At 36.3% G+C, this 60948-nt stretch overlaps 4 protein-coding genes across 6 annotated transcripts; 2 read left to right on the plus strand and 2 right to left on the minus strand.

The window, feature by feature from the left end:
* Positions 1 to 1706: 1706 nt before the first annotated feature.
* Positions 1707 to 2981, plus strand: LOC145814104 (uncharacterized). The gene is made up of 2 exons (XM_082910628.1): positions 1707 to 1913; positions 2637 to 2981. The coding sequence occupies exons 1-2, from the start codon at positions 1707 to 1709 to the stop codon at positions 2979 to 2981; spliced, it is 552 nt and encodes a 183-aa protein (XP_082766754.1).
* Positions 2982 to 16035: 13054 nt separating this feature from the next.
* On the plus strand, positions 16036 to 19702 carry LOC114303351 (uncharacterized). 2 transcript variants are annotated; one of them, XM_028248495.2, is made up of 2 exons: positions 16036 to 16186; positions 16733 to 19702. In XM_028248495.2, the coding sequence occupies exon 2, from the start codon at positions 16908 to 16910 to the stop codon at positions 19548 to 19550; it is 2643 nt and encodes an 880-aa protein (XP_028104296.2). In that variant the 5' UTR covers positions 16036 to 16186; positions 16733 to 16907; the 3' UTR covers positions 19551 to 19702. The 2 variants fall into 2 exon arrangements, with proteins under 2 accessions (XP_028104296.2, XP_028104295.2); XM_028248494.2 differs by having other exon boundaries at positions 16050 to 19702.
* Positions 19703 to 20763: 1061 nt separating this feature from the next.
* Positions 20764 to 40687, minus strand: LOC114303350 (kinesin-like protein KIN-12E). 2 transcript variants are annotated; one of them, XM_028248493.2, is made up of 21 exons: positions 40351 to 40687; positions 39098 to 39253; positions 38905 to 38988; positions 38482 to 38604; positions 37490 to 37603; positions 37237 to 37329; positions 36476 to 36565; positions 36327 to 36397; positions 36144 to 36218; positions 35929 to 36016; positions 35305 to 35363; positions 31728 to 31791; positions 31384 to 31449; positions 25870 to 26031; positions 25682 to 25786; positions 25142 to 25377; positions 24635 to 24704; positions 24461 to 24517; positions 23508 to 23567; positions 23332 to 23411; positions 20820 to 23046 (listed from the first exon to the last, which is right to left on the minus strand). In XM_028248493.2, the coding sequence occupies exons 1-21, from the start codon at positions 40573 to 40575 to the stop codon at positions 20973 to 20975; spliced, it is 4152 nt and encodes a 1383-aa protein (XP_028104294.2). In that variant the 5' UTR covers positions 40576 to 40687; the 3' UTR covers positions 20820 to 20972. The 2 variants fall into 2 exon arrangements, with proteins under 2 accessions (XP_082767047.1, XP_028104294.2); XM_082910921.1 differs by lacking the exons at positions 38905 to 38988; positions 39098 to 39253; positions 40351 to 40687 and adding an exon at positions 24278 to 24340 and having other exon boundaries at positions 20764 to 23046; positions 38482 to 38598.
* Positions 40688 to 42053: 1366 nt separating this feature from the next.
* Positions 42054 to 50604, minus strand: LOC145814282 (uncharacterized). The gene is made up of 4 exons (XM_082910928.1): positions 50214 to 50604; positions 49724 to 49760; positions 43518 to 43601; positions 42054 to 42403 (listed from the first exon to the last, which is right to left on the minus strand). The coding sequence occupies exons 1-4, from the start codon at positions 50550 to 50552 to the stop codon at positions 42351 to 42353; spliced, it is 513 nt and encodes a 170-aa protein (XP_082767054.1). The 5' UTR covers positions 50553 to 50604; the 3' UTR covers positions 42054 to 42350.
* Between the last annotated feature and the right edge of the window lie 10344 nt (positions 50605 to 60948).

A 60948-nucleotide genomic window follows, 5' to 3' on the forward strand; every position in this document is an offset into this window, starting at 1 on the left:
TTGCAAGATGGCTTGTGAATCAAAGTGTGCAAGTTCAATAAATGCAACAAAATATGACTCTAACCTCTTCCCTTTCATGAATTGATCAAGGGAAGTGGTGACCTTGAAAACTTGAATAATTTCATCACTAATAAGTATAAACTGCCTCAAGTTTCCATGTCTTCAATTAACGTCCGATTGAACACAACCAAATTATTATCTTGCACCATTTTAGCCTCAATTTTAGTTACTCAATTTTAAATTACCATCCGTTCTTTAATTCGTCAAGTCCAATGGTGAGTTTAAGTCCTCTAAATGGAAAGAAGCGTCAAACAAGGAGTTGTTCTTGGCATGAGAGAAATGTAATGCCCTTGTAATGAACCTCCGAAGAGATTAAACCATTTAGCATGGAAGGTCTCTTTCTCATGCTAAAAAACAACATATATGGGACATCAATTCATCACTTTCAATTAGATTACAACAACATACGATATAACAATAAATCAAAGCAAAAGAGCAAAATAAGTAAGAAATGCAAAAAAAATGAAAGGTTTGTGAAATTCACCTTCCAAGGAAAGAATGAACTCCTTAGTTCACAAACTCCCTCTTGATCTCCCTCAAGTGTAGGAAGTGTGTTCTCAAATCCTCAATTCGAAATTATGGAGTTTATGGTATGGAAAATGGCTAACTCTCTAGGTTCTCTCACTTTCAATCAGTAAACACTCTTCCTTATGATCAAGGTAATTGATCTTTGGCTATATCAGAATTTTTGGAGTGTTTTTTGTGTATGGAAATGAGGAATTTCAGTAGCTATGGAAGCTTGGAAGTGTTGGCTCAAAATTGAAAATGTAAACAATCTTTTATTCTCTTTTCGCTCTAACTCTCTTGAAGCATTCTTATGTTCTTTTATTTTGGCAACCCTGAGCCTCTCTCTCTTTGGCTTTATATAGGCAACAAAGTATAATATAATAATATAAAAAGCTATAGGCATATAATATAATAATATAAATATTATATAAAGATTATATTTAATATACTATATATATATGTAATGCTGAGAAGAGCTGATCGACATCAAAATAATTTTTTATTATTTTTCTTTTATAATATATATATATATATATATAATATATAAAATATCTAAAATATATAATTTATACCAAAATACTAAACATATAATATAATAATATAATTTTTATTATTTTATTTTATATATATAAAATATATAATTTATACCAATTTATATAAAAACACCAAAAATATGAACAAACACATAAAATTATGCAAAATTACAAAAATACTAAACTAATAAAATATTTAATATTTTAAAACAATTTGGCCATAATGGTGAAGGTTGGGATTAAAGTTCAAATTTCATCTCTCTTATTGAGGATTCTGTAAGAAACACATTCTACTTATCATCATCGGGTAATCAAAAGAAAACGCCCAAGTCTTAGGGCCGGTCAACATAGGGTGTCTATACATGGGATTATAGTTTCTTTGACGATTCAGGAATGGTAGTCCTTAGAGTCCGTTTCGATGCATGATATTCAACTAATAAAGAGTGTCGAGAGGGCACACATTGGTAGTTTGACTGACTGTGCAGCCAACATTACTAGGTAAAGTTCGTCAGATGCAATATTTAGATGGGTTCCTTGTTAGCAAGCTTGATGACCTTGTAGTGGATTTGATCGATGATTGTCCTACTGATTGGTCTGTGGACTCAGATGGGGGAATTGCGATTTAGGGGCAGGTTGTGTGTATCTAACATTATTGAATTGAGGAAAGAGATTATGGATAATGCTCATAGGTCCCGATATACCATTCACCCTGGTGGGACTAAGATGTATCATGACCTGAAGAGGACTTTTTTGTGGAAAGATATGAAGAAGGGTGTAGCAGAGTATGTTTCTCGATGCTATGTGTGTCAACAGGTTAAGATAGAACACCAACGATTTTTTGAACTTTTGTAGCCTCTCGAGATCCTTACTTGGAAATGGGAGTACATCTTTATGGACTTCGTGAATGAATTGCTGCGGACTAAGGAAGACAATGAATCTATTTGGGTGATAGTAGATGGACTCACCAAGTCTGCTTATTTTATTCCTATCAGTGTTCACCGAACTACGAATAAACTGGCTAGACTATATATTCGGGATGTGGTGTGACTTCATGGCGTGCCAGTTTCTATAGTTTTGGATCGTGATTCATCGTTTGTGGCAGAGTTTTTGGAGAGTTTTCAGCATGCTTTGGGTGCTAGGTTAGACCTGAGCACAGCTTATCATCCTCAAATAGATGGGCAAACTGTGCGGGTAAATAAGATCTTAGAGGATATGTTGAGAGCTTGTGTCCTCGATCTTGGTGGTAGTTGGGAAGAGCACTTGCCATTGGTGGAGTTTTCTTATAATAATAGCTATCACTCAAGTATCGGGATGACACCTTTTGAGGCTTTATATAGGAGGCCATGTTGATCACCTGATTATTGGATAGAGGTAGGAGATGTGCTGTTGTTAGGGCCAAAGTTGGTGAGGGAGACCACAGAGAAGGTGAACATTATTCAGGAACGTATTAAGACTGCACAGAGTCGTCAGAAGAGTTACACTGATAGAAAACGTAAGGGGGTTGAGTTGAATGTTAGAGATTTTGTGTTTTTGAAGGTCTCGCCGATAAAGGGTATCATGCGGTTTGGAAAGAAGGGAAAGTTGGCACCTAGATTTGTGGGACCATACGAGATCATTGAGAGGATTGGTAATGCGGCTTACAAATTAGCCCTACCATCTGCTTTAGCTATTATTCACAATGTGTTCTATGTATCTTTATTACGAAAGTGTGTACAAGACCCTTCCCAAGTAGTATCACCAGAAATGTTGGAGATTAGTGACAATCTAACGTATGTGGTGCGACCGGTTACTATTCCAGACCGAGAGGTAAAGCAGTTGCGGCGCAAAAAAGTGAACTTGGTGAAAGTGCAATGGAGCGAGGATGAGAATGATATCACTTAGGAATTAGAATAAAAAGTTCGGTGTATGCAGCCAGAGCTTTTTGCTGAGTACTCTCTCCTATCGAATCTCGGGATGAGATTCTTTTGAGGTGTTTATATTGTAGCAACCATAATTTTTCTTAAGTCATTACTTATTATTACTTTATTTTTATTTTTTTTGGCTTTATTAATTGTGTAGATACATGAGAATTTAATGTGATATTTAATTATATATAATTAATTTGAATTTATATCTATATATATGTAAAGTATTATATATATTGATCTTATATAGTATATTTATATAAGTTGTATTTATGTTGTATTTGTAAAATATAAATATAATAGTAAATTAGGTATAATATACTAGACTTAGGTTTAATTACAAAAGTGTGTGTGGAAGAATATTGAAGTTAGCAACAGCAAGTTAGCAGCAGCCGAGAGAGAGAGAGAGAGAGAGAGAGAGAGATATTAAACAAACAAAAAAAAGAGGGTTGTGACTATGTGCGGGAGAAGAGAGTTTTGAGAGAGAGAGAGAAAGAGAAACGGCGAAAAAAAAAGGAGAGGTAAAGAGAAAAAAAAAATGATTAGGGTTTTATTTTAGTGGCTTCATTAATTCTTCAAGCGGTTCTTTGATCTTCAAAAACATATTGTGAGTGCAAAACCCACTTCCCTTGATTTATGTTTATTTTGTTGTTATTATTTATTTATTCGATATTGGTTTGATATTGTATTTGCATGAAGATGATAGATTGATTTCAATTATTTTGGTTAATTGTGTGTGCAATGTTTAGGGTTTTTATATATTTTTATTTTATGGATGTAATCACACTCATGGATATATGAAATTAAAATAAACTTGGAACCCATAGATAAATTATGAATGCTCTACCATGACTCTATAGATTATTGTTTTATTTGAGTGTTGGTGAGAAAAAGTGTATAAAAAAAAGTGAGGATTATGAGATTTGTTTGAATGACTTAGGCTCGGCATTGTTATGTTTGTTCTCATGAATATATGAGGGATTGTGTATATATATTGTTGCCTCGTTCTCAGGAGTAGACGAGTGCTTTGATTTACGTGCATACATATATGCTAACCATCTGGGGAGTGTGGGTCAAGCTCGGGACGATATCCTCATACAAGTTTGGCTTTGGAGCGGTGTTAGGTATACGGGAGGACATGAGATATATGTGCAGGCTAGAAGTGAAGGGCTGAAGTGGTGGAATTAAGGTACAAAGAATTATATATGAACTTATTGGTATAGTTTGAATTGTTTTGATTTGTACATCTCAAAAAATAATAAACGACCTTAATAAATTATGAAATTTGGGCAGAGGCATGTATACGTAATTCTATATAACTTTTGTATTTTAACTTTTTACTAAAAAGATCAATTAGAACTTGGATGATCTTGGTTACAATAATTTTTATTCATTTTAGTAATGCAAATTTTAGATGATGTTTTAACCTACGAAACGAGCTCATTTTTATTGATTTCGTACAAACTGAAGTAAAACATTATTCTGAACACTTTTTGTGTTTTGAACATTTATGAAAAAAATCATCTTATGGCAGTTTCCTTTTGTTTTTAGCTTCAGATTTTTTTGGTCGAATTCCGTCTAGGTTCTTCTATCAAGTTTTTCTCTCAACCTATTTAGTTTCTACTAAATTCGTTCATGTAGCCTTTTAGGAGATTTGATTCTATATAACTTTTGTTCTTTGAGTATTGGTCAATTTGAATGATTTAAGCATGAAACAGTGCATTTTTTTTTATATATTTCTTCAGTAATTTATTCATGATTAAATTATACTAACTTTATTTTTTTTGGCAGAATAGTGGGTCTTACTCACTTTTTATATAGGACTAATCCACCATATTATTTTTATTTATTTTTTTGTATACCCAATTTATATTTAATGTGTACGGGCAAGAAATTAAATGCTACTGTATCTCGAGAAACTACCCCTTCGTCTCGTTGTGGGTGGAACTATTTGTCTTGTCTCGTAACAAGAATTAATTGTACTTTTGTTTGTGTCTAGTGGATACGTGGGTGTCAAATCTTGTACTCATACCAGTATACTTGTATACTAACCCGTTTTGTCTCTTAGCAACTCGGGTGGGTTTTGTTTGAGTGCAGCTGAGCTTCCTTTGCAGGATTAGTTGGGATTACGGTGGTGATGAGAAATAACTACAGTTGTAGGATATGTCTTTCGGACTTCTTTTGTTTTCTGCAGTTTAGAGTTGATATGAGTTTATTTATTTATTTTTATGACCTTAGTATTTTGATAATTTGACATTGTGGGTTATTTTCTAACTTTAGATTATTTAAGTTGTTTTGGCTATTTGTTACTACTTTAATGTTGGAGGTATTAGATAGTCATGAATTTATGATGGATGGTTTGGTTGGCGTTTTGTTAATTTTTTTTACCCCTTGTAATTTTTTTAGCATTGAAATTTACTTGAACCGTATGGAGACGAGAACATTTAGATTTTTGTTTTACTCCTAGGATTTGGATGATGGAATATTAATTGGGGTTTAGTCCACTTTAATATTTAATTGTCCAAATTTTAGGGCATGACAACAACCATCTCAAGAATTCTATTACTACCATCTCAAGAGTTCTGATTTTTTAGCTCCAACGAACAACAATGGCAAATGGACAGTGGTCGTTAGTGGAGAACACAATGTTGGTTGTGGGCGACTGCATCTCTCTCTCTCTCTCTCTCTTTGCGTCTCCTTCCCTTTGCCTAGATTCTTTCATGTTTCTGTTTGTTTGTTTTTTAATAATCAAAATGATGTCATTTTTGTGGATTGTAGAGAGGACTATAGAGAGTAAACTCTAGAGGATTCAGACGTGTGTAAATGTGGTGACATAGAATTTGGCATCATTTTCACAATTTGACTTGACCTGACCTAATGTCGATTCCTATGCAATACGAGGTGTTTAGTGGAGATTATATAAGTGTACGGGGAGGAAATAATTCTCCTCGTATAATCCTGTTGACCAAGTCCACGCTCCTCCGTACGACGTCGCTTTATCACCTGAAAACACAAACGTGAGCTAACCGGCGGGTGTGTGCCGGAAACCTCTCCGATGCCTAAGTCAGTAAGCTTGACAAATAGACAAAGTTTTATGTTCTCAAAAAGAATTGTGTTCAATTACCTCCTCCAAGGTGGTGCTTGTGAGCTTTTATAGGTTTCGAGTGGCATAATCCTAGTAGGACTTTTATTTCTCCATGCAGAGTCCTCCTAGGATTCATATTCCTAAGGATAATGCTTATCCTTTTACACCCTCCCCCACTGCTTAAACCAAGTGGGATGGTTTTTATCACGGCCGAACTTCTATGTGACCGAAATAACACTGGCTATGCTGAGCCACAGAATAGGCCGAACTATCATTAGTTCGGTTTTCTCCCGTTCAACCATGGTGTGCTGCGACCAAGCTTCTGAGTAGCAAGCTCCGACCGATCTAACAATAATACACCGCAATCGGACTAACTGTGTGACCGGACTAACACCAAGTTACCTTCAGACCGGAGTAGCTTTATACCATCTTGGGCCGAAGTAATTACAACTCTCCTAACCGAAGTAACTATACCTCTTCCGGGCCGGAGTAACTATGTTTCTTCTGGGCCAGAATGTTATTACGGCCTTTTACTGAGTTCTTCATACTTTGGGCCATAAAGTCCATCTTACAGCTCGGTCCAATTTTCTCCAAAAATTACCCTCTCAATAAGCAACTTATAACTTATTTTAATTTGAGAGTTTGTGTTAGTCTATTTGGTACAATTTCTACTTATAATTTGTTAATTAGAAATAGTTTAAATAAGTTGAAAAGGCAAATTTTTCAAAAACTAAAAGAGGGGTATTTTTAACTTATGTTTTCGAATTATCAACTTTTAACTTAAAATAATCTGCACTAAACACTCCCACAACCTTGAAATGGGATTGACAAGAATTAACACTCTGTTTGAATGGAGGGACTTAGTGAGAAAATAGAAGAAATGGTGAGAATAAAAAATCTTTCACTTGTCTAGATGGTTAAGTAGGTGAGAAATGATAAGAGATGGTGAGAAAAGAATTCTTACCAAACCTATGTTTTGTTTCTCACCTAAAATAGTGAGATTTGGTAAGAAATGAAATGGGTATAATAAAAGTTTTCTAAAATATCAACATTACCTTTATGAAAAAACATAGCTTATTAATATAGAAAATTATTTTAGTAAAACAAAATATTACAATTTTCTCTATTTTTTCTTATTTATTTTATCTAAACAAGTTAAGTAAACAATTACATCTTCTTTTCTTTTAGAAAAATTTTCTCATAAATCCCATATGGAGAAATGTTAATTTATTTAGTTCTAAGAGTTTTTTTATAAACCAATTAGTCCTTTTTGTTTTGAAAAGTTATATTTATTTGATTTGGTATTATTTGAGTTTAAGTGAATGTCCTTTTGTGATTCATTTCTCTAATTTTCTGATTTGTTTTTGGGATAGGAATAGAAATGTAAGGTTGTGAAAGATTCTTTTCGAGTGTAGAAATCTACAGTTCAGTTAGTGTCGTTTTTTGGTGTTACATTAAAATGTTACGTTTAAAAAAAGTATACTAAGGAGTTTTTGTGTGTTACATTGATTGGAATGTTACGTTTGGTAAAAATACACTAAGGAGTTTTTTTATAATGTTACGTTTGGAAAAAAGTATTGTAAGGAGTTTTTTTTTGGAATGTTACACTATTAAGTTTAAGAAAAGTACACTAAGGAATTTTTGTGTGTCACATTGATTGGAGTGTTACGTTTGGAGAAAATACACTAATAAATTTTTTTGGAATGTTACGTTTGAAAAACGTACACTAGGGAGTTTTTTTTTAATATTACATTTATTAGAGTGTTATGTTTGGGAAAAAATACATTAAGGAATTTTTTAATATTATATTGATTAGAGTGTTATATTTGGGAAAAACACATTAAGGAGTTTTTGTAGAATGTTACGTTGTTACGTTTGAGAGATGTTACATTAGAGTGTTGCGTTTGAAAAAAGTATACTAATTTTTTTTTTTTAAAGTGTTACGTTTAACAATTTCAACATTATGAAAAAATTCACATTTGTCCCTCAACACATAATACATGCGTTTATGCTTGACCCTTTATGCAATTCACACTAGAATAAGACTTTTAGGTCTATAGGAAAAAAGAAAGGATCAAACAATTCATGAAATCACTATTTGGCCATGTTTGTTTGACTTTTTGGGAAGGGGGATTAGACTAATAAACCGTGTGACCCACGTAAAGAGTATTTGGTTGGGGACATGAGTAAGGGGGTTAACTATCCCCTTGGACTAATAATCCCCCTCATATGTTAGGACTAACAAAGCCATAGGAGGATTGGGATTAAAAAGTGAGTGAAAGGATTAGTGAAATTTTAAATGATTTTTAAGCAAAAATTATATTGTTTAATAAAAAAATAATTATAATATTAAAAAAACTAAAATTTAAAAAAAATTAATTTTATATATTAATACTATCTATAATATTACTAATCCAGTAGTGTATAAACAAACCCTTTTTGTTTTACATCTCCAACCTAATATTACCACACTAATAATCCCCTCACTCAATCTCATTGTACTCTTAATCCCCTGATCCCATAAAACCAAACAAACGTGACCTTTAAAATTTATCACTACTTTTCATTCAAATATAATAATAAAAAAATTAAAATCATAATCATTTTTTTTTTGTCAACTCACTTACCCTCATGATCCAAACAGGAGTCTAAGGCCTCATTTGTCAACTACATATTTTAGTCAAAAAGTCATTATAAATTGTCACGTCATTCTCTCCATTTTTCTACACATATTTTCATAAAAAATTAAAAAATCATTAAAATAACCGATTCCTAACGACACCTAAGCCTGAATAACTATTATAACCACAGTGGTGTGTGTTTGTAAATTTAAATGTATAATTAGAATAAACAAAAAAATAAAATAATTCAGAAAATAATTATATAATTTAAATTCCAAATTAAATGCTTACAGAAATTAAAGTTGAGGCTTGTATTGGATACAATCTCTTTAAAATAGATTTCGCCCTCACTCCGGTACTTCCAGTTTTAACTGGCGTCTACTTCCCAGGATGCAACGAGTAACACTTGAAATTGCAATACTAGAAAATCAAGTCTGGCGAACCAAAACTCTATTGTGACTCTTTCGTTTTCTCTTAAAATACAATGCAGAACAGATGTAGAAACAGAAGGACGAAAAGAGGAAGAAAAAAGAAGAAAAGCTCTCCAAAAATTCGATGGGAATGAATGTTGGATGGCCAACTATTTATAGGAGGAACGGTGGCTATTTGAATAGGTTCCAATAGGAAAAACCTGTTCGGAACAGGAACAGATTTGTTCAGAATAGAAATAGATCTATTCGGGTGGAAATTGCACTTGTTTGGATGTGTTTGGGTGAAGGAAAAAAATCTAAACAAATTTATTTTGAATTTTGAAACCAAAATTAAAAATAAATTAATTAATTAAAAAAGTCTTTGGCCCAAAAAATAGGCCGGACAAGCCCAACCCAACCTCATATTCGCGTCCAGCCCGCTCGACCAACCGGACGGACGGACGAACGGCATCGCGTGCGTGTGATTTTTGTTTTGAGTCCAATGAGTGTAGCCCACTTTACCCATAACCTCACCCTTCCACAAACTTGAGTACCCATTGGGGCCCATCCCAAGTATCCCAAGCTAAGGTATATAAACCCATTCAAAACCTTAAGTCTTTCCAATGTAGGATAAACACATTTCACAAATGTGTAGGAAACCCACCTAAATACATTTCTACGAACCCAAAAATACGCATTGAATTCTTATTCATCCAGAAATGGTTTTAAGTAACCAAATACATGGTTTTATTCACTACGCGGTATTAAACATGAACCCAATGAAAAACGTTAAAAATAACGCTTGGGTCCCACCTTAATTAATGCTCAAAGTTAGCAAAAAATAAAGATTTTGCAAAGCCATTTTCCAACAATCCCCCACATTAATGGAATTCACGAGAACGGACATGCAACAAGACGCAAACAAAGAAAGAAAACATTAAAAAGATACACCACATCGAGATAGTTAGCTTTTGGCTTTGAACCTTCTCTAGTGAAAACCTATCGAACTTACTAGCTAACCAGTGGACGCGATGCCTTGAACTGTTTAGCTATTTGTGTAAGCCAAGACAATAGACTACACATGATGTATCTGCAGGCATGATTTGGTTCTTACGGTTGTGTTCATTTTGGCTCTGAACAACGCCTAGTAATTCATGAGTGCTCTAGAGAATTTAGCCTTCCCAATTCTCACAGAACCGGCCCAGTTCACACTTGGATGTCCAAGCTATAAGAATCATTAAAAGCAAAGCTTATCCTACTAACGCTGCAGGTATCACTCTTCTTATCATAGAAATGGGTAGGAGAAAACTTCCGTAGTGATACGTGAAGTCATCCATAATTCGGTTGTACATTTGAACCTAGATCTTGGGATCTCCAGTCAACTAGGTTGGGTTGCCATTATAGTAACTTTTAAATAATAGGCTTTAATCCCATTCCCCTCGATAAATGGTACACTTGCTCTCTGGCTAGCCCTTTAGTCAATGGATTCGCAATATTCTCCTTTGACTTTACATATTCTATGAAAATTATTCTATGTGAGAGCAAATGCCTAACGGTATTATGTCTTCGACGAATGTGTCGAGACTTACCATTATACATATGGTTCTGTGCCCGTCCTATTGCTGCTTCACTATTACAGTGAATGCATATAGCTGGCACAGGTTTAGGCCATATTAGAATGTCTTCTAAGAAATTACGAAGCCATTTTGCTTCTTCTCCTGTTTTATCTAATGCGATAAACTCAGATTCCATTTTCGACCTTGTAATGCATGTTTGCTTGGAGAATTTCCAAGAGACTGCAGCACCTCCTAAGGTAAAGGCATATCCATTAGTGGATTTTGAATCTTTAGTATCTGATATCCAATTTGCTTCGATGTACCCCTCGAGTACTGCTGGATATATGGTATAATGTGAGCCCTAATTTTGGGTATGTCTTAGATACCTAAGTACCCTAATTATTGCTTTCTAATGATTGGACCCTAGATTACTTGTGTATCAACTCAATTTGCTCACAGCATAGGCTATATTTGGCCTAGTGCAATTCATTAAGTACATCAAGCTTTCGATTATTCGAGAGTACTCTAATTGTGATATGCCTGCACCTGTATTTTTTGACAAATGAAGACTAATGTCAACAGGTGTTTTAGCAAGACGGTCGTCATGCTTTCCAAATTTCTCCAAAATTTTCTCAACATAGTGAGACTGAGATAAAGCATATCCTTCAGATGTTCTAGTAATTTTTATTCCTAAAATTACATCTACTACCCCTAGATCTTTCATGTCAAACTTTTTGTTCAACATTTTTTTTGTGGATTTAATTATGTCATTATTACTTCCAATAATGAGCATGTCATCTATATAAAGACAAACTATGACATAACCTTTGTCTGCGCTTTTAATATAGACGCATTTGTCACATTCGTTTATTTTAAAACCATCCAAAAACATAGCTTGATCAAATTTTTCATGTCATTGTTTTGGAACTTGTTTTAATCCATAAAGGGGTTGGACAAGTTTACAAACCTTTTTCTCTTGGCCAGGAACTTAAAACCCTTCCAGTTGTTCTATGTAGATTTCTTCATCTAACTTGCCATTCAAAAAAGTTGTTTTAACATCCATTTGATATATTTACAGATTATACAAAGCTGCAATCGCAATCAACATGCGAATAAGTGTCAAAATAATTAAGGCCTTCCTTCTGCCTGTATCCCTTAACAACAAGCCTAGCCTTGTATTTTTCTATTGAAGCATCTTCTTTCATTTTTCTCTTGAACATCTACTTATATCCAAAAGGTTTACACCCTGGTGGAAGATCCACCAGTTCCCAAGTATGATTTTGCAATATTGATTCAATTTCACTATTCATAGCCTCTTTCTACAATGGAGTTTCAGGACTTGACATTGCTTCTTTGAAGTTTTAAGGCTCATTTTCTAACAGATATGTCAGAAAATCTAGACCAAATGATTTAGAGATCCTAGCCCTCTTGCTACGTCTAAGTTCATCTGCTTCATTATCATTTTGGTTTTCATTACTATCCATAGCACTATCAAAAGTTCTTTTATTTGAATTTCTCTCTTCAGTTTCCTTGCAAGGAAAAATGTGTTCAAAAAACAACACATTCTTTGACTCAATAATAGTGTTTACATGCATATCAAGATTTTCAGATCTATGAACTAAAAATCTATATGCACTACTATTATTTGCATAACCAATGAACACACAATCAACGATTTTTGTTCCTATCTTAGTCGTTTTGGGACTAGGGACTTCCACCTTGGCCAAACACCCCCACACTTTAAGGTAATTGTAGGTAGGTCGTCGACTTTTCCATAATTCAAAAGGCGTTTGATTGAATTTCTTGTGGGGTATCCTGTTAAGGATAAAATTAGCAGACAAAATCATATCCCCTACAAGTTTTGAGGTAACCCTAGACTAATCAACACGGCATTCATCATCTCTTTAAGAGATCGATTCTTTCTCTCAGCAACTCCATTTGACTGAGGAGAATAGGGTGCAGTGGTTTACTGAATAATACCATGTTTAGAACAAAATTCCTCAAATGGTGCATCATACTCACCATCTTTGTCACTCCTTACTATCTTAGTAGTTTTGCCAAGTTGATTTTCAACCTCAAGTTTATATTGCTTAAAAGCTTCTAAGGCTTCATCTTTACTTCTCAATAAGTAAACATAATAATATCGAGTGCAATCATCAATAAAAGTAATAAAGTACTTTTTACCTCCTCTAGTTTGAACAAATTTTAAATCATGGATATCTGTGCGAATTAAACTTAGAGATTCAGTACTTCTTTCTACTTCATTAAATGATGCCTTAGTGAGTTTTGCCTCAACACAAATCTCACATTTATGATTAGGATCAAACTCTAAGTTTGGTAAACATTCTAATGAAACAAGTCTACGTAAAGAATTAAAATTTACATGTCCTAACCTACCATGCCATAAAAAAGAACTCAACAATATAAACAGAAGATGTGTTCTTATTATTAATAGCCAAATTTGGTACAACAGTATTTACATTGAGTTGTAAAAGCCCATTACTCATATAACCTCGCCCCACATACATGCCACTCTTGGAGAGTAACCCTATCAGATTCAAAGACTAATCTAAGCCCATTCTTGATTAACAATGACCTAGGAATCAAATTCTTGAGAATCTCTAGCACGTAGAGTACATTGTTAAGAGTGAGTTCTTTCCCCGAGGTCATTTTCAGCATGATCTTTCCTTGTCCTTCTACAGTTGAAGTGGAGGAGTTTTCCCATAAAAAGTTGTTCCCCACTTTCTATCACTTTGTAGGTTGTGAACATCTTCTTATCTGCACAGATATAGCGGGTTGCTCCAGTATCCACCCACCACTCCTTGGGATTGCCCACCAAATTTACTTTAGAGACTACAGCAGCAAGATTGATGTCTGCCACTTCATCGGAAAGATAAAAATCCTCGACTATGTTGGCTTGTGCTGGCTTTTTGCTTGAACTCCCTCCGTTCTTGCAAACGTGACAATCCTTAGCACGATGTCCATCTTTGCCACACACAAAACACTTGCCTTTGAACCTCTTGTTGAACCCATTGTTGATCTATTTATTGATCTTACTTGTGGATCCTTGTTTGGGACCATTGCCATCATGCTTCCGCTTTTTGTTGTTGAACTTTGACCCATGTTCATGTTCCACAACATTTGCTTTAGTTTGCATGACATGGTTTTCTGACTTCTTGTCGGAACCATGGTTGTCCTCCTCAATCTTGAGTCGCACTATCAGTTCCTCCAATTTCATCTCCTTGTGCTTATGCTTTAGATAATTCTTGAATTCTTTCTAAGATGGTGGCAATTTTTCAATGATTGCTGCTACTTGGAAAGATTCACCGAGAACCATCCCTTCTGCATGTATGTCATAGAGAATTAATTGGAGATTTTGAGCATGGCTAATAACCGTCTTGGAATCCATCATTTTAAAGTCTAGAAAATGAAAGACAACAAATTTCTTTGTACCGGCATCCTCTGTCTTATATTTATGATCTAAAGATTCCCACAGTTCTTTAGCAGTACTTTTGACACTATATACATTGTACAGTGTATTGTCCGACCCAGTGAGGATTTAATTTTGACATAGAAAATCACCATGTTTCTATAAATCGATTGCGGCAACCACTTCCCGGTCAGTTTCTCTCTTGTTCAATGCCGGAGCTTTTTTATGGGTGAAGTGAGCCAAATTCAATGTGGTAAAATAAAATATCATTTTTTGTTACCATCTTTTAAAATCATTTCCATTGAATTTTTCTAGCTTCTCCCCATGATTTATCGATACTACCGTAATCATCACTGGCACAACAGGTGTGGGGGTCAGAGTAATAATAGTCTCCGTATTGTTTATTTCAATTGTCATAATTCTGGCGAAATATTAAGACACCAATCACAAAATTATACAAAAAAGAATTTACACACAAAATATACAGAATAATATTTTGTAATAAAATTTCAATAATAAACAATATATTACTACTATATTATCAAAGAAAGTATATTACTACTATTTAAAAAATTAAACAGTATATGACTACTATTTAATTTCCCGAAACAAAATATTCGTCTGTCTAAACTAGAAATAAATAAAAACGAAAATCTATTTTAAGATTGTTATAACCACAATGGTGTGTGTGTGTGTGCGCGCGCGCGCGCGTGTGTAAATTTAAATATATAATTAAAATAAACAACAAAATAAAATAATTCAGAAAATAATTATATAACTTAAATTCTGAATTAAATGCATACAGAAATTAAAGTCGAGGCTTGTATTGGACACAATCTCCTTAAAGTAGATTTTGCCCTCGCTTCAGTGCTTCAAGTTTTAACCGGCATCTACTTCTCAGGATGCAACGACTAACACTTGAAATTGCAACACTACAAAATCAAGTCTGGTGAACTAAAACACTGTTGTGACTCTTTCTTTTTCTCTTAAAATAAAATGCAGAATAGGTACAAAAATAAGAGGACGAAAAGAGGAAAAAGAAAGAAGAAAAACTCTCCAAAAATTCGATGGGAATGAATGTTGGATGGCCAACTATTTATAGAAGGAATGGTGGCTATTCGAACAAGTACCAACAGGAAAAACCTGTTTGGAACAGGAACAGATCTGTTCAGAATAGAAACAGATCTGTTCAGGTGGAAATTGCACCTGTTCGGATGTGTTTGGGTGAAGAAAAAAAAAATGGACCAATTTATTTTGAATTTTGAAACCAAAATTAAAAATAAATAAATAAATTACAAAAGTCTTTGGCCCAAAAAGATAAGTATTGGGCCGGACAAGTCCATTCCAACTTCACACCTCGCACCCGCGCCCAGTCTAACTCGGCCTGTCCGGGCGGACGGCGGTGGTATGCGCGTGTGGTTTTTATTTTGGGTCAAATGGGTCTAATCCACTTTACCCATAACTCCACCCTTCCACAAACTTGGATATCCCTTGGGGCCTATCTGAAGTATTCCAAGCTAAGGTATATAAACTCATTCAAAACCATAAGCCTTTCTAATGTGGAATAAGCACATTTCACAAATGTGTAGGAAACCCACCAAAATCCATTTCTATGAACCCGAAAAATGCGTGTTGAATTCTCATTCATACAAAAATGGTTTTGAGTAACAAAATACACTATTTTATTCACTACGCGAAATTAAATATGAACTCAATGAAAAACGTTAAAAATAATGTTTGGATCTCACCTTAATTAATACTCAAAGTTACCAACAAAAAATAAATAAATAAATAAAGGTTTTGTAAAGCCATTTCCCAAGAATAACATATGATATACGGTTCACATTTTTTTATAAAAAATTAAAAATTATTAAAATAACCGGTTCCAACCGACCCCTAAACCTGAATAACATAGGATATACGCAACCTATTAACACAAAGGCGAAAGCGAAGCAACTCGTGTTTAAAACCTCCCTCATGAGTCGGCGCAGACCATCCTTCAATCGCGTTCCGAGACAAAACTCTATAAATCCACTGCTACTACTCCACAACCACATGTATAACTAGCCCACATAGAATTGTAAGCACTTTCTCTTTCACAATCCCTCTTCTTTCTCTTCTCTATCTAGGGTTTTTCTGCTTCTTTTTCTATCTCCACCGCAATTCGGTTTCTGGGTTCTTGGCTTTCTGTGATTTATTTTTATTTTTTTTTATAATTTGAATTGGTAGAGTTTGTCCATAAAGTTTGTCCATAATCCTCTGTTATTTTTATACTCTCTTTGATTGTTGTCACTTGCAAATTTTGATTGGTATTGATTACTGTACAATAAAATTTAAAAAAAGAAAAAGAAAAAAGAAAAATGGGTGACTTTGATTGTCCCCAAATCAGAAATATATGCATTCTTGCCCATGTTGATCATGGCAAGACTACTCTTGCTGACCATTTGATTGCCTCCTATGGGGGTGGAGTACTTCACCCCAAGCAAGCTGGTAGGCTTAGATTCATGGATTATCTTGATGAAGAACAGAGGAGGGCTATAACAATGAAGAGCTCTTCCATATCTCTTCAATACAAAGACCATTCTATAAATCTTATAGACTCTCCTGGTCACATGGATTTTTGTAGTGAGGTATCTACCGCTGCGCGGTTGAGTGATGGGGCTTTAGTCTTGGTGGATGCTGTTGAGGGCGTCCACATTCAGACCCACGCAGTCTTGCGCCAAGCTTGGATTGAAAAGCTTACTCCTTGTTTGGTACTCAATAAGGTTGATAGGTTGATTTGTGAATTGAAGTTGAGTCCAATGGAGGCGTATACTCGTTTGCAAAGGATTGTTCACGAGGTTAATGGAATTATGAGTGGATACAAGTCAGAGAAGTATCTTTCGGACGTTGATTTGATGCTTGCAGGTCCATCTGGGGAAGTGGATTTTGAGAATCATGAGTTTGTAGAGGATGATGAGGAAGATACGTTTCAACCACAAAAGGGGAATGTTGTTTTTGTGTGTGCATTGGAAGGGTGGGGTTTTGGTATTAGTGAGTTTGCGGAGTTCTATGCTTCGAAGCTTGGGGCTAGCACAGCTGCGTTACTGAAAACTTTATGGGGTCCTCGGTATTTCAATCCCAAGAATAAGATGATTGTGGGTAAGAAGGGATTAGGTGGAGGAAATAGTAAGGCTCGACCCATGTTTGTGCAATTTGTGCTTGAGCCACTTTGGCAGGTTTACCAGGCTGCTTTGGAAGCTGATGGGGACAGAGCGGTACTTCAGAAAGTCATTAAGTCATTCAATTTGTCTATACCTCCTCGTGAACTTCAGAACAAGGATCCAAAAGCCGTGCTTCAAGCTGTCATGAGTCGCTGGCTTCCTTTGTCGGATGCAATCTTATCTATGGTAGTTAAGCATATGCCAGATCCGATTGCTGCCCAATCTCTACGGATAACACGTTTGATTCCTAAGAGAGAAGTTTTAAATGATGGGATTCCTTCGGATGTGCTTGCTGAAGCAGAGCTTGTTAGAAAATCTGTTGAGGTATGTGATTCAAGCCCTGAAGCGCCATGTGTTGCCTTTGTATCTAAGATGTTTGCCATTCCTGCAAAATTGCTACCTCAAAGGGGCTTATACGGTGAGATTTTAAACAATTCTACCGATGATGGTGAATCTGACGAGTGTTTCCTTGCATTTGCAAGGATTTTTAGTGGGGTTCTTTGTTCAGGGCAGAGGGTTTTCGTGCTTTCTGCATTATATGATCCATTAAAAGGGGAATCAATGCAAAAGCATGTACAGGAAACTGAGTTGCATTCATTGTATCTAATGATGGGTCAAGGCTTGAGACCAGTGGCATCTGCAAAGGCTGGGAATGTTGTGGCTATTAGGGGCCTTGGCCAGCATATATTGAAAAGTGCTACTCTTTCATCTACAAAGAATTGTTGGCCTTTCTCAAGTATGGTGTTCCAGGTTTCTCCCACCCTTAAAGTTGCAATTGAGCCTTCTGATCCAGCTGACATGGGTGCACTCATGAAAGGCTTGAGGCTCTTGAACCGTGCAGACCCATTTGTAGAGGTCAGTGTTTCTTCTAGAGGAGAGCATGTTCTTGCTGCTGCAGGAGAGGTTCATCTCGAGAGATGCATAAAAGATTTGAAGGAGAGATTCGCAAAAGTAAGCTTGGAAGTCTCACCACCTCTGGTTTCCTATAGAGAGACTATTGAAGGTGAGGCATCCAATCCATTAGAAACTTTGAAGTTGTTTAGTGGGACCTCCGATTATATTGAGAAGACAACACCAAATGGTAGATGTGTTGTTCGAGTGCTGGTCATGAAGCTTCCACCTGCTCTAACTAAGGTGCTTGATGAGAGTTCTGATCTGCTTGGAGGCATTATTGGAGGCAAATGGGGCCATACTGACAAAATCTTGGAAACTCAGAGAACAAGCATTGTGGAAGATGACAATCCAATTGAAACGCTTAAGACACGAATAACAGATGCTATTGAGAGTCACATTCCATCTGAGAGTACAGAGATTGACAAGGATCGGGCTGAGAAGTGTAAAATATTGCGGGAAAGGTTTCTTAAGAGAATCTGGGCACTGGGTCCTCGACAGGTCAGTCCTAATATACTCCTCACCCCGGATTCCAAAGGAAAGACAACTGATTGTTCTGTTCTCGTTCGGGGTTCCCCTTATGTGTCTGAGAGATTGGGTTTTGTGGGTTCATCTACCAATGGTGATGTAGCTTCTGAGGCATCGTCTGTAGAGACTCATGCTCTGTACCAAGAAGCGGAGAGTCTTGAGAGCAGTGTTGTGTCTGGATTTCAGCTAGCTACAGCATCCGGCCCTTTGTGTGACGAGCCCATGTGGGGTTTGGCATTTGTTGTTGAGGCTTGCATTTCACCATTGATTGGGCAATCAAATGAATCTGAAACTTCTTATCAACAACCAGAGCAATATGGCATCTTCACTGGGCAGGTGATGACAGCTGTCAAGGATGCCTGTAGGGCCGCTGTGCTTCAGAAGAAACCCCGGCTTGTGGAAGCCATGTATTTTTGTGAGTTGAACACGCCGACTGAATATTTGGGTCCTATGTATGCAGTGCTTGCTCGGAGGAGGGCTCGAGTTTTGAAGGAAGAAATGCAGGAAGGGTCTCCATTATTCACTGTGCATGCCTATGTGCCTGTTGCTGAGAGCTTTGGATTTGCAGATGAGCTGAGGAGATGGACTTCTGGGGCTTCAAGTGCTCTACTTGTTCTTAGTCATTGGGAAGCACTTGCTGAAGATCCTTTCTTTGTACCAAAGACAGAAGAAGAGATTGAAGAATTTGGAGATGGTTCTAGTGTTCTACCTAATACAGCAAGGAAACTCATTGATGCTGTGAGGCGGCGGAAGGGTCTCCCAGTGGAGGAAAAGGTAGTCCAGCATGCTACAAAGCAGAGGACTCGGGCACGTAAAGTGTAGGAAGTTTATTTTTTTGCAAGAAAGGGACATACTTTATGCGCAAACTTGAATTTTGATGCCAGTTTGGTTAAAGAATGATGATGAGTTCCCAATGTTTTTTTAAAGTGTTGTATGAAATTCTTGGTGATATATGAAAGGTATTTTTGGAATCATGGCCTCTTGTATTTTAGAATACCATGTTAAGTGATTTTACATCTTAGTTGGTTAAGTGTTTTTGGTTGGTCAGCTAACTTGGATTATAGTGTCAACATTGAATTTGGATGCATTTGGAGTATTCCTTAATTGTTTCAATCTCATGGAGATCAATTTTCTGTGAGATTTTCTTGTTATGGCACTCGTGTTTGTGCGTGACATTCTAGTAACTACATGAACATGCAGGTGTGACTTTGAGAGTTTTGACTCTAAAATATAACTAAAACGAAACTATTTTTTGTGATAGTAAGGTCACTGAGAAAATTTTGTTTTAGCATTCAACCCTAGAAGAAAATCACCAAATTCAGAAAATTTAAATTGATTGTGGTTTTGGCCTCCTACAATTATCTAGATTTTCACCCAAGTTTTATTTCCACCTTCACATGATGGTGAGTGTAGTTAATGGTTAGAAATGTCCTCTTCTTTGCATGCTAGTGTAGTTATAAGTAAATTTCATTAGGTCAAAGTCTCACATATGTGCAGAAAGATTCCAACACCACTATTGTTCCCCACAACACATTTTACAAAGTTCAATGTTATCCAGATTAGTCAACATTTATATGTTTTGATGCAACAAGATGTTATTTGTAACTAGTTTTGTCAAATACACGTGTGTGTGTGTGTGTGTGAGATTGGCGAATCTTGTGAAGAAAGAGCAAAAAGAGGCAGTCTCAGAACAATTAAGAGGCCAAAGATGTTGCGGATGCTACTGAAGGTTGTTCATTCATGTTAAACTGCAACCTTGTTTTGCTTCAAACTGTAATGTGTGTTGTCAAAATTTTTGATCGACTGTTCCAGTGATTTCATTGTTGCTTTTCCCAAGCTTATGGTTTAGAAGACATGTCGTGCAGAACTGGTTTAGAAGAAACAGCTGATTCTTACAGTTCCTCACCTTTCCGAGTTTCATTAAGACAGTAGATAATTTTTATACCTCTCCACCTTGGTAATCCTAAAACAACAATTCAATCTTTTTCAGTAAAACTTTCAGAGTTTGAGGTATGCCTGTTAAATATCAATTGCCTTGTCACTAAGATTTCCTTCTCTTTTTATATCAACAGGATATGAGTCCAATCCATGGAAGAGGAAGAACAACAAACCATTTACTTATCAAATCAAAATGACATTACATTAATCAGACATCAATTGTTGACAATATTAAAAAAAATGTAGCAGTCACCAGTTTGCCTCCTGGGAGTATAAGGTGAACATTGTGACAGTTAAATGGAAGACTCAACTGTCATCTCCAAGCAATGACTTCAACTCCAGAACTGACATCCTAATTTCTTGGATCTCTTCCAAGCACGAATCGCATCTTACGATCTCCAATAGTTGGTTCTTCTTCTCAGTTGCTGCAACTTTTGCTGTTTGTAACTCTGTTACATGGCTAAATTCCATCTTCAATTCTTCTTCCAAGATTTTCATCTCTTCCTCTTTCAACTCTGCTTCAAACACATGTTGGTGGTATTCAAGAATCATATTCTCAACTTCGGTGCTTCCGTTCTCTTTCATCTCCAATAGCATCTCTTTTTCTTTGATGATAGCCTGAAGCTTGTGCTCCATCTCCTCCGCAGATGTCGAACCTTTTTGTACGTCTGTTTGAACAACTTGCACTTCACTCTCCACTTCCCTCAATTTCCTGTTCAAATCTTCAACTTCCTTTCTCATGATTCCAATCTTTTCTTGTGCTTGTTTCATCTCAGTTTGTATCTTGGTCTTCTCCTCCTCAGACTTGAGTAACTCAGTAGCTTTACCACTCAAATGCCAGTTTCTCTGGGAGTGGGGAACATCTGCTCTCTCAATGTTTTCTATGGCAAATAGAACCTTTTCACTCTCTAGTCTTTGATTTTCTTCCTCTATTTTTGATTTCAACTGTGCAAGGTCACTCGTTAGTTCAACTTCGAGTTGTTGAAACTTTCTCAGAGCATCCTCAATTTCATTCTTACGGACTTGAAGGCAGGCTAATTCCTCTTTCTTTCGGTCCAGGTAAGACAATGACGCATTTACCCTTGCCCTTGCTTGAACTTCTCGCTGTTCAAAGTAACCAACTGATGAAGAAAAGCTTGAAATCGAGTATTTGAGAGCCGTTAATTTTCTATCTATTAGACCTCTTCTTTCATGCATCTCACAAGAAAGGGATTCCAGAGATGCATACTCTTGCTTCTTCATCTGAATAGCTTCTTCCATTGCTTCAATTTCTTTCGAGAGCTTATCAACCTCAGTGATTGCTTTCTCCAGTGACCAAAATACGCTAACGGTTTGGGCAGAATTTAGCAGCTTCTCTTGTGCTCTGTCCAACTTCGTTCTAACCAAATCCAAATCTTCGGAGACCTTTACCATAGTGAGATTCAATGACTTCGTTTCCAAGTCGGAATCATTTTCAAAATCAGTCTGGTTCTCTGCAACTACCTGAGGATCCTCATGACATAAGTTGGATCCATCTTGCATGTCCAAGCTAGGAAAATCAGTTTCCTCCACTAAAACCTTGCTTTCATCTGATGAGGTAGGTTTCTCTAATTCGGGAATTTCCATTCCAATTTGCTCATGTTGCCCTGAGTTCGCTCCTGCACAGGTCGGTGGTTCATCTACCTCAAGACTATCATTTTCTTGGGAATTTCCGGAACATTGGAGACTTTCTCCTCCATCATGCATGTATGATCCAAAGCAATTAGTTTCCTCCCTCATAAGTTCCTCTCCAGAAACATGATGTTCGTCTGGGTTGTGACATTTACCTCCATCCACTTCAACAAGCTTTTCTGGGTAATTAATTTTTCTAATTTCAACAATGTTCTGTCCTCCAAAAGAAAGCATTCTTTTAAATTCATCCCTCTCTTGCATGGCTTTTTCATATAGAGCCATTAATTTCTCATTCTCTTCATGCATTTCAGTAAGTTGATGCTCTAGATTTTCAACTTCCCTTTTCACCTCTAGCTCCTTCTCTTCACCAAATTCACCAAAATGATTGCTATGGTCTTCAGTTTTGTATTCTTGAGGATCATGAACTTTAACCATGCTTTTATCTGCATTTTCTGAATTTGCTCGATCATACAGTTCAATCAGTTTGTTGTTATCCTCAATTAAGACCTTAAGCTTCTTTTGCAATTCGTCATTTTCTTTGGACAAAATAATTGCTGTTTCATGAGCTTCTGCTTCTCTTTGGTTTGCAGCTGCAATGGCATCAACCATTGCCTTAAGCTCCATCTGATCATTCAAAGCAATATTAGGTATTTGCAATTTCTGTGCTTCTTCCTTCTGCACTTTCGAAGATCTCTCTGCTTCTAGCTCAGTTACGAAATCAGTAACATGCCTGCATGATATTAAGTTAGAGAACATGATAGCTGGAAAGAAAGATCGTTTCATTTATTTATATAGATAGATAGAAAACTAAACAAGAACCCTACATTTTTTGGGATAAATTTTCTTTTTCATTTTTGTATTTATTTATTTGTTATATATATTAGAGAAGCATCATCAAGTAGGAATAAAAGCAAACAAGGTAGAAATAATCTTATGAATTTAGAAACATCAGCAATTTTTCTAATTGCGATAACTGGGATTGGATAGGAGAAGCCAATTAAAAAGGAAATAATACCTTTCAAATTTATCTTTCTCTTCAAGGCAGAAGTTTAGTTTCTTGCGTAATGTGTCCATTTCTGATTGGTTTTGAATGGCCTGTAACAGAACTCTTATGTTTGTAAATGTAGTTCATGTGGTTGGGAAGGCAATGCTTCAGAATTAGAAACACGTTACTCTTTCAAAGCAGATTACCTGCATGCGGAGAAACTCATTTTCCTCGTTAATTGAAGTATGCCAAGGCGATCCTGGCTCCTGTATAATATATACATATAAGCAACCAATAGTTAGCACTTGAAATTTACAATATTGACAACAACAAAACAAAACAAAACAAAAAACAACGAATTTAATATAATAAAAAAAAAATCTAAATTGAAGCCACATGATAATTAGGAATAAGTGATATGCAGGCAGTTGGTGTGGCTGGCAGTTTTGATATGCTGTCCACTTGCTTTATGTTTTTGCCACTTGGAAGAAGCAAGAGAGTATTTTTGAAAAATGTATACTGACATGAACAGGAATAAGTGAATTAAGGATTATTGTCAAAGGGATGGACTAAATTAAGGAAAGGGATGGACTAAATTAAGGAACACACACATCAAGTATGTCCTTCCTTTAGTCAGTGATTTATTGTCATTTCATTTCTAAAAGCATATGTAAGCAACAAATTAGTTTTTGTTCTTGTGCTCTCTAATACAGTTTCTGCTTTCTAATTAGAAAAAAGAAAAAAAGAACTTGGTCTGGTTTCCTTCAATTATTAAGTTTGGAAGATGTACTAGATAAAAAATAAATAAATAAAAGAGTAGTTTAGTCATATAAATCCATTGGTCAAGCAGCTTGCAGATGTTGCAATTTGATATTCTATAATTGACATTTGACAATATATAAATTCAACCTAAAATTTAAGTTACATTTACTGATCTGCAAATTTGAATATGCTAGAAACATGATTAGGAAATAACCTTAGTGGAAACCAGTAGATCACCATCACTTTGAATATCAATTGCCGAATCTGAATTTCCTTTCTATAGCATAAAAATATTTGTAAGCTTTGATAATTAAAAAAGACACAATATCTGTCAAAATCATTCATATTTCATATTTACATTTTATAAAAAGTAAATAAATAAAAACTAGGGAAGAACCTGAACAATTGAAGCATCTGAATCATGCATAAGTTTCCAATCAAGTGCTTCCAGTAACTGCAATTTACTCGCATGGTAAAAGTTTCTATTTCAGGAAGCATGGCGATACGAAAAAAGAGTGAATACAAGAGCAGGGAAAAGAAGTCTCAATAATTTGGGATCTGTTTTTCGCACCTTATTCTGTAATATCGTGATCTGTTCATTCATCCTTTCTCGTTCACCTTCCTCACAAAAAGACTTCAATCTGCATGTTGGGTCATGAATACCAATAAAATTTCAAAATAAATTGTTAGAACATTTAATGAATTGTATTCAAGGAACATAATTCATTAATGCATGACGTATCTCCAGATAGAGCTAGGGAGTATCTATGTTATCTTTCTTTATTGAATATTTACATTATACTTTTATTGTGAATTTTATAGACTTTTCCTCCTGATGTTGTACACAATTTCAATTCTAACTCAAGTTGTATTTCTATTCTTAGACAGGTAATTGGCACTTGTCGATCATTATATGTTCAAATTCACTCGTTGGCTAAAATCAAGAAAACTATTGATATTACACATTTTCCTCCATACCATAAATATTTGTATTTGAAGTTGATATTTGTGCCTGTATTGCATTTTAGAGAAATACAGAGAATGCATGGAAAAAATACAAATAAAAACAGTTACATGCCTTCTAATTTCTTCTTTTAACTTCAAATTTTCCATGGCAAATCTTGTCACTTCCTGGTTCCTGTCCACCTGGGTGCGTATGACCTCTATTTCCTTAAGATATTCCTCCCTTTCTTGTAAAAGGTGTGCCTCAGCTGATATCTTTCCAGAAGCAACTGCCTCCAGCCTCTTAATTCCAGCTTCTCGAAACCGCAATCTCATTTTTAAGCCTTGTATCTCATCTTCTCTTTGTTTGGCCTGATTTACCCCAAGAATGCCAGAATTCAGTTTTCAGAATTAATTTCAAGATCATACACCTTTATTCAAAATATATAATATAGAACAACAAAGCATTGGGTGGCTGTATAATCCACATCTGCACACAGCTTTGTGGTAAGAACCAATTATTTCTCCTAAAGACAAAAGTACCCAGACATTTCATAATTTTAAGCCACTTCATTCTGTTCTCATATTAAATTCTTTTGCATTGACTCACATGTCTAAAACAAGAAGTTATCAAACAAGTAACAAAATGACCACAAGTTTTTCAAATTGCACATACCAACTGCATAGCGGCCTGATTTTCAGCAGCCAATGCCTGCAATGCAATGTCTTTATCCTTTTCTCTCCGAAAAGCCCCAACAAGGGCAACTTCATATTCTTTCTTCTGAGAAAAGAAAAGAAAAGAAAATAAATTAGAACCTATATGTCAGAAATGCTTTTCAATCTCAAGAAAGAGTGGTTACATACCTGTGAGATTCTTTTATCAGATGTAAGTGGACTGATGAGTGATCCATGAAGCCCTTCCCACTTAAAGGATCCTGGAGACCCTGGAAAGGATACTGTCCAAGCATCACTCTCATGGTTTCCAGCTCCCCCATTGACCAGACCTTTGAGACGAGAGACTTCTTTCTGGAGATAACGCAAAGCAAAGATAAATGAACATCTTCAAATCAGCAGAAAAGCTATAAGATTAAAAACTATTTAACTTGGGTAAGACTTTCTTATCAGCACTAAAAGAACAAATGTTTAATCATCAATGTAGTTGCTAATGAGTGATTAAAAGTGATTCTATCTACTTTACTCGCTCATGAATAGTACAACAAAAGGAAGGATTTAGCATAGCCAATTTGCTAAATACATTATAACTCGACTACTGGATGGAAATCAACCAAATTTTATGTTCACGACAAATTCTTATACGAAATAAATCTTTAATAAACATCAAAGGGCATTTTTTATTTAATAAGGTGTTGTTTGGTAACTGTGAAGCGAAGTTTCACATCGCCTAAGTACTAAAGTAATGTTAAGCATATAAGCGTGAGGGTACCATCACCTCAATAGCTAGCTTTTGGGGCTGAGTTCTACATAAGACCGTGTAACATGGTATCAGTATTCAAGGACAGGTAGGGTGCATGTCCTTGACCGGCACGCTGAAGGTGCTGCCAAGTGAGCACGCTGGGCATAAGGGAGGGTGTAAGACAAAGTCCCACATTGCCTGAGTACTAAAGTAATGTTAAGCATATAAGCGCACGAGGGCACCCTCACCTCAATAGCTAGTTTTTGGGGTTGAGTTCTACCCAAGACCGTGTAACAGTAGCGAAGTCCCACATTGCCTAAGTACTAATTCTAAAGTAATGTTAAGCATATAAGTGTGAAGGCACCCTCACCTCAAGCTAGCTTTTGGGGTTAAGTTCTATCCAAGACCGTGTAACAATAGCAAAGTCTCACATCGCCTAAGTACTAAAGTAATGTTAAGCATACAAGCGTCACGGCACCCTCACCTCAGTAGCTACCGTGTAACAGTAACATATACAACTTACAGTTTACAAAAAAATATTAAACATATTTATGTTTGTTAAAACCTACCATCACCTACTCCACCTACTACACCTACCATCACCTACTCCACCTACTACACCTACTCCACTACATCTCCTATATAAGGAGCCCCTCACCATTTGTAATATATAACATATATCAATCAATAATACAATTCTCTATTTCTTTTTATACATCAATTTTAACATGGTATCAGAGCCAGGTTAAACACTTAGTATTTTTCGCTTTACCGGCGGGCGGCAACCTCGCCTTGGCCGCCCGCCGGACCTCAACCTAATTCGCTAGAATTTTCTAGACATACCTTGAAATTTCTTCGAGTCCACCACCACTGCCCTTCCTCTCACTATTGTCCTCCTCCTCACCCTCCCTGGCGTCGATCGTCTACGGAAGGGTCTAATCGCCGTAACACGCAACCTCCTCAAACCGTTCAGCAAAAGATGTATTCTGGCCAAGCAATTCCTTCATCAAAGCCAGTCCAGCAGATGCTCTCTCATTCAGATAATAGCAATCAAGGAGGACATGCTGCACAAGCCACTTCTTCTGGGCATATGTTACCAGTTTCTCCCCAAGCTGTTCAACCTTCGGTTATGGCTTCTTCAAACCACCAGCAGGTACAGCCACACCAAAAATCAATGAATCAAACTAACCAACAGTCATTTCAGCAATCTAGTAGGCAACACCCTCATGTACAACCACAGTCACAACTCCCTATTTCGTCATCTCTGCAAAATAGTTCCCAAATTCAACCTCAAAATTCTTCGCCACCAGTGTCATTGCCTGTGACTCAATCATCCTCGATGACTCCCATATCACAGCATCAGCAGAAGCTTCGCATGCCTCTTCCTCCTGATGGACATCTACTGGAAGTACGAGACCAGACCCTCCTGCGAATCACCGGATTCCTGCACCCCAACCGAACACCTGCGCCACCAGAAATCCATCATGAAGTCGCAGCGCAACGCCCTCCTCATCGCCTGTGCACTCATCTTCTACTGGCTCCTCTACTCCGTCACCCATTTGGTTATTCGGATCGAGCAGTTGAATCAGAGGATCGAGAGGTTGAAAAATCATGACTGATTTTTATTTCATGCTTCGAGGCAGTAACTTCTGTTCAACCTATGACTAATTGTGGGTTTTAAGTTCTGAATTTTGATCTCTTTCAGTGGCTCATGATTGACAGAAAATAGCTAGAAGACTAATTTTGGGAAAGGGACATGGAACGCAGGATGGTGAAACATATTTGAGGAGGAAGAAACTCCATAAGTTCAAAGAGTCAGCTTGGAAATGTCTTTATTCTCTATCTGCTGAGCTCACCAACACAAGATGCTATCTCAATGGAAAGTTTTCACTTTTTTGACTAAAGCCACCGCCCAACTTTTGTCCCCCTCTTTTCTTATTTATTTATCATCACACCCAGACACCAACTTTTGTCCCCCTCTTTTCGTTTCTTTTTATTTTTATATTATTCACCACTCTTCTTTTATTTAAACATACCACCCTCTCTCCACATCCGAGCCCACAGATTCACCCACCTCTGCTTTTTCAACTCTTTATTTTATTTTATTTTATTTACCACACTGATGTTTTTCATATAATTCATCTACCAATATTTTTTATCTATTTTCTTTATCCCTTGTTTTCTTTCCTTTTATTTTTATTTTTACACAAAACACTCCCAAAAAACAAAGGAAGAAGACGAACTGCACACCAAACTCATTTTATTCATGTCGGGGCTCACCCCGATCACCATTTTACACCAAAAAAAAAAAAAAAAACCAACACAAATCGGCACAGTGGGATTTTTCTTTTCCCTTCTCTACTCTACTGCAGGTCTCTTTTTTTTGCCTCCGTCCTGGGCGGCCCTTGCCGGTGCTGCCTCCGTGTTTCCCACGCCACCGAGCACGTTCACTCCCTCCTACTCTTCCACTACAGCATATGGTGGACCTCCAAATCGGAACATCAAGGTGGCCTTCCGCTTCAGCTCCTTGTTTTCCGTTTTCAGCACACTTATCTCTACTCGCGCATCCTTATAAATGCGTTGGAGCAGAGCCAGTTGGGCGTTTAACTGCTGCACCTCATTTGTCCTACTCTGCAGCCGGTGCGACAGGTTTGTGACCGCCATCATGGTCTCCACACATGACTTCAAAGTATACTGATTGGCCTCAATATCAGTTTGCACCGCCATTTTTTGCTCCACCGACCGCATCGGAAAGTTCAACGGAGCAAAACCAGAGGCGCTTGGTTGAGGTTCACTGGCCACCGCACCAGTTATCTCTCTTGTTGACTCGTTGAGGTCGGGAAAGAGAGTGAGCAGACCACGGGACGAAGAGGCCATATTCTAGGTCGCTGAACGGGAAGACGAGGCCATGTTATGGGTTGCTGAGTGTTTCAGAGAAGGGTTGGTTACAGAGTGTTTACAGAGTGTTTCAAGATTTGCAGCTCTTAGCGACAAGCTCTCAGAGAACGAAGAGGTTTCAACTGGTTTGTTAAGCCTCAGCCTCCGCTTCGGTTTATAAAGACCATGATGAAGAGGCAGACATGCGCATCGCGCGCCACTTGACGCCAGACGACAAAACGGGCACGCAAGCCAATGTGGTGACGCGCCTCGCCATCATGTCCGGTACATCTTTTTATAACTTGGGCGCGCCTTTTGATGGCACGCCTTTTGAAAGATTGGGCACACCTTTTGAGGGTGCGACTTTTTAAGGGTCCGACAAGACTCTGTAAACTGTCCCGACATTGATTCCGGTTAGCTCCTTCATGGGTCCGACAAGACTCTGTAAACTGTCCCGACATTGATTCCGGTTAGCTCCTTAATGGGTCCGACAAGACTCTGTAAACTGTCCCGACATTGATTCCGGTTAGCTCCTTAATGGGTCCGACAAGACTCTGTAAACTGTCCCGACATTGATTCCGGTTAGCTCCTTCATGGGTCCGACAAAACTCTGTAAACTGTCCCGACATTGATTCCGGTTAGTTTCTACAAGGGTCCAGCAAGACTCCGTAAACTGTCACAACAACTGTCACAACATTATCTGCTACAACGGTTCGACATGACCCCATAAACTGTCTTCTACATCGGTCCAACACGAGCCAGTGTCTTCTACATCGGTCTGCCATAACCATACAGTCTTCTACAACGGTCTGACACGACCATACAGTGTCTCCTATCCATTTTTTATTTTTCAGGTTATTTTCTTGTTTTGTTACTCTCTCCAAACTCAAGTTGGTTAGTTCCTATCCCCCTTGAGTTTGCGGGGGGCTGTTAAAACCTACCATCACCTACTCCACCTACTACACCTACCACCACCTACTACCACCTACTACACACCTACCACTACCACCTACTACCACCTACTACACACCTACCACTACCACCTACTCCACTACATCTCCTATATAAGGACTCCCTCACCATTTGTAATATATAACATATATCAATCAATAATACAATTCTCTATTTCTTTTTATACATCAATTTTAACAATGTTTATTTTTGGAAAAATGACAACAAAAACCTGTTTGGTACACATTTGTTTTAAAAATAAGTGGAAGGGGTGGCCGAAAGTGCTTGTCAATGGTTGGAGAAAGTAGCCTAAGGTGATTTCTTCCGGTGGAAGGTGGCTGGTGGTGGCCAGAGGTGGTTGTCAATGGTCGCAGAAAGTAGCCTAAGGTGATTTCTTCTGGTGGAAGGTGGTTAGCGGTGGCCAGAGGTGGTTGTTGGAGGTCACCAGCAATAGTGGCTGGATGTGGTGCCCAGTGGTGGTGATGAGGGGTGGGTGATGGCTGGAGGGGGTGGAAGAAGGAAGAAAAACCAAACTTTTTTTCCTAAACAAGTAAAACCAACTTTTTTTGTGGTTACAAGAATTTAGTAAATTTTTGAAGTATTTGGAAACAAAAATAGATACCAAATGAATTTTATTTCCAGTTTTCAATTTTTTTGTAAATATAAATAGAAAATTTCAAACACAAACCATATACCTAAAGTGGACAACCATGTGAAAATTAGTCAAGTGATCATACAAAATCATATTTGTTCTAGTTCCAGCGTGTAGAGTGTTTCAAATGTACAAAACCCAATGTTGCATGAACATTAGTCAAGTGATCATACAAAATCATATTTGTTCTAGTTCCAGTGTGTAGAATGTTTCAAATGTACAAAACCCAATGTTGCATGAACGTCATCTCTAGATGTGTGATGCATCTTGGATACAACATGACATGGCATTCTGGTAGTGTCATGTGGCTGACATGCCAAATGCAGGAAACTAGCATCTTGTCTTGTATAGGAAAATTGTAACAAAACTAAAATTCTTTCCAAGTTCCAAATAAAACTTTACAAGACTAATTTATTGGTAATTTAACAGAGTGAAGTGTCTCATTATAAAAATAAAATGAAAAATGTCAGAACTTGCATGATACCTTGAGTTGTTGAATCTGAACCCGCATAGCAAGAACATCGCCAGAAGCATCCTCATTCACAATAGCCTAGCAAATCCAACAGCTAGAAATTTTCAGTAGTTCCAAAAAAAAAAAAAAAAAAAGCGCCAAAAGTGTGCAATCAATCACAATTGAGACTCAAAACTTAGGAAGACAGAGCAATGGGAAAAAAAAAGAAGCCCAAATGATACATGATGAGCAGGTGAAGTACAGGTTTCAACCCTCAAAAAAGGTACTCAACTTTTAGCATCATAGAACTGTCTATCCATTCTTAAGATGATAAGTAAAACACACACACACTAAATGACCAGGTAAAGATTGCATACATGGTTCTTGATGAATTTAGCACGCTGTGCAAACTTCAATGTACTTAGAGTCTCCAGTGAACAGCTGCAAAGTAATAATCATGCAAAAGTATGTATTTATCGCACAAATAAACAAAAAGAACCAAAGTTGTTGAAAGAAAAGATATGGTTGTGAATGTGTTAGAATTTATCATCACCTACCACCACTACCACCTCACCTACTCCACTAAACCTAACCCACTACACCACTATCACCATCCACTACACACCATCCACTACACCTACATCTATATAAGGAACCATTTGTAATAGACAGAATATGAATGAATATATCAATCAATAATACATATATTTTTACTTGGTATCAGAGCAAGGTTAAGAACCTGATCATTCTGCTTCACCGGCGGGCGGCAGCCTCGCCTTGGCCGTCCGTCGGACCTCTACACATATCTTCACCCCTCTGCCAGAAAGCCATAGCTGAACTCTTCTCTGCCTCACACATATTTGTTCATCAATGGCGACATCAACCCACCGGCCAATGAAAAATGCACCAACCCAACATGAATGATGTCCACATGGGTTATTATTCTGCAGCACTAAAATTCCACAACTTTACGGCCCAATATCCATGATTTTTTTCCAAGTGCTGGATTGTTAAGCTCTCTGTTTTGTTTGAAGCTTTGGCACAGAGAGAGAGTGTGTGCGTGTTCATCTCAGAGAGCCAGTGAGAGTTGTGTATGTTAGGTCTTGCCGAGAGACTTATCGAATAACACACGAAACGCATTGCCGACGAGCTTAAACGCCTCTTCCGAGGCAGCGAAGGGGTTCTTGTCTGGATGCAGGGCTAGGGCGAGCCTCTTGTACTGTTTCTTGATGGTGTTGATGTGAGAGAAAGGCTCGATCTGGAGGACCTTGTACCAGTCCAGTGTTGCGCTTGCGGTGGCGGCGAAGCGGAGGATTTTGAAGGCGGTGAGGGTTTCGGAGAGGCCATCGAGTTTGGGGAAGAGACGGTGAGCTCTCTTGGCGTATTTTAGGGCTGATTTGAGGTTGGAAGACTTGTATTTCTGCTCTGCTAAGGTTTTGAGGCGGTGGGCTTCTTCTCGCTCTTGCTGTGTCTTGTCATCCATTTTCGGACCTCGAGGAGAGAGAGAGAGAGAGAGATATCACGCCAAAGCTGCGAGAGCCACATTACGAACCTACCACACCCAGTTTTTTCTTTGTTTATACCTCTTTTTTATTATTATCCTATATTCCTCACACACACTCTCTTTCACTATCACCCTATTTTATGTCTCCACTCAAGGACATCCACTAGCCTCACCCACTACTTTGTCACTTTTCCACTCTATCTGCTGTTATCTTTTGCACTCTCCTGACCGATTCCCTCATCCCTCCGCCATATGCCATAACATAATCATAATTCTCAATTGCCCCACACGGGCTTGTCTCTCCCCACCTTTCTTTATTATATATATATATATATATATTTTATAATATATTACTCCACCAGCGTTGTTCTAATTTTTTTTTTTTTATTCTCTCAGTGCTTAGTCCACCAACTCACTTCCCTCTTTTCTTTATTTCTTTTAAACACTTTTCCACGAACAGTGAGCCAGCCTTTTTCAAATAATTTTTCATTACATTTTTTTCTTAAAAAAAAAAAAAAAAAAAAAAAAAAAAAATTACAGATTTGCACAACACTTTGTTTTATTTATATTAGGGATCAACCCCGATCACAATTTTAAAAAAAAAAAAAAAAAAAAAATACAAACAAACACACCCACACCCACAGTGGGATTTTTCTTCTCTACGCTGCTGCAGGTCTCTTCTTCTTGCCTCCGTCCTGGCCGGCCCTTGACGGTGTTGCCTCCGTGTTTCCCACTCCACTGGGCACGATCACTCCACCCTGCTCCTCCACTGCAGCATACGGCGGACCTCCAAATCGGAACATCACGGTGGCCTTCCGCTTCAGCTCCTTGTTTTCTGTCCTTAGCACGCTTATCTCTGCTCGCGCATCCTTATACATGCGTTGGAGCAGAGCCAGCTGGGAGTTTAAATGCTGCACCTCATTTGTCCTACTCTGCAGCCGGTTCGACAAATTTGTGACTGCCGTCATGCTTTCCACACATGCCTTCAAAGTATACTGATTGGCCTCCACATCCGACTGCACTGCCATTCTTTGCTCCACAGACCGCATCGGAAAGTTCAACGGGGCAAACTCCGGGGCGCTTGGTTGAGGTTCCAGTGCCACCGCACCAGTTCTCTCTCTTGTTGACTCGTTGAGGTCGGGAAAGAGGGTGAGCAGTCCACGGGAAGACGAGGACGAGGCCATTTTCTGGGCAACAGAGTGTTACAGAATATCTCTCGCAACAGAGTGTTACAGACTCTCTCTCTCAGCACAACGAAGAGTTTTTCAGACTTTCTCTCTCAGCACAACGAAGTTTTTTTTTCAGAGGTTTTTCGCAGCTTCTCTCTGCCTCAGCCTCAGCATCAACCTTGGTTAAATAGCCAAGGCAGCCACGCGCATCGCGCGCCTCTTGCCACCAGCCGACAAACGGGCACGCAAGCCAAGGCGCCCACGTGCCTCGCCATCATGTCCGGCACACCTTTTGATGAGTTGGGCACGCCTTTTGATGGCACGCCTTTTTATGGATTGGGCACGCCTTTTGATGGCACGCCTTTTGAAAAATTGGGCGCACCTTTTGAGGATGTGATTTTTTCAGGGGTCCGACAAGACTCTGTAAACTGTCCCGACATTGATTCCGGTTAGCTCCTTTATGGGTCCGACAAGACTCTGTAAACTGTCCCGACATTGATTCCGGTTAGCTCCTTTATGGGTCCGACAAGACTCTGTAAACTGTCCCGACATAGATTCCGGTTAGTTTCTACAAGGGTCCGACAAGACTCTGTAAACTGTCCCGACATTGATTCCGGTTAGTTTCTATAAGGGTCCAGCAAGACTCTGTAAACTGTCACAACATTGTCTGCTACAACGGTCCGACATGACCCCATAAACTGTCTTCTACATCGGTCTGACACCCCCATACAGTGTCATCTACAACGTTATGACACCACCATACAGTGTCCTCTACAACGTTATGACACCACCATACCGTGTCTTCACCAACGGTCTGACACGACCATACAGTGTCTCCTATCCTTTTTTTATGTATTTTCTTGTTTTGTTCCTCTCTTCAAACTCAAGTTGGTTAGTTTCTATCCTCCTTGAGTTTGCGGGGGGCTGTTAGAATTTATCATCACCTACCACCTCACCTACTCCACTAAACCTAACCCACTACACCACTATCACCATCCACTACACCTACATCTATATAAGGAACCATTTGTAATAGACAGAATATGAATGAATATATCAATCAATAATACATATATTTTTACTGAATGCAACTTACTGAAGTTAAAATTTTAGCAAGACTAGTCAGTTAAAAATACTCAGTTTTTAGGTAAAACCTTGTATGGACAGAAATACGATTATTTAAACTTGGGGCAAAAAGAAAATAATTTGAAACCATTTTATATGGACAGAAAATCTAGAGGCAGAAAGCAATAAACAATATCATAAAAAAGAAACACCAACCAACTAGACGGGCTAATATTCGCAATTATAATTGTTTTTGCATTCCCTCCTAGCGAGTCCTGTGAAAAACAAAAGAGAAGCCATATAATATAAATTTATGTCTCACTGCAAGTCAATGAACAATACAGGAACTTGAGCGCTCCTTACATGAACATTCTCTAAACTGAGCAAATTTACTCTAACATATAGGCAAGTTTGACAATGGAAAATACTGGAACTTCCAACCATGCAGGTAATTAATGGGCAATAACTTTTGTAATTGAGTATCCCTTATTAGAGTAGGTAAAAGAAGTGAAAATTGTAAGCTCTATCCATCTAACACCCTGAACCATGAATTCCGCATATAAAATGCTTTACATAAATGACATCCATTGTAGTTAACCTGTAAATAGTGCCAAAAACACATTTGAGTTCTAACTTATAAATACTTCATGTATCTCACAACAATAATGAAGAGAAAGTTAACCGTATTGTATTGCCTGATTAACAACTCTTCTAAGCTACTGAACACTCAATAGCCTTACCACAGCAGGTAATTATATAGATTCAAAGAAAGATTATGTAGTAATTTCTAAATATGATATTGGTAACTTGGTATAATGGACGAAAATGCATTTTATTGACCTGAAGCAAAAATGTAAGCTTTGAATCCCGATAAGGAACATGGAGTGACTTCCCAGTAGATATATTCACAAGGTTCATAATCACAAGCCTGCAGATACAAGAATCAAAAAACTTTTTAAAGAAAGCAATAAATAGGATTCAAACATTCAAGGACAGATGGTGGACTTCTAAATTTAACTTTACTACAGTATGGAAGAAAAGGAGGGAGAACAAACCCTAATGTTGAAAGAGACTTGTTGATATTAGTAGCTTCCTTCAATCGCTCACCTTCAGCACCAGAACTCTTCTGCCTGTGATAAAAAAAATGATAATAAATTAGTTAATAAATCTGCAGGTACATGATTCAATCCTGTCACGAGGGCTCCACTTTCTAATTATTCAGCATACTTTGATGTTACCTTTCAGAACCTGCTAAATCCACAAGATTAAGTCGAGCGAACAGGTGATGAGTTACCCCTTGGGATTCCCACTAAACATGAACCACCGATTAGAATCCCAACACCCAAATAAAAGCCACTGAAATAACAAGAACAACAAGACTGCTCACCTTACTTTCAATGATGCATGTAAACACACTATGAGAACGGCTACTTGCTAGATTCATATTAGTGGCAGCCACCTTTCTGTTTGCTGCACCCTGAAGCATGATTACATTAATGGAAAATAGGATCGGTACGTTTGTTCTTTGAAAGACAGACATGCATCAACAACATGTGGATCACCCAGAAGTAAGCATATATTCTGAATACCCAAAGCAAAACAAACTAGAAATTATTAAAGTTTTATAAACTTGAGTAGGAGATTGAGGAAATCAAAATTGATTGTGAACATATCACATCAAGATCAGTAACATGCTTATTGATGCCCAAATTACCAACTTCAGCTCACTGTTTTGTGAATTCCATTTTCTTTATTTTACCAAAAACAAATGACATGCTGCCAACAAAAGCCAGATTTTGCATCTTTATACTTGTAAAGGTTTATCTTTATACTTGTATAGGTTGGAAACCAATTTTCTTGCTTCCTTCCATTCCTTCTCATTTCCAAAACAAGCAGCTAAAGGAAATTATCAAACTTAATTATTCCAATTAACCATTCACTGCCATTTCAATAGAGAAACAGATCTAGATAGATGATCAATGACCTCTGACCAAGTCAAATGGCTGCGAGTCATTTAAAATATCAGATTCAATTCTATCGTAGAAAACTGAGTAATTAGTTCTAGACATTTGTATACATAAAAGTTATGACTTGCTGAGGTTGAGGATCAGGAACAAAGAAGAAAATTGAGTGAAGCTAAATGCATACTTGCACAAGCTGTTGAATAACATCCCGAGCACATGTAACTTCAACCTCGGTGAGATTATCTACATAAACCCCTTTCTTGGTGTCTTCTCTTAGCTGCAATGCAGAGATCAAAGCTTTTTAAGTAGTCCTTTCAATGTAGAGAAAATAAGATGGGTAGAGTATCCTTCAAAATGTGGCAAGTTCCACAAATAAAACTAAATAGTATCTAAAACAAAGAAACCAATAGATGAAAATTTTGACATCTTGGCTATACCTGTAAATTGGTGGAGGTCGGATCTAAAAGATCGAGAATTTGTTCATTATATATTTCTAAAAAAGAACATTTACAAGTGAATTTTAACTTTTCTTCTCTGCGTGCGTCCTTTTCCTGTCATGCCACAGTTAAAACACGAAATATTGCATTAAAATCTTTGCACAAAAAATGGATACAAGTTTGAGTAGTTGGCATGATATAAAAGAAATTATTCCTCAAAAGGATAAAGAGAAATTGATAAATTATATTTCACTTTAAGATCTAGCATGCACATGAATTTCAAAAAAAAATTAATAATTTGCTGTATGCAAAAGTCATTTGTGTATATATCTAAAGGTCTAGTACGAAAGTAGAAGTCAAGAAGTTACAGAATAACTGGTCAAAAACATAAATAAATAAATAAAAATAGTTACAAATATATAACTGAGGGAGACCCCCAAACATAGCAAATAAAAACATTAAAAAGAATCAAATATACGTCCTCTAATGTGAGAAAACTACTATGTAGTCCCTAATGACCATAGTTCCTTATAACCACTGGATCAACTTATCATAGTAAAATATTTCCTATATGAAGAAGGTTTTAAAATATTTCATTCTCAATGTCAAGGAAAAAAAAAAGAAGAAAAAGAAGAAGAAGAATATTATCCTTTCAGTTTAATCATTAAAAAGCAGTTCACTGTTTATATGGCAAGGCTGTTATAGAAGTAGGGGCATATCATTTTACATAAAAGGAAAATGTTTAAGACTCCTAATAAAACTCCCACAATTTCACCCACAATGATGTGGAATGATGGGGGTTAACTTTTGATTTGTTACATAATCATGTGGGGCTCTACTTGCTTGCCATATCATTGTGGGTGTATTTGGGGGTCTCAAATGTGGGTCTCTAGCATTACTCTTACATAAAATATTTCTTCCAATGCAAAAATTAATAAGATTCTCTTATCCGATTCAAATCTGAACTGTACTTTGATTCAAGCAACAGATACCTTTTGAATTCTTGAAAACAAGTACTCAAAGACTCTTGGTGTCATTCCACAGTTGACACTATGTCTTCGTGCGCCCCCCCCCTCAATGTCCCCAAGCATTGTGTGGGTCTTTCCACTTCCAGTCTACATTTAAACAATTGAAATAAGAAACATGAGATTGCAACCTATCAAAAAAAATCACATAAAAATTTAATTGTCAAGAAATTACAGAGACGTACACTTGACAAGACTAGCAGAAGAAGCAAGAATATGCTCAAAAGAACTCTACTATCCAAAAGAACAAGACTTTCTACTGTTGAAACTCAACTCATTAGAGGAAACTTTATAACATATACACAGTCCCTTAACTGTGAGTGAAAAAAAGAGAAAGAAGAATAAAACGAATAGTGATTAATGAATGAACACATTGGTGGGGGTACTGACCTGGCCATAGGCAAACATGCAGCTGTTGTAGCCTCCCATGCAATTATCCACCATTGGCACCCCTGCCACTTTAAATAGCTCCTCCTGATAAATCATCAAAATGAAACCCATGACATGACTTTTTTTCTTATAACTTGGTAGACCATGACATGATAAAGACCAACAGAAAAAAATAAAACTAATTAGAATATACCTGGTTAACATTTTCATCTGCAACAAGATCAAAGGTAAAACGTGATTCTGGATGCCCAGTCCATGTAATTGTCTGGCAGCTATCTTGTTTAACACATCTACTATATCCTTGCAGTGATATCTCAGAACTACTCAGAGGACGTACTCTTATTATAACCTGCAATCATAAAAAAAAAAATTCCCAGATTAGTGATAAATTGCTTTCTATGACAATTAAATTAAATTGCAAAAAAGCTCAGAGCTTCCAATACTATCTTATCAATAAGTTTTACCAACTTGCACATGTTCAATAACTTCATCAATAGATCACAGTCATTGCTTCATACAATAAAAGATTCTATTTGAAGCCAAATGTTTCTGCATGGTTCTGCATGGTTCGCAGCGTCACTAGATGATTGAAGTTCATTATTTGATCATAATTTCATAGAGCCAATAAAAAAAAAACAAAAAGCAAAATTCAAGCACAATAAAGCAAAGCCAAGACACAGCCTCCTGAGGTCAGTACCTAATTTCTTTTTAGTTTTTACCCTTCATTGGGCCACCAGGAAATTTGAGAAAAACAAAGGTAATCAATTTCAACTACAATTTTGAGCATTGTCTTGGTGAGTGAAAAGTGAACATTTAACCCCAACTAAACAATGCAGTTGTATTAAGCTCATTCAGATTTGAAGTAGTTCTATTCCAACGCAAGTAATTCAAATTTTTGTTTCTCAGGTTTATTTCATTTTTATCCCCTAAACTATTGCTACTTTCATATTTCATCCCTAAATTATCAATTTCATCTATTTAGTCTCTAATATTTTTTTAGATTTCAGTTCATATGGTCCAATTGGAGATTAATTTTAAAATTTGGACAATCTATTATACAACCAAGCATCCATCTTCATACTCACACTATATTAAACAATTTATACCCTACAATCAAACACTCGTCTTCTTCTCCACCCCTCATTTCAAAAAAGTGAATTAACAAAAAGAAGTATTTGGTCTTATGATTAAAGATGTTTAAATTTTGAAATGACTTTTTTTTCCCCCATGAAAAAATAGGCTTTATTTGGACAATTGTCTCCAATTGGACAGTGTTAGCTGAAATTAGAAACTTTAAACAGATGATTTTCTTTTTTTAAATTGCGGTACTTTTGGGGATAAAAGTGAAATTAACCCTTGTTCCTCGGTCTACATTTTTCTCAGCAACCAAACAAGATGCAGAGAGAGAAAAACTAACAACTGTGAATTCGAAATCAACAGTAGTACCTGAACATTGTGATCTTTCCAGAAAGAAGGATCTTCTATCAACTCGAAGCTCTGTTTCGACGCTCTGCCACTGTGATCATCTCGAATCGCCGAGAACTGCAAGAGATTTTCCTTGGACTCTGATTTGAAGAGGTCTGGAGAACTCCGGACCAAGGGCATCGAAGACTGGTCTTGGAAGCCTAATCGGCTTTTTATCGCACTCGCAGCCTCTGATATGAACGGCATTGAAATCTAGGGTTTTTGCAAAGAGTTGAAGATGGAATTGAAGCCAAAATCTATAGTTGATTGTAGAGAGAGAGAGAGAGAGAGAGAGAGAGAGAGAGAGGGTTTGGGGGAGAGAATGAGAGAGGAATTGGGAAATGAAAAGAAGAGAGTTGGGGGGGGGGGGGAGAAGGGGATCGGACGACTGTGGTCAAATGTGATTTTGGATGGACGGTCAGGATGGCTTTTGGATTTCAAGTTTTGTAGACCGTTTGGGGTTGGATTCGAAAATTTTGAAAAGGTGTTTTTGAAATGTTGTAAATTACATTAAACCCCTCCAGTATGCGACTGCAATGTGTCTGTTGGGTTTCATTTTTCAAAATTTGTTTTTATTAAAAAAGTAAAATATTTTTGCACTATTTTTTTTAAATTACTTATTTTTAAAATTTTTGTAAGTTAATGTTTACAAAATTAACTCTCACTATCTTTTTAACATATCTACTCTTTCAAATAAATACCTTAACTTACTAAAAAATCATAAATGACACTTTATTGAATCAAAATTTCTCTTTTAAATGTTTTTGTTTTAAGTGTCAACCAAACACTGAAAAATAAAAACAAAAATATTTTTCTCTATTTAAAATCAATTTAAAAGAAAAATATTTTTTGTGTAAAATATTTTATGTCGAAAAAAACGGAGCCTTAATATATATATTTTTTTCATATTTTAGTTAAATTTTTTATACTTTTAAATGCATCTAAAAGTTTAAAAAAAAAATTGACTTAAAATCACTAAAAATAAATAACAATTCAAGTAAAAATCTATGTTCATTTTTGTTCGAATTTTTAATTGTTTTTGGTGATTTTTTTTTCTTTGGTTTAAAACATTTCAAAATATCTGAACAGCGAGGTCTTAAAAATACTCAACAAGAAGAGTAATTTTTTTTTTTCTACCTCAAAAGACATTTTTTTTTTGGATAAATAACTCAAAAAACCTTTTATCCTATCGTCCACGAGACTGAGCAAATATAATTTTCTACAACACTACAAATCATACTTATAAATTCAAAATTTACCTAGAAGAGTAATGTCATTTTTTATAATGAAACATCACAAACTAATCTAAGGGTGGAGAATCAAAGGATGGAGACTTTTCACGATATTTCTTTCATGAAACCTAACATGACCCTTTATTTATTTTATCCAAATTCAGGTCAATGACTAAAACGGTGGTAAGTTTTTTCTTTTTGTTCTTTTTTTCCTAGGTAGTAGGTACCTCTTAGATTCAAAGTTTGTTCTAACAGTTGGCACAAGTGATATCATACTCATCTTTCTCTCTGTGTTTTTTGCCTGCTGGGAAAAGGAAGGAAAGTAAAGTTTCCTTTCAGGACCAGGGAAGGTCAAATTTTGGACAGGATGTTATTTTTCGCCTACACTCCAGTTGAACAAGATTGAGCACTTACTATTATTATTATTTTTTTAATAGGTTTCAACCAACTCAATTTGATTGTGTATCACATTTTTTTTAGTCACCCTGAAATCAGCTCAAACAATAGCTCGAACCATCCAAATGTGAAGGTTTATTACATGGGCCGTCTCCATAAATTTTTGCAACTGAATAATAAATTAGACAATCAAAGGGGCAACAATAGAGATACAGCAATATATACTGAAAAGAATCTTTTTTACATACTTTTTCCTGCTAAGTAAGGATTAGTGAAAAGAATTAGCTTTAATAAAATCATCTTCAGGACCAAAACATGGCATTGACATAGCAATGCAAAATCTACAAGCCTAGCTCAAAGGCGCCTTGAATATCCAGAACCTCCACACTTCTTGCAGAGTATCAATCCTGCAGAGAGAAAAGGGTTAAAATAGAAGGATAAAAAGAGATGTATGTATCCAATAAGGAAAATGCCTTGGACCCCCAGTGGGGGTAACCCCCACCAACCCCACTGATTTTTGATTGGCTAAAAACTTCTTTTTTTTTTTTTTTTTTGACCTTGCTCTCACAGCCCCCCACATGGAGGTGGGGGTGCTGGGGGTCCCCAGCAGTGCTCATCCAATGATTTCCTGGACATTCCGTACACACACATTTATACTCCTGCGGTGTGTGTAAACCTCGATGGGTGTGCAGTTAAAATTGTAACAAGTAACAAATTTTGATTTGAATTTGATCCGGGCAATTATACGAGGCAAGAATTCTGAGCAGTAATACGAGGCAATAAGTTACAGGCTTACATTGGGTATTTTGAAATTTTTTTAAATATGAGACAGTCCACACCAACCCAGGTGTGGCTTTATATAATAGTAGATAGATAATAGTATAGAAATATATTTATATACATTTTTTGGGTAAACATTTTTATATATTTACAAGTCACTATATCTCTGAGGAAATTGATCTTCATAGCTACAGGTTCAAGGAACATTATCATAAATCTAAACTTGAAGTCACAATCACAACGATAAATTGGGCATCATTTCAAACCATTTGAGTCAATTAAGCGGACATAATATCAGCCTGCATGTTTTGGTTGAATATTTGGGTTTCAAAATGGACATGAATTCACTCCATCATGCTTTACAGGGCATGTGAATTGACATAAATTTGATGTAGAATAAGTCATCATCACTATTAACAGAACAATCATTTTACAATAATAAATTAAGACCTTTTACCAAAATATGTAGAATGATAATTTAATGATCCTTAAATATCAATGCAGCAATTCCATTTCCATGGGATGCTTAAAAATCCCCTTGGGAGTTTACTGCCCCTACATAGATAGAGAATATTGCTAGCAGACAAAAAATTCGTGCACAGAAAAATATTCAAAAAATTTAATGTGTGGTCTAGATTAATTCAAGATGTGGGTTTCACCATACAAGAGTTAAATCTAAACCTGTGTGTGCATGGATTCTGTGAACATATCGTTACTGGCAGATAAGATATCTGAATATACCTGCGCCCTTGCAAACTCGACAATCAACCATGCCTGTTTCTTGCTTCATTTTACCATCATTACAAAAGACACATTTCGTCCCACCTATCCATCAGCAAAAAAAGAGCCATTAATAACTTTATATTTTCCTCTGTAAATCCCATTAGATAATTCAGTAGTCACTGTAATAAAAAAAAACAAATACAATTTCCAATGCAAAGTGGTGGATAAGCCCAAGTTACAGGTTCAATTTTGATGAAACAGTTAGAGCCCTTGAGGTACGTGCTTGCATATTTACTATAAGTAACTGGGCTTAACAAAAATAGGCACTTGAATGAATAGCCTAGGAGAAGGATAGAGCAGAAATTCATTCATCTTTCAAGAGACAGCAACAAAGAAGCAAATTGTCATGTAAAGTATAACAGCCCATCTATAATCTTAAGGGACCGGCAACACAAACATTTCCTAGATGTTGAGTGGAAACTACATCAGAAACATTGAATTATAATGACCAGATGGCCAAAACTTCACTCAAGGAGGATGGGTTATTTTTCTAAAACTTGTTGTTTATGTTTGGTTTGAGTTTGGGAGATGAGTTTTAGAGATAAAAAGTACGAAAAGTTGTTTGGTTTGGTTTTTTTCAAAAGATGTTTTGGAAAATTATTTTGAGAGAGAGTTTTGGAAAAAGTGATTGATTTGATGTGTATGAGAGAGAGATTTGTTTGGAAAATTTGTAAACCAAACAAGTTTTGGGAAAATTTTTTTGGTTTAATTACTTTTGAAAACTTATTGGTAGAGAATTTTTCCCAAAAAATTTTGGGAAACACAAACCAAACAAGGCCATTATTTTTGTTTATTTTTATCATCTTCCTTAACATGTTTATTGCAGTTGGAAGGCTCTTTAATTGCACTTAAAATAGTAAATTGTTTGATTTTCTTTTCTCCAATTCAGAGGTATTTATTCTTTGTGTACTTTTTGAACTCAAATTAGCAGTTTATCTTACTATTTGCGTGAAAAACATTTTCTAATGGAAAACATTTTCTACAAAAAAAAATTTCCATAAAATATTAGTCCGGAAAACGTTTTCCGCCTTTTAAAAGTAGAAAACATTTTCTGTTGACTTTCGTTTTCCGTTGTACCAAACGCCATAAAATACATAAAACATTTTTTAGAAAAATTTGTTTCACACAAACAAACAAAGCATTAGGTTCTTTTGGACTTCATGGATACATGAACTCATAAATGCTAAAATCACAACAAAGAACTTAAATAATGTTAGAATTTCTCATCTTTACCTTCACCTACTCCACTACACACTCCACTTCACCTACCTCCACTTCACCACACACTCCACTTCACCTAACCCACTATCACCTCCACTACACCTACTACCACATTTTCTTCTATATATAGATTGTATAGGAATTGTAATTTATCAATCTTGTAATATATCAATAAATATCAATCAATAATACATCATTTTTACATGGTATCAGAGCGATAAGATTTAGGCATATACTCCTTTCTTTCCGGCGGGCAGCCGGCCGGCAACCTTGCCTTCGCTGCCCGCGGGAGTTTTTCAACAACATCACCAAACCAAACACCAGAAACCCTATTCTTTATCACTTTCTCTCTCTCTCTCTCTCTCTCTGCTTCTAATGGACGGAGGAGCTCAGTACAATCCTCTGAAGAAGTGCCTCCAGAACTCCCAGAGCCTACATTGGGTATTAACTTTGCCCGAGATGGGATGCAGGAAAAGGATTGGTTATCCCTTGTTGCTGTCCACAGTGATGCATGGTTACTTTCTGTCGCCTTCTATTTTGGTGCTAGATTCGGATTTGATAAAGCTGACAGGAAGCGACTTTTCAATATGATAAATGATCTTCCTACAATATTTGAAGTTGTTACTGGTGCTGCAAAGAAACAACAGAAGGAGAAATCTTCAGTCTCAAATCATAGTAGCAACAAATCCAAGTCAAACTCTAAAGTGCGGGGATCCGAATCTCAAACAAAGTTTTCAAAGCCACAGACGAAAGATGAAGAGGAGGGTTTGGATGAGGAAGATGAAGATGAGCATGGAGAGACCTTGTGTGGGGCGTGTGGGGAGAACTATGCATCGGATGAATTCTCTCTCTCTCACAGTATCACTCTCTTTCCTTTCTTTTTATTTTAATCTTCCCATTCCCTTTTCTCCTTATTATTCTATCCTCTTTTCCATTCTCCATCCAAAACCATTATCACACATCCACCGCCCATATCCCCCACTTTCTTTATACCCATCTTTTCTTTTATTTTATTATATATATATATATATTAAAATAATCACTCATAACATCAAACCCCTCTGCTGGTTCCACCCATGTGAGCTTGTCCTCTCTTATTATTATTATTATTATTATTATTATTATTATTATTTTAAAAAAAAAAAAAAAAAAAAAAAAAAACAAACAAACAAACAAACAGGCAGACGACGAACTTGCACAATAGACTCATTTTATTCATATCAGGATCAACTCCGATCACCATTTTACACAAAAAAAAAAAAAAAAAAACAAAAACAAAAACAAAAACAACAACAACCTCATCCACAGGCGGAATTTTTTCTCCTCTACTCTACTGCAGGTCTCTTCTTTTTGCCTCCGTCCTGGACAGCCCTTGCCGGTGTTGTCTCCATATTTCCCACTCCACTGGGCATGATCACTACTCCCTGCTCCTCCACTGCAGCATATGGCGGCCCTCCAAATCGGAACATCACGGTGGCCTTCCGCTTCAGTTCCTTATTTTCTGCCTTTAGCACACTGATCTCTGCTCGCGCATCCTTATACATGCGTTGGAGCAGAGCCAGCTGGGAATTTAAATGCTGCACCTCATTTGTCCTACTCTGCAGCCGGTTCGACAAATTTGTGACCGCCGTCATGGTTTCCACTTTTTGCTCCACCGACCGCATCGGAAAGTTCAATGGAGCAAAACCAGAGGTGTTTGGTTGAGGTTCACTGGCCCCCGCACCAGTTATTTCTCTTGTGGGCTCGTTCAGTTCTGGAAAGAGCGTGAGCAGGTTCTGGGTAGCTGGACGGGAAGAAGAGGCCATGTTTTGGGTTGCTAAGTGTTTCAGAGTAGGGTTTACAGTGTGTTTCAGACTGCCAAAATTTAGAGGTTTCAAACTGGTTTGCACAGCCTCTGCCTCAACCTTGGTTAAATAGCCAGGGCCGATCCGCGCATCGCGCGCCACTTGCCGACAGACGACAAACGGGCGCGCAAGCCAAGGCGCCCACGTGCCTCGCCATCATGTCCGGCACACCTTTTGATGAATTGGGCACGCCTTTTGATGGCACGCCTTTTGATAAAATTGGGCACGCCTTTTGAGGGTGCAACTTTTACAACGGTCCGACATGACCCTATAAACTGTCCCGACATAGATTCCGGTTAGTTTCTACAAGGGTCCGACAAGACTCTGTAAACTGTCCCGACATTGATTCCGGTTAGCTCCTTTATGGGTCCGACAAGACTCTGTAAACTGTCCCGACATAGATTCCGGTTAGTTTCTACGAGGGTCCGACAAGACTCTGTAAACTGTCCCGACATAGATTCCGGTTAGTTTCTACAAGGGTCCAGCAAGACTCCGTAAACTGTCACAACATTGTCTTCTACAACGGTCCGACATGACCCCATAAACTGTCTTCTACAACGGTCCGCCATGACCCCATAAACTGTCTTCTACAACGGTCCGCCATGACCCCATAAACTGTCTTCTACAACGGTCCGACATGACCCCATAAACTGTCTTCTACATCGGTCTGACACCACCATACAGTGTCCTCTACACCGTTATGACACCCCATACAGTGTCTTCACCAACGGTCTGACACGACCATACAGTGTCTCCTATCCTTTTTTATTTTTATGTATTTTCTTGTTTTGTTACTCTCTCCAAACTCAAGTTGGTTAGTTTCTCTCCTCCTTGAGTTTGCGGGGGGCTGTTAGAATTTCTCATCTTTACCTTCACCTACTCCACTACACACTCCACTTCACCACACACTCCACTTCACCTAACCCACTATCACCTCCACTACACCTACTACCACATTTTCTTCTATATATAGATTGTATAGGAATTGTAATTTATCAATCTTGTAATATATCAATAAATATCAATCAATAATACATCATTTTTACAAATAACATCAACAACATCCTATGAAATTCTGCTTTGTGGAACCTTTTACACACTTGAGGTGGGATAGAAATACAACATGATCGTCAATACCTCATATATCTACCACCATGATTTTTGTTTTTGTGGAATTTCAAACCCAAAAATGCTATAACCACAATGGTAGATGCAATAGGATTGATAACCACACTAAAGTTTTCTGTTTTTTTCTTTTTTTCTTTCTAGCACATTTTAGTCAGGGTGTGCATGAAAGAAGTGTGACATTGTGAATAAAAAGAGAGGAAACCTTAAGCAGGCCACCAAAGCATTACAAAATAATTTAAATAGCATCTATGTAGCTCCTGTCCATTTAAATAAACTATGCCTCAAATATCACCACTTTAGGGATATTCCCTGATGCAAACCATAAAGAGTTCAAGAAAAAGTAAATATAAAGAGGTGCTAAGATTTAGAAGCTCAATGGTTTCAAGTTGAGGCCCACTTGGGACTCGCATGGTTGAGTTTTAGTATCAATGTGTCTAGTTTAAGGTTTAGTATAATGCAAAGAGATTTAGTTATGTTTTATTAAGTTTTAAGAGTTAGGGTAATTTGAGTATTTCAAAATTTTCTAGACATGAGTTGTGCGGTCATCCACAGATTGTCTTGTAGGAAAAGTTTTTAAATTGGTTTTTATTTGGTCTTAGAAAAATAGAAGGCAAAGGCTAATTTCCTATTTAGGAATCTTAGTCCTAGATGGTCAAAGAAATGTTCGTAGTCTATATAAGGCAACGTAATGCCTCAATTCAATGGAGTAGATATTAGAGAATTTTTTAGAGATTTTGAATCTTATGTGGGATTGTGCGATGCAATTCTCACCTTAGGTGTGATACCTAGATTTTATCTTCTTTTTCTTCTCTTTCTTCTTATCTTCAGAAATTTTAAGCCTTAAACTCTAGATCCAGATTAATTGTAACCCCTATTAACCCACAAATGTCATAGTACCTTCACCCTAACACTTGGTTTAATAAATAAATAAAAAATACAAAAACCAGGGCAGTATTTTTCACAACACCCAAAACAGCCCCTAAACAGTGTAAAACTTCCCATTTTTTCATGCTTATACCCTTTATTACCTCATATAAATCCTCAAATTTATGTTCTACTAAACATTCAGCCATAAAACCTAATTAAAATCATACCAGAAGCCAAGATTTTCTGCTGCCACATATTAATTTTGGACTCATTGCTAGTAGGCGAGTAATCCTTGTCCTACATCACTCCCATATACTTAAAACCAATTTAAGTGGCGCCCATGTAGCTTGTTTCCATTAAAAATAAACAATGACTCAAGTATAACCACTCCTTTAAAAATAATTTAGGAGACTCCCATATAATTACTATGATTTTAGAATTTGCAAGATCGTAAGGTTGACAAGTGCACAACCCCTCAAATGATAAAATCACAATGACAGGCTAATAGAGTACTAACAGCTTACTAAAAATTTTGCTTCCTAGAAAACTTAAAGTTGCAGTCATTCACATAAAAAAAAAGTGTAGCACTAACTGTCACACTTGTGTATATGCCACTTGATTTCAGTATTTGAGGGTTGGCACCTCATAAATGTGGAAATCAGAATGGCAGATGTAATAACACTGACTGATACACTTCTTTTCTTTTCCTTTTCAGCACATTTTCGGTACAATGTAGCATGGAAATGCATCATCCATGAATCAAACATAGAGAAAGAGGTCAAGCTAAGGATTGAAACAATCTGAGTACTTAGTGGCCTCCTTCAGCTGTGTATGGATTATTGATTTGGGGAAATTTGGAAAGGGAAAAGAAAATACGAGGGAAATGTGAATGAAATACAAGCTAATTTTTTTCTCTATTTCTCTCGTCTTTTCCTTTCTTCTTTCCAAATCCCTACCAAAATCCATGATTCAAACACAACATTCATGTAGCCATCTGTCATTTAAATATAAAACATATTTGAAAATAATGAATCAACCAAAAATGATTAAACTAAAAATAACAATAAGCTCATCAATCAGATTATCAAAGAAAAAAGAGATTACCATTGCCAGCACACCTCCCACAAGGAACAGGATCTCCCTACAAAAAGATCCCACCCATTATTCATCAACAAAACCTAAAATATAACCCTCATTCCTAATATCTACAAACAGCAAGCTTCATAAAATATAACATAAAAACTTCAATTTCCCAGAAAATGTCTTCCAGAAAAGGATTAATTTCTCTATTATCCCCTAAAACCAAATTTCTATTTCATCCCTATACTATGAGTTTCATTTACATAGGAGATGATTCTACACATTAATAACTGTTGAAACTTGATTTCATCGCAAAAAGATCATTTCAAAATTTAAACAACTTACATACACCATACAACCAACCACCTACTTTTCTTATTATTTTGAACAAATTACACCCCATAACCAATTTGATGTATCTTATAATTGTAATTACTCTCCTACTAATTGATGACAGTTTAAAGGATGAAAGTGAAATTAACAAAGCACAGTAAGAGAAGAGAAGAGAGGTTGCCTTGAGACCCAAAAAGAGGGAGAGAGCAATGGCGGCCAAGACGCTGATGGTGGCGAGGAATGTCTGGGTGTCGAGAGGGCCATCGAAGCTGCTGCTCAAAAATAGCAATGGGTGAAGAAAGAGCTTGGTTGGGTGGTGGATGAATTGGAGTTTGGAGGTTGAAAAATAAGAAGCAGTGGACAAGATGGGGATTTCTGGTAATGTTGGGACAACTTGTCCAGGAAGATGATGAAGAGAGCAATGGAATAACAGACTTGTACAAGTAGATGATGATGATGATGATGATGATGAAGATAGAGAGTGGAGTCTATGGAGCAAGGACTGAGAGAGTGTCGCCATGGATAGATAGAGAGAGAGAGAGAGAGAGAGAGAATTGGTAGTTTGTGTGTATATGTGTGTGTGGAGCTCAGCTTCCCAGATTAAAAAGTCAATTTTTTAAAAATAATTAGTCAATTTTTTAATAATACGAAAATGCTTAGATACCTATCAGGTTTATCAAAATTTTTATTAAATATTTTATATGGACGTGAGACACACACCATATAAATTTCATACGAGTCCCATTTTCATGTAAAATATTTGTTAAAAAATTTAATAAATCTTTTGAAGCCTCTAATGTTACTCTTAAAAATAATTATCAAAATTTATACCTTAATAGTAATTAAAGTTGATAAATTTACTATTAATTTGATTTTTTTTTTTTCCAACCTTGATTTGTTATTTCTCCTTTCAAATTATTCTGGATTAAATCCTTATTGTAAAATAAATACTTAATTACACTTTACTATCCCTATAATTTTACAGAATAAATACACTTTTGTTCCTATAGTTTGATTTAAATTTTATTTTATTCCATCATGTTTTAATTTAAACAATTTTGTTTTTATGCTTTAAATGTAATTTTAGTTTGATAATTGAATGAAAATATCAAATTAAAACTAGACTTAAAATATAGAGACTAAATTGTTCTAATAAGGACTAGTAAATTTTAAATCAAATTATAAAAGGCAAAAGTATAATTTATCCATTTTTATGGAATTTTTTTAATCCCTCAATTTTCAATTGTTTGTAAGAGTCAAACCTTTTGTAATGTTATGTTTCCGTCCATTTACAATTTAATGAGATTGACACAAATTAAAGCCAAGTTTGAGAAGTCGCAAATAATTAATCTTTTTATTTTTTTATCTTTTTTTCATCACATCATTTCTTTACTTTTCTGCACACCTTTTCATAAAAAGACAAAAAGTACACTTATTTAAGTCATTCCAAACAACTCCTAAGAGTGAAATGACTAAATGGGATTTTGATTAAAAATATATATATAAAGTGAAATTTTAATAAAAGTAAAAGAGCTCTGATAATATTAAAAAAAAAAAAAAAAAAGATTAATCGCACGTTACCTCCTTCAGATTTATCTCAATAACATTTTACATATAACTTCCTTGCACATTAAGGCCATGTTTGTTTGGACGGACTGGATTAGCATTTTCATGACTAATAATCTTAGGATTACAAATCCATTGGATTATGCATCCTATCTTAACTAGTAGTCAAGTTTAAAATAATTAGTCCGTACTTTAATTATTTAACCACATATCGGATTAATAAATTTATTAGACTATTAATTCAATTCCAAATTCATGTCTACTCAAACAAACATGACCTAAAGTTTCCGGGAGAGATAGTGGCAAGAGCTTCTCTTTATAAGTGATTTTGTTTTTTCGAACCAGCTCTTTATAAGTGATTTTGGGCCGTGCTTTGCGAAAGGTCCATCGACCTCCTTCACATTTTTAAAGTGTATATATGAACTTTTTTTTGTTAGAAGGATAAATTATACTGATACTTTTTTAGATTTATATTTATTATAGTTTCTTCTTTTATTTTTTAAAAATTACATCTTTTCTCTTAAGATTTAAAGTTTTATTATAGATTCCTCCTTCAACAATTTAATTTTTTTAAATACTAATTTTGTCCTCACTAGGTAAATTACATTGATACCCTTCACATTTTAAAAATTACAATCTCCTCCCTAAGGTTTAAAATAGTATTACCAATTGCCCCTTCGGTTAGTATTAGTTGGAAAAAAAATTCATTGAAAAAAAAATTAATTGAAAAAAAAAATTGTTAGTAAAATTTTAAATTTTTCTTTAAAAACCAATATAAACTCATTTTTTGAATTTACATTTTTTCCTCAAATTTACAAACTGAGACAACCATTTATAAACTAAAAAAAAATATCAAATAAGTTTTTATGATAGTTTTTAAATTTTTGTAAATATAAATTGAAAACTGAAAATGAAATGGTTACTAAACAAGCTTCAGATGGTAAAAATGTCGTAAAATTAACAAATAATTAAATAAGTTACCAACGCAAGAAATGACTTATCAAAAGATTCTTAGGCTATGTATAGTTTGATTTTTAGAATTTTTTTTTTAAATTAAAAATTAATCTGGTTAAGAAATAAAAAATAAAAAATAATTATCATTTTTATATGATTTTTATCTTTCGAGTGATTAGAAATAATTTTTTACAAATTAGATTGCAACAACCATACGTATGTATATAACCGGTTCAAAAGTTAAAATGATAATTATTTTTTATTTTTTATTTCCTAACCAAATTAATTTTTAATTTTTAATTTTTAAAAAAAAAATTCTAAAAATCAAACCATACATAGTCTAGGAATCTTTTGATAAGTCATTTCTTACGTTAGTAACTTATTTAGTTATTTGTTAATTTTATGATATTTTTACCATCTGAGGCCTATTTTGTAACCATTTCGTTTTCAGTTTTCCATTTATATTTACAAAAATTTTTAAAAAATGTCATAAAAACTTATTTGATAATTTTTTTGATTTATCAATGGTTGTCTCAGTTTGTAAATTTGAGAAAAAAACGTAAATTCAAAAAATGAGTTTACATTGGTTTTAAAAAAAAAATTAAAAAATTTTACTAATAAATTTTTTTTTCAATTAATTTTTTTTCCAACTAATACTAACTGAGGGGGCAATTGGTAATGTCATTTTAAACCTTAGGAAGGGGATTGTAATTTCTAAAATGTGAGGGGTGTCAATGTAATTTACCCAATGAGGGCAAAATTGATATTTAAAAAAATTAAATTGCTGAGAGAAATGTCTAAAATGAAACTTTAAACCTCAGAAGGGGAGATGTAATAAAAATAAACCTTACGGGTGTCAGTGTAATTTACCCATGTTAGAAATAAGAATTTTGTAATATTCCTTTCATTTCCTACATAGATTTTTGGTTTATTCTTATTGGTTTCTTTATTATTGTGGATTTCTTGCGTTTCAGCCTTTTGGTGTAGTGGTGGCAATGAGTTCGAGCAACTGTGGCAGCGGACGATGTCTTATGTGATAGCGAATGTATGGTTTTATGCTTGAGATAGACCTTCCATCCACATCTGCAAGTAGATCTGTGGTCTTTTCAAATCGCGACTATTTTTTGAGATTTTTTTGTAATTTGTAATAGTTTTTTTTTTTTGTTCTTCTTATACTTTGTTTTTCTTTTAATATATTGTCTATTTTTCTGCTTCTTAAAAAAATAAATAAGTAACCTCTTTTTGATATTGAGTGAAATATAAAAGTAACAGTTTCTATCAAATTTAATAGTACATGTCTTATGCATACTGAATTGAGGGTGATTTTATTTGCACACCCTACTTTGTCTCAGCATACATCGTTTGTGTCATTCAGATATCTATTTTCGAACAAAATACAAATGTTTAGATATCAACTATCGAATGAAATTTTTGCTAAAACAATTGATTTTTATTCAGAAATTGATATTCGAACCATACAAGTGGTGTGTATTGAGATAAAATATAGTGTGCGAATAGAATTACTCCTAAATCGAGTGTCTTACATTGAGTGTCTGTTGTTAGGGTGAGGCTAATAAAATGACACTTTTGCCCTCATTCGCTATTTTTGTTTTTCTTATTTTCTTTTTTACGCCACCTTCCATTCAACACTACATCCTCTCATATTCTCTCTCTATACCCCGGTAGAACCACCATTGGCTACCAAGCATCACTCCTTATCATTTCACACACACACCAATATATATATAAAGGATAGACACTTAAAACAACCCCAACTTTCTCAATCAATAAGCCCAAAGGAGTCAATGATCTACAAATACGTTTCTTAATCACACATGTATTTTGACACACATATGAAATACTTTTGGAAAACAAAAATAAAACTTCTTAATTTTTTGAGAATGTTAGAAGGGTGTTTGGTAAAACTTATTTGCAACTTAAATCAATTTACAGCTTAAAATAAGTCATGTTGGAGTGTTTGGTAAAAATTATGAGGGATGGATTATAGCTAAACTTAAGCCATTTCAGCAATAATCTGTTGAGTTGGTTCCTAGGTGCTTTTGAAAACTGATTATGCACACAGTTGTTTGTTGAGACGTGTAATGACTTACATGCCCCTCAGATATTTCAATTATTACCAAAAACCCACTATATAAGCCTTGTTCTCAGCACTGTTCACTCGAGAGAGAGAGAGAGAGAGAGAGAGAGGGGCAATTTCCGGCGAGGGGCGATTTCTGGCTCCTCAACATTGTTCTCAACTCTTTCTCTCTCTCTCACACACACACACACACATACACACACGAACCAAAGCTCTCTCTCCATCGCGCATCAACGCTGTTTCAGACCGGCAGCTAGGGTTTCACAAACGAGAGCTCTCCCTCTCTCTCTCTTTCTCCATCTCCGTCTCTCTTTCCATCTTGATTTGAAACCAGAAATCATCTCTGGCATTCACTCTCTCTCTGCCGCCTCTCGTACCTGCATCGACGGCTCGCGCATCAATGCCATTTCTAACCGGTGGCTAGGGTTTCGCGAACGAGAGCTTCATGATTGGGATGAAAAATAGAAGGAGAAGAAGGGTTTTGCAAAACTAGCTGGTCGTCAGTCTAAAACGAAAGAGAATGAGGAAGAGAAGAAGGGGGCCGACGACGTACGGATGGAGGAGAAGAAATGGGCCGGCAGTTAGGGTTTTGTAATGAAAAAAAAATTGATTGTTTAATGAAAAAAAAATTGATTATATTAATTGATACTAAATAATAATTTTAGTATTAATTGATATTAATTAATGAAGTCACAATTAATATAAATACATGAATATAATTAAATATGTAAGAAGAGAAGAACAAGAAAGAATAGAATAAAAAAACAATTAAGAGGAGAATAAAAAACAATTAAGAAAAAGAAAAAGAAAGAAGAGAAAAGAAAATAAGGAGAAAAATAAAATAAAATGAAGAAAAAGAAAAAAGGGCAAAAAGAGCAAAAAGGACATTACACAACAAAAGGCTATTTTACAGCTTATTCAACCAAACACTACTCTACTAATTAAATCCATAATCCCACAGTTGCATCAAACAGGTTAATAGTTTATGTTTAAAGCTATAATCTATAATTTGTTAAATCATAATCTATAATTACTTTCCCACAGTTCTACTAAACGGGGTCAGAAGCAACTTCCAACCATATTTGTAAAGTTATAAATTCCAAATGTTTATCGGTTTATCAATAACATTGACATTATAACCAATTTTATGGTGGGTCTTATTGTGCAGAGAAGAAATTTAAATAAAAAATAAGGGTAATATTGACTTTTAACAAAAACAGTTAACAAATGAGGGGGAGCATCTATTTACACACACCAAATACCCTCTTTGCACATCTTTCTCACTACACACACCAAAAAATTTAATTCCTAAGTAGTTTACTCACTACACACACGGTTCATTCCACATTTACCCTCATACACACACACACACACACACACACACACACACACACACACACACACACCTCCCCGACCCCAAACCCAGCTCCCCCAACGGTGCAAATACATACACCCATTGAAGCTAAGCTACATCTTTAACCTTGAGGATATACACACCCATTGAAGCTTACCGTGTGCAAATACATTGAAGCATTCCATCACATAAAAGCTTGCTGTGTGCAACCCAGGTGTGCAAATGCATTGAATCATTTCATCCACGAAGTTGCACCCCATTGAAACATTCCATCACATTTTCAATCCTCATTAGGTGAGTTTACTTTTGAATCATCAAGGTTGAAGATTTGCAACATAGAGTTTTGTTTTTTTCATTTTGAAAACGAACGAAGGCCCACGGATCGTAAACAAACCGTTCGGAACTGGGTTTCCGAAATTAAGGAATTTGTTCAGAAGTAGGAATCCGAAATTGATGATTTATTTCAACAGTAGGTTTCCGAAACTTTTTGATTATTTCGTCAGTCAACTTCCGAATACAATAAATTCAAACAACAATCAACTTCCGAAATTAATTTTTTGTTTCAAATTTCAACTTCCAAACAGTATATATACTTTCAGTATTCAACTTCCAAAGAGTGTTTTTTTTTTTTCTCTCTCTCTCTCTCTCCCTTCTTTTGTGTATTATTTTTACATTTGTGGTAATCTCATATTGACCTTCAATGGGTACTAACATGGAATTGAAAAATGGTATAGCTTTGTTTGGGGATAGAATTAGGGAATAAGAGCATTAGTAATGCACTAGGATCGATTATTTTTTTTTTAATTTTATTTTGTTTGGGTATATTAATTTTTGCAGAGAATATGGATTTTGAATATCAACAACGTGTCCCACCTACTGCTTCAAATAGACGACGTCGTGAATTAGATGTTGACCATGAACGGGGACAAGGGCGTGGGCGAGGACGAGGTCGAGGTCGTGGTCGAGGTCGTGATCCAGTTTCAGTAGAATATGATATCCCCAGTGCCAGTCAAAGTAGAAGCCAAAGCCAAAGACGAGTTGAAGGTGATGATATGCCTGACATTGCTGTGGAGGACGCCTCTTTATCCGATTCTCCTACTGTCCAGGAAGAGTACCTTACTCATGCTTTTCCAAGTGGACCGATTGATCCATCAATATTGCGGAGTTTCAATAGTCATGTGGCTGCAGCTATTTGGCACGGGGAGGTAAACATTCCTCAGTAAAAGTGAAATTCATTTGTATATGAGTTTTTTTTTTTTTTTTGTGTGTGTTGTATGGTAGTTTCTAATGAGATATCATTTGTGTTATAGGAACGAGGGCCCCTAAAGTGTCATAATCACTCTTCCAAGATCCTTGCATGGCCATGGTGGTCAGTAGAGAACAACACCAGATTCAAAGCCATTGTTGAGCAGTTTGGGCTGTCACAGTTAGCTCGTTGCACTTATCCGTTCGTCAACAAGCTTCTAATCTCCAGTTTTGTTGAGAGATGGCAACCTGAGACGAACACATTTCACATGACAGTTGGTGAGATGACCTTGACCCTGGATGATGTTGGCACTATTCTTGGCCTTCCCATTGTAGGCAAATCAGTCAGCGTACCAGATGTGACAGATCATTATGGAGTTACATTACTCGTTTATGGCTTGGGGATTACTGAACGTGCAGCACATGAAGAGGTTTCTTCTGCTGGTGGCAATTCAGTCAGGCTTGACTGGTTGCAAAGTCAGTTTGCTGGTGTCACAGATTCAGACCCCGAGGAGGCTATACAGTGCGCTACTAGAGCTTATTTGTTGTTTTCTGTTAGGATGTACACTCTTTAGTGACAAGAGTGGCGGCAGGGTTCCTGTTGTTTACCTTGGCTTATTGATAGATTTGGGATCCATTCATACTTACGCTTGGGGTGCTGCTGCGTTAGCATTTTTATACAGACAGTTGGGGTATGCTAGCCAGTCTGGGGTTAAGCAGATGGGTGGTTATATGACTTTTTTGGAGGCGTGGATTTATGAGCACTTCCGAGTATTCCGACCTCACCAGAACATGGGCTACAATGAAGACATGCCACACGTGTACCATTGGGCATCTAGGAGAGATGCGGGTTCCTCCATTGATCATTTGAAATCTTTTCGAGCCGAGCTTGACAGTTTGGTGGCTACTGATGTAAGCTTACTCATCCTGAGATAATTTTAACACTTTCCATTTATCTTACCCTTTATATACTTTAATTCAAAAACACTTTACGTTTACAGGTTATTTGGGATCTATACCACAGCTGCAGAGACCGGCATCCATGTAACCCGGTTATGTTCTACCATGGATTCTTAAAGTGCTTAGACGTTGTCGAACCCTATCATCCAGATAGAGTTCTGAGGCAGTTTGGCAGGGTTCAAACCATCCCTGATGCACCGCTAGCTCCTAGTCGTGGTGCGCGAGGCAACATATCCGTACAATATGCAGTCATGTATAGATACTTGGATAGGATCTGGGAGGCTTGGGATAACCACGTGTTATCTGAGCAACGGAGGAGCACACCAGTTCGTCAGCCTTGGGAATGTGTACCGAGTTACATGGATTGGTATAAGAATATCACGCACCTATATGTTGAGCACACTGATGAACCGGGTGTCCATGACCATTAGGATTTCAGCGAATATGCGGATGTAATCTATTATCCTCTCTTATGCATATGTAACTTACTTTTTATTTTCTGATATGTTCCCTAAAATGTGATATTCTTTTCAAATGCAGCATATTGCACATGCACTACAGATTTCACATCCTATTATTGACGCTGGTTATGAGGAGGGGATTTGACATCCTTATTGACTTTACCAAGCTATCGAGAGTATGACGCATGTCCTTGAAAGTCAGCACATTGACGAAGCTAGACCTAGTTCTGCTGGAGGTCGCTTTCCATCTTCGACATTGACATACAGTCGTAGGCCTAGGCGTAGGCATACAGCTGATTCGTGACATGTTATTTTGTTACATGTTATTTTGTTAGTTGATGAATTTTTTTTGGTGTTTTTTGTAAGATGACATTGTTGTAATGGTAACAGTGGTTAATATTTTCTTATTAGAATGGAATGGCAACAATGGTATTGTAATGACATTGTAATGACATTTTATTATTAGAATGGAATGGTAACAATGGTCGTTGATTTTGTAAATGATATTTTCTTATTACAATGGAATGGTAACAATGGTCAATAACATTTAATCCACATTGCAAAACATAACACATCAACATCAAAAACACATCCATTAATTTCTTCCATAATTCTAACATTGTCAAATGCATACATGTGTCATGCGACATCAACAACATCAAAAGTCTCTTGAGTAGCTACATTATCATGAATAATGTCCTTGAAATGTTGAATGCGACGCACATAGGCATCATCCCAGTCGACAGTCATCGTGGGAAAGACCGAAATAAGTCCAAACTGGTAGGATGTGCCCAAAACAAGTTTGTCACAGTCATCGTGGACTCTTCAGACCGATGGCGCTCAATGTAATTATACTTGGCCAATTCACCCAATAAGTGTTGCATCTGTGATCTTCCAGCTCTCTGTACCACCCTGTTTCGATGGCGTACATTGTAAATGGTTTTAAGTGTGCTTACATTGAGGGCATCTCGCTGTTTCAAGGTTACTAGGATTTCTTTTGGCTGAACCATGCTCTGTGACATATCCATTAACAATGTTTTCTCATCCTTTGATAGCCTCCCCGCATATGAATGTCCCTCAAGGTGCTCCGCAGGTAGATGATTATGCAATCTGCATACAACGGTCAATGTCAATTCATCATGTGTAGTAAACCTGTGAGCCTTCATATCAAAAGGACAACCACACTTCTTCGTACTGGTTATTCTTGATGTATTGTTGCCATCATGTTTTAACTTCTTTGTTGCTCTATATTGGCCACTCCTCTCACAAGCAAGACACATCCTGGGTCTTTTTTTTTCCCCCACCATAGTCTGATGTTTTGATTACAATGACCAAACCATTTCTTTTTCCAACTTTACATACCCAGTTAAGCAATTCATCCTTACTTTTGAATACCTACAAAGTTAAATAAATATTATCAAACATTTACATTTGGTGAGCAATTCGAAACATAATCATTATAATTTCGTAGAGTGAACATGTTCAGTTGTGAATTGAGTGGTGTAATCCAACACAAAATCCGCGCAAACCTGATTTCCTTGAGTTGGCACATATTCCTGCATGTTTTGTATAACATTACAAATTTTTAATGGCATTATAAAGATTAATTTGTAATTCGAAACTATAAATTTGGTATACAGTTTGCAAAAATTTTTTTTTACTTCATTCAGAAGTAGTTGTCCGAATTTATTTTCAACTTTCGGAAGTTGAATGTTGTAAAAGTTAACTTTGTTCGAACAACAACTTCCGAAATTAAATAATTTTTTCAGACAACAACTTCCGAAATTTATTACTTTGTTCGGACAACAACTTTCGAAAATAAATAATTATTTCGGTAGTAGATTTCTGAACCAAATAACACAATTCGGCTCTGGTTATCCGAACGACGCTGGGAAAAAAAAAAGAAAAAGAAACTCACATTTCTTTCGCTATGTTTCTCATAAACACTTATTTGCTGATTTTCAGAAAGCAAATCCTCTATACCAATGATGAATGAGGAAGGTTGGGAAGCTATGAGCTTGGACCTTAATGGAAGAAGCTGAACTTTGAGCTTGAAGAATGAGTGCTTTCATTGCTAGCTCAATGGAAGAAGCTGAATTTGGTACTTAATGAATGAGTGCATTCACTTCTACCTCAATGGAAGAAGCCGAACCTGGACGAGCTTCAGCTTCAACGTGAAGTCTGGATGTGTGCATTGAGACTTTTGAATTTGGTAGATGTCTAAAATAGTAATTTCACTTGGGGATAAAATTGTAATAAAATTAAATATCATTATGTG

Source organism: Camellia sinensis, unplaced genomic scaffold, assembly GCF_055761805.1.
Source record: "Camellia sinensis isolate YWXY unplaced genomic scaffold, ASM5576180v1 Unanchor1, whole genome shotgun sequence".
NCBI lineage: Eukaryota > Viridiplantae > Streptophyta > Magnoliopsida > Ericales > Theaceae > Camellia > Camellia sinensis.

What these genes read in the sequence shown, in the direction of transcription:
- LOC145814104 (XM_082910628.1), top strand. Translation starts at nt 1,707, where the DNA reads ATGGGGGAATTGCGATTTAGGGGCAGGTTGTGTGTATCTAACATTATT. An exon ending in GATGCTATGTGTGTCAACAG is followed by an intron (nt 1,914 to 2,636) that starts GTTAAGATAGAA and finishes GTGTTTTTGAAG; the next exon opens with GTCTCGCCGATAAAGGGTAT.
- LOC114303351 (XM_028248494.2), top strand. Translation starts at nt 16,467, where the DNA reads ATGGGTGACTTTGATTGTCCCCAAATCAGAAATATATGCATTCTTGCC.
- LOC114303350 (XM_028248493.2), bottom strand. Translation starts at nt 40,575, where the DNA reads ATGCCGTTCATATCAGAGGCTGCGAGTGCGATAAAAAGCCGATTAGGC. An exon ending in GGAAAGATCACAATGTTCAG is followed by an intron (nt 39,254 to 40,350) that starts GTACTACTGTTG and finishes TTATGATTGCAG; the next exon opens with GTTATAATAAGAGTACGTCC. An exon ending in ATCAGGCCGCTATGCAGTTG is followed by an intron (nt 25,378 to 25,681) that starts GTATGTGCAATT and finishes GGGGTAAATCAG; the next exon opens with GCCAAACAAAGAGAAGATGA.
- LOC145814282 (XM_082910928.1), bottom strand. Translation starts at nt 50,552, where the DNA reads ATGGCGACACTCTCTCAGTCCTTGCTCCATAGACTCCACTCTCTATCT. An exon ending in TGGGAGGTGTGCTGGCAATG is followed by an intron (nt 43,602 to 49,723) that starts GTAATCTCTTTT and finishes GCTGATGGATAG; the next exon opens with GTGGGACGAAATGTGTCTTT. An exon ending in TCGAGTTTGCAAGGGCGCAG is followed by an intron (nt 42,404 to 43,517) that starts GTATATTCAGAT and finishes TTCTCTCTGCAG; the next exon opens with GATTGATACTCTGCAAGAAG.